This window comes from Suncus etruscus, chromosome 2 (assembly GCF_024139225.1).
Source record: "Suncus etruscus isolate mSunEtr1 chromosome 2, mSunEtr1.pri.cur, whole genome shotgun sequence".
Lineage (NCBI taxonomy): Eukaryota > Metazoa > Chordata > Mammalia > Eulipotyphla > Soricidae > Suncus > Suncus etruscus.
In genome coordinates, this window is record NC_064849.1 from 70,557,560 (window position 1) to 70,629,648 (window position 72,089).

At 36.0% G+C, this 72,089-nt stretch overlaps 6 protein-coding genes across 6 annotated transcripts in view; 4 read left to right on the top strand and 2 right to left on the bottom strand.

Moving 5' to 3' along the window:
• Positions 1-2,439: 2,439 nt before the first annotated feature.
• On the top strand, positions 2,440-3,384 carry LOC126001449 (olfactory receptor 4F15-like). Its single transcript, XM_049768719.1, has one exon. The coding sequence runs from the start codon at positions 2,446-2,448 to the stop codon at positions 3,382-3,384; it is 939 nt and encodes a 312-aa protein (XP_049624676.1). The 5' UTR covers positions 2,440-2,445.
• An 11,572-nt stretch (positions 3,385-14,956) lies between these two features.
• Positions 14,957-16,576, top strand: LOC126001364 (zinc finger protein 383-like). Its single transcript, XM_049768617.1, is given in 2 exon segments — positions 14,957-16,031; positions 16,034-16,576. Coding segments are annotated over 2 exon segments (1,410 nt in total). The 5' UTR covers positions 14,957-15,010; the 3' UTR covers positions 16,423-16,576.
• Positions 16,577-28,307: 11,731 nt separating this feature from the next.
• On the top strand, positions 28,308-29,246 carry LOC126001395 (olfactory receptor 4F21-like). The gene has a single exon (XM_049768654.1). It carries the CDS (start codon positions 28,308-28,310, stop codon positions 29,244-29,246), a length of 939 nt encoding a protein of 312 aa, XP_049624611.1.
• Positions 29,247-40,244: 10,998 nt separating this feature from the next.
• On the bottom strand, positions 40,245-41,180 carry LOC126001401 (olfactory receptor 4F6-like). The gene has a single exon (XM_049768661.1). The coding sequence runs from the start codon at positions 41,178-41,180 to the stop codon at positions 40,245-40,247; it is 936 nt and encodes a 311-aa protein (XP_049624618.1).
• Positions 41,181-70,855: 29,675 nt separating this feature from the next.
• Positions 70,856-71,818, top strand: LOC126001782 (olfactory receptor 11G2-like). Its single transcript, XM_049769014.1, has one exon. It carries the CDS (start codon positions 70,856-70,858, stop codon positions 71,816-71,818), a length of 963 nt encoding a protein of 320 aa, XP_049624971.1.
• A 77-nt stretch (positions 71,819-71,895) lies between these two features.
• LOC126001783 (olfactory receptor 4F21-like) overlaps positions 71,896-72,089 on the bottom strand; it is a 6,103-nt gene continuing 5,909 nt past the window's right edge. The window contains exon 3 of the mRNA XM_049769015.1: positions 71,896-71,949. Coding sequence (XP_049624972.1) covers positions 71,896-71,949 — 54 coding nt within the window. The remainder of the gene's footprint in view (positions 71,950-72,089) is intronic.

Consider the following 72,089-nt stretch of genomic DNA (forward strand, 5'->3'; position numbering starts at 1 on the left):
CCGGAGAGATAGCACAGCGGTGTTTGCCTTGCAAGCAGCCGATCCAGGACCAAAGGTGGTTGGTTCGAATCCCGGTGTCCCATATGGTCCCCCGTGCCTGCCAGGAGCTATTTCTGAGCAGACAGCCAGGAGTAAGCCCTGAGCATTGCCGGGTGTGGCCCTAAAACCAAAAAAAAAAAAAAAAAAAAAAAAAGATTATTTAACTTCCTATTAAGAAAGTCCTCTTGGGGCTGGAGCGGTGGTGCAAGTAGTAAGGCATCTGCCTTGCCCGCGCTAGTTTAGGACAGGCCTTGGTTTGATCCCCACCACCCTGTGTCCCATATGGTGCCCAAAGCCAGGAGTGACCCCTGAGTGTCACCAGGTTTGGCCCAAAAATAAACAAATAAATAAAAAGGAAGTCCTCTTGCTTTCTAGCTAGACTCTGTAAACTTGTAGACACTCATAAACTTTCACTTTTTCTCGTCTTCTTTTCTAAATCTTTTCCTTATTAAGTTATCTTTACCATCATTTTTGTTCTTCTTATTTGTTGTTTGCTATTCAAATTTAAATTTGGTGAAATGCAATTCATATTTTTACTTTGTAGCATACCTCCGTTGTTATTCTTATTTTATGAACATATTAGAAATTTTAATCAGACCTATTTTTTCTTTTAATTATCAGAAAAAATTTTGGCCTTTATTTCCTGACATATCTAAAAAGTCTTGACTAGTTAGGTTATATTTCATGGCATAAGAGTTTGGTTATAAATCATAAACTTATTTACACAATTTTGCTTAAAATTATTCTGACAGCTTGAATTTTATTTTATATGTTGTGTAACTTCTTAATTATTGATATGTATTACCTTTTTAATGTTTATATCAAAGGCATAGCTAATTAAAGAAATTTAGAGATGCTATATAAATATTTGACAAGTTATTAAGTTAAAATATATAAAATTTTACTTCCAGAATAATTTCCTGCTGCTTTTCAGTAATTACAAACAATTATGATACACAAAATCTTTCTCAAATTTCTTATATATTGGGTGAAAATAAGTGATACACTGAAAAAATGAATAGTATATTAAAAATAAAATATATAAAAATTTAGATAAGGACCAGCTTGATGGTAGAGCAGGTAGGTCACTTGCCGTGACAGTAGCAGTGCCAGTAGCAGACCCAGAATAAATACTTGGCATTCCATATGGTTTCCCAATCCTTCCCAGAGTAATTTCTAATTGAAAGGTAGAAATAACCTCTGCACATTAGGAGGTGTGTCAGAAAACAAACAAAATTTAGATAAAGGAAGAAGTAAAAACACCAAGAGATTTCCTAAAGATGAACACTTAGTAATCATATAATGTGTTTGAGACTCCCTACAAATTTGACAAATCAGAGTATTTCTTGAAGTGCTTTTATCTTGTCCAGAGAAGAAGCACCTAATAGCAACAAGCCTATAATGAATATGTACTTTACCAAAAAAAAGGAATCCTTGATAATGCCTAGAATTGTGACTTAATATATTTAATTTATGAACAACAATCAGAGGATCACTAGGAGTTAATTATCTCTTGCTGAGAAAATTTTTAATATGCATTTATCAAAGAAGATACTATTGACTATTTTAGGATCCTTATCACAACTGGTAATTAGTTACTGAGAATTATTTCAAACTAATAGAGAATATATAATAAAGAAATCATTTATTTTGATGAGAGCTATTCATGTGCAAATATTGTGTAGCTTGTAGATTAACTTTATTATTAAGCAATTAGAATAAAACCAAGTCCTGTAAAAATTCCTGGTTGATGGAGAAAAATGGAATATATCAATAATAGAAAATAGATTAAAAAAACACCTGAAGGACTGCATCTTTTAGTATTTGGAGACATGTAAGTAACTCCTATTTTGGTGCTCAAGATCATCACTCCCAGTGGTTGTTTGGGGGACCATGTGCTGCTGTGGATTGAACATGGGGGTATCAGGTGGTGCTAGGAATTAAGTCTGGAATTTTCCACATGCAAAGTATATGCTCCAACCCTTTGAGCTACTTTCCTAAATCCTACAAAGAGATTTTGAAAGTGATATGCTAGTATTGATAAATAATTCTACTGAATCCATTCCCAAGAAATCATAAGCAAAAATATTTGAAGATGAAGTTATATGTCTTTGAAGTAAAACAGTTCAATATAAGGAAATCAGAACTATTCTGTCATACTGGAAAAAAAGAAGAGGGAAATAGGTTCAGTAGTATTAGTTTTGGAAACCATAAAATAATAGGGAAACCAGATGACACCAATGACTAGGTGACCAATATGCACACGATGTAGATAGCACTATGAGATGTTAAAATGGTCACTGTTTCATGGACTGAAGCCTTTTCTTCCATGTACATTAATAATTGAAAAGTCAGTTTTTTTTCTTATTATAGGTAACATGAAAACTAACCCTTGTGTCTGAGGCAATGGATACAAACAATTACTCCATAGTATCAGAGTTTGTGTTCCTGGGATTCACAAATTCATGGGAGATTCAACTTCCCCTTTTTGTATTCTCTTTTTTGTTCTACTTTGCAAGTATGATGGGAAACTTTGTCATTGTGTTCACTGTCACCTTGGATGATCATCTGCACACCCCCATGTACTTCCTTCTTGCTAACCTCTCAGTCATTGATATGCAATTTTGTTCAATCACAGCCCCTAAAATGATTAGTGATATTTTCAAGAAGCACAAAACCATCACCTTTTGTGGATGTCTTACACAGATCTTCTTTAGCCATGCCGTTGGTGGCACTGAAATGGTGCTGCTCATAGCAATGGCTTTTGACAGATATGTGGCTATTTGTAAGCCTCTCCATTACCTAACGATTATGAGTCCTCGAACATGTCTATACTTTTTACTCACCTCCTGGGTCATTGGTCTCCTTCATTCATTGGTTCAATTAGTTTTTGTGGTAGATTTGCCTTTTTGTGGCCCTAACATATTAGACAGCTTTTACTGTGATCTTCCCCGGCTACTCAGACTTGCCTGCATAGACACTCAAAAACTACAGTTCATGGTCACTATCAATAGTGGATTCATTTCTGTGGGTTCTTTCATCTTGTTGGTCATTTCCTACATCTTCATTCTGTTCACTGTTTGGAATCATTCTTTTAGTGGTTTATCCAAGGCCCTTTCCACTTTGTCAGCTCATATTACCGTCGTGGTTTTGTTCTTTGGACCACTGATGTTTTTCTATACGTGGCCTTATCCCACATCACACCTGGATAAATATCTTGCTATTTTTGATGCATTTATCACTCCTTTTCTGAATCCTGTCATCTACACATTCAGGAACAAGGAGATGAAAGTGTCAATAAGCAGACTCTATAGTCATTTTATGCATCTCAGGAAGATTTCCTAAATGGATTGTCTTGTTCTTTAAAGCTGATTGAAGAAAAGGCATTGTAAAGTGTCAGAGAAATATTTCATATTTAGGCTTTATTAAATGACTGTAAATCAGTTTATTAGGTTGATGTATACTTCATAAAATTATATATGATGTTTTTTGACATCAAAAAGTTAAAATTTAAATGATAAAGCTGATCATTATATAATCAGCATGATATAAGTCTTGTACTTAACCAGAAATATTTCCCCTTTCCTACATTGTTCATATTATCTTTCCTCTACTTTACTACATATTTTGATTTGATTTCTTTGTTCATGATATTTTCTTATATTCTTGAAAGTTGCTGCCTATTGTTTCTTTATTTGGCTCTATAATTTGATTCATTGGAAAAATTTTAATTCCATGTTAATTTTAGAATTTAAAGATAGAATTGATTGCTAAGTTAATTTGTTCTAATCCTCTCAGTTGGCAAAATTATTTGCAAAGGGCATGAAGCTAGAAGTTATCAGAGAAAACTAAAAACTATCATCAGACTCTAGCACTGGTCATCACTACAGTGTACTTTCACATAAATTTTGTATTTGAATTTATTATTATGTTCTACTCTTTCAGTTTTTACTTGTAAATATTTTCCTCAGCTTATAAAGTTTAATATATACTCATTTTTGGTTTGTTTTCTGTTTGTTTGTTTTTTGGGCTACACCGGTGACACTCAGGGTTTACTCCTAAATATGCACTCAGAAATCACTCCTGGCTTGGGGGGCCATATGGGACACTAGGGATTGAACCAAGGTCCATGCTGGGTCAGCCACATGCAAATCAAATACCTTACCGCTGCACTACCACTCTGGGCCCCAATTATATACTCATTTATTTTTAAATCAAATTTATTAACTTACCATTAGTTGTAAATATAAAATTTTAGAGTGCAGCATCACATAGCCTCCTCCAGGTATGGGAAAAACTAGCATTTATCATTTTTAAATGCCATAAATTTTATTCTTCAGATTCTACCAAATTTGAATTTTAAACTATTTCTTAAGTATAAAATATTGTAATTCAGTATTAAATGACATTTTTCCTGCCTACAGTGATTTTCAGATTGACTTTTGATTAAAACCTATTTTGTGATCTTCAAGTCCCACTAAATACATGTGATAAAATGATATTCCCTATTTTAAGGGAAATAAATGAAATCGGTGAATTGACTTCTTTTCACAAAGAAAAAACTTTAAATATTTGAACAAATGAACATATTTAGCTTCTCATCAATGTCAGCATACAAGAAAAAGAAAAGAAAGTATAAAATATGTGTGAAGTTTCTCTTTTTCTGGAAACTGTGGCTGTTATTTAACATGGTTACTAAGAAACAAAGAAACCTAATTATTAAGACAGTCCATAAGAAAATAGAGCCGTGATGGTCACTCATCAGATCCTAGGAATATGATTGATTTGACATATATATGATGCTTTTTATACTCTAGGTATTATAGTCTCTACCTTGTATTTTGGATAAAAAATAAAGTTGGATAACAAAATGAAGAAAATTTAATGACTAAAATGAATAAAAATCTATAAAATCATCTCTATCTTCTAGAAAAATGGGTCTTACTGAGACACAAAAAGCATTAAATATCTTAAGGTTGTATTATGAATAAACCTCAGCCCAAAGTCTTATAGTTTGGGTTCATTATTTCTCTTTTATTTAGCTCTTGTATTATAATGCAATTGCAACAAAGATACCAAAAATGCAGAGAAAAAGTAGGCCCCCATCATATCTTTACTTAATTCACCACTGTGGCTCATTTAAATGCCAGACAAATTCAAATAATTAGAATGTAACCCACTATAATTGTAAATCCAATCTAGCAGCAGTCTTTTTTGTATGCATGCTGCTGAAGCACTAGTAGCAGCCTTAGTTGCATATACTGTTAGCCAGTCTTGCTTGGCTTTGTCCCAAAAGAAATAGAGAACACACAGTAATGCAAGTCAAACAAAGAGGTTACTGTGGCTTTTGTGGAGTAATTTTTTTTTGGCTGCAGGCCTACCAGCAGTATGAGAAGGCAAGGGGAATGGGTCTACACTTATTACAGAAAGTTCTAGTAAATGAGGACCAGAAAAATATTAAATACTTAAAAACTGCTAATATATTTGAAGAAAGATGTCAATAGCAACACAAATTGTTGGGAGATTTCAGCACTCTGTCACAACTTGAAAGATCAACCAGGCTAAAACTCAAAAACAGTATATTGGCTTTAAAGGAAGAGAGTGGTTTAGTGTGTGTATATATTTATGTGTATATATATATATAAAGAGATAAAGAGAGAGTATATATATGTATATATACATATATATACTCACATATAACATACCCAATAAGCTAAATACAATTTCTTCTCCAATGCACCTGGGACATTCTCCAAGATAGACCAAATGCTGGTGTATAAAACATACATCCATAAAAATCAAGAGGATACAAATCATATCAACTATCTTCTCTGACCACAATGCAGGGTAGAAGTGAATTACAAAAAAAAAATGGAGAAACAACTTTTAATACCGGAGTATTAAAGAGCTCAGTACTGAATAGCCAGTGTCTTAGAGATTAAATAAAAGAGGAAATAAAAAGATTTCTGGAAACAAATAAGAATGAAGACACTAATAATCAGAATTCGTGGGACACAGAAAAAGAGGCATTAAGAGGAAAACATAGCTTTGCAATCATTCATCAGAGAGACAAAAATGTCTACATCATAAGCAGTACTTTGCAGAAGCCAGGTCCCCTGCTCATGACATCAGGCTGGGAAAATCTATGAAACTATGCATGCCGAGTGGAGCCCGACTGTGAAAAATTGTGAGTGCTGCCTGTGTGTGTCTATCTCCTGTCATGTCGTGTGAAACTCTAGGGAGTGGGCCAAAAAAAAGGCTCCAGAAGAGAGAGAGAATCTTTATAAATCATATAAGGAATGATAAAGGAGAGATCACTACTGATATGGCAGAGATTCAAAGGGTAATCAGAAACTACTTTGAGAAACTCTACGCCACTAAAAATGAAAACCTGGAAGAAATGGATAATTTCTTGGACTCTTAAAATATTCCACAGTTGAAGGAAGAGGATGTAGCATATCTAAACACACTCATCACTATTGATGAAATTAAAACGGTATTTAAATGTCTGCCCAAAAACAAAAGCTCAGACCCAGATGGATTCACTATGGAATTCTTTCAAAATTTCCAAGAGGAACTACTACCAATCCTGGCAATACTCTATCATGAAACTGAACAAACAGAAACACTTCCAAAATTTTTTATGAAGCCAACATCACCTTGATACCTAAACGAGACAGAGATGCTACAAAAAAAGAAAATTACAGACCAATATCGCTGATGAGTGTAGATGCAAAGATCCTCAACAAAATCCTGGCAAATAGGATTCAGCGCCTCATTAAGAAGATTATCCACTATGATCAAGTAGGTTTCATCCCAGAAATGCAAGGCTGGTTTAACATCCATAAATCTATCAACATAATACACAACATCAACAACAAGAAAAATAGAAATCACATGATCATATCAATAGACACAGAGAAAGTATTTGATAAGGTCTAACACCCATTCTTGATCAAAACTCTCAGCAAGATGGGAATGGAAGGAACCTTTCTCAATATAGTTGAGGCCATCTACCACAAGCCAGAGGCAAATATTGTCCTCAATGGAGAAAAACTGAAAGCCTTTCCTCTAAATTCTGGCAGAAGACAAGGCTGTACTCTCTCACCACTCCCTATTCAACATAGCACAGAAAGTACTTGCTATAGCGATTAGGCAAGAAAAAGATATCAAGAAAATCCAGATAGGAAAGGAAAAAGTCAAGCTCTCACTGTTTGCAGATGACATGATACTCTACCTAGAAATCCCTAAAGTCTCTACGAAAAAGCTTCTAGAATCAATAGACTCATATAGCAAGGTGGCAGGCTACAAAATTAACACACAAAAATCAATGGCCTTTCTATACACAAATAGTAATAAGGGAGTAATGGACATTAAGAAAACAACCCCATTTACAATAGTGCCACACAAACTCAAATATCTTGGAATCAACTTGACTAAAAATGTGAAGGACCTTTAGAAAGAAAACTATAAAACTCTGCTCTAAGAAATAAGAGAGGATATGCGGAAATGGAAGCACATACGTGGCTCATGGATTGGCAGAATTAACATCATTAAAATGGCAATACTCCCCAAAGCATTGTACAGATTTAATGCGATCCCTCTAAAGATACCCATGACAGTCTTCAAAGAAGTGGATCAGGCACTTTTGAAATTCATTTGGAACAATAAACACCCTAGAATAGCTAAAGCAATCATTGGGGAAAAGAATATGGGAAAAATTACTTTTCCCAACTTTAAACTGTACTACAAAGCAATAGTTATCAAAACAGCATGGTATTGGAATAAAGACAGGACCTCAGATCGGTGGAATAGGCTTGAATACTCAGAGAATGTTCCCCAGACATACAATCACCTAATTTTTGATAAAGGAGCAAGAAATCCTAAATGGAGCAAAGAAAGCCTCTTCAACAAGTGGTGTTGGCACAACTGGCTAGCCACTTGCAAAAAACTGAACTTAGATGTCCAGCTAACATCATGTACGAAGGTTAAATCCAAATGGATGAAAGACCTCGATATCAGATCCAAAACCGTAAGATATATAGAACAACACGTAGGTAAAACAGTCCAGAACATTGAGACTAAAGACATCTTCAAAGAGGAAACTGCACTCTCCAAGCAAGTGAAAGCAGAGATTAACAAATGGGAATATATTAAACTGAGAAGCTTCTGCATCTCAAAAAGAAATAGCTCCCAGAATACAAGAGCCCCCAACTGAGTGGGAGAAACTATTCACCCAATACCCATCAGAAAAGGGGCTAATCTACAAAATATACAAGGCACTGACAGAAATTTACAAGAATAAAACATCTACTCCCATCAAAAAAATGGGGAGAAAAATGGACAGACACTTTGATAAAGAAGAAATACAAATGGCCAAAAGACACATGAAAAAATGCTCCACATCACTAGTCATCAGGGAGATACAAATCAAAACAACTATAAAGGGGCCGGGCGGTGGCGCTGGAGGTAAGGTGCCTGCCTTACCTGCGCTAGCCTAGGAGACGGACCGAGGTTCGATCCCCCGGCGTCCCATATGGTCCCCCAAGCCAGGAGCGACTTCTGAGCGCATAGCTAGGAGTAACCCCTGAGCGTCACCGGGTGTGGCCCAAAAACCAAAAAAAAAAAAAACAAAAAAAAAAACAACTATAAGGTACCACCTCACTCCCCAGAGATTGGCACACATCACAAAGAATGAGAACAAGCAGTGTTGGCGGGGATGTGGAGAGAAAGGAACTCTTATCCACTGCTGGTGGGAATGCTGTCTAGTTCAACCTTTATGGAAAGCAATATGGAGATTCCTTCAAAAACTGGAAATCGAGCTCCCATACGACCCAGCTATACCACTCCTAGGAATATACCCTAGGAACACAAAAATACATTACAAAAATCCCTTCCTTACATCTATATTCATTGCAGCACTATTTACCATAGCAAGACTCTGGAAACAGCCAAGATACCCTTCAACAGATGAATGGCTAAAGAAACTGTGGTACTTTTACACAATGGAATATTATGCAGCCATCAGAAGAGATGTAGTCATGAAATTTTCCTATACATGGATGTACATGGAATCTATTTGCTGAGTGAAATAAGAGACAGAGAGAGAGAGAGAAAAACGCAGAATGGTCTCACTCATCTATGTATTTTAAGAAAAATGAAAGACATTCTTGCAATAATAACTTTCAGACTCAAAAGAGAAAAGAGCTGGAAGTTACAGCTCACTTCAGGAAGCTCACCACAAACAGGGATGAGTTTAGTTAGAGAAATAACTATGTTTTGAACTATCCTAATAATGAGAATGTACAAGGGAACTAGAAAGCCTGTCTAGAGTACAGGCGGGGGTTGGGTGGGGAGGAGGAAGATTTGGGATATTGGTGATGAAAATGTTGCACTGGTGATGGGTGGTGTTCTTTACATGACTGAAGCCCAAACATAATTATGTATGTAATAAATTTGTTTGAATAAAAAATTTTAAAAAATAAATATTGATACTTAACTTTGGAGAGTTAGAAGATAATGTACATGAACAAGTTTTTTTACTCTCTTAAAGTGTCTAGAAAAGAAAGAGGAATATGGGAAGCATGCTAGGAACAAGGGTGGAGGGAGGACAGATTTGGTGGTGGGAATTCCCCTAATTCAATATCAATATGTACTTAAATATTCTGTGAAAGATATGTAATCTATTTTTGTCAAAATAATAATCATTATTAAAAAAAGAAAAATGAAGTCATGAAATTTTCTTATACATCGATGGACATGGAGAGTATCATGGTATGTGAAATAAGTCAGAAGTAGAATTATAAATGTAGAATAATCACACTCATAAGAAAAATTAAAGATAGCATGATAAGATTATCCAGAGACAATATAAATGAGATCCAGAAAGACAAATCCATGGTAGGAAGTATTCTACAAATAGTGGAGCAGGGGCCAGAGAGATAACATGGAGGTAAGGCATTTGCCTTGCATGCAGAATATCAGTGGCTCGAATCCCAGCATCCCATATGGTCCCCTGATCCTGCCAGGAAAGATTTCTGAGCATAGATCCAGAAATAACCCCTGATCACTGCCAGGTGTGACCCAAAAACCAAAAAACAAACAGACAAACAAACAAAAAGCAAATAGTAGAGCAGTATAGTGAGGATAGAGAAAGGACAACTATGAAATTATAGTGGGAACTGATTACTCTGAACAAAAAAAAAGTTGCTAAAGGTATAGAGTTATATACTTACATATATGCATGTATGTATACTTACCCCTTCATTAATAGTAATGCAATCAATAGTGTCTAAAGAGAACAAAAATGAAGAGAGAAAGAAGTAAAATGTCTGCTAAGAGGAAGGTGCCCAGAGAATCAGAGGGAAACTGGGAACATTGGTGGGAGGAAAAAAAACACTGGTGAACAGTGAAACCCAGTAATAAACATTTTTGTAACCATGGTGCTTAAATTTTTTTTGTTTCTTTGGCCACACCCAGTGACACTCAGGGGTTACTCCTGGCTATGTGATCAGAAATCACTCCTGGCTTGTGGGATCATATGGTGCTGCAGACGTCTTGCATCCCTAAGCAAAACCTTAGTGGGGTCAGAAACCCTTCATGAGAGGAAAGCGAGTACACGAGCAGACGAATATGAAATATGAAATAATAAAGACCACACAAAATGCATTGTGTGGGGACTTATGTCTATGAGACAAGAGACAAACTTTACTTTTCAGCTGATGACATTTTAAGCACAATTATGGTATGCAAGGCAATTTCAGGGAAACAAAGGGCAGAGGATCATTAGGAGGAACAATACAATGGTACCAGACCCTAGAATCTACATATCAAATAACTACCAGATGTAAGTGAGAAAGAGGCCTGCTAGAGGTAAGGTGAAACATGAGACGGGGGTGTTCTGCTTTGCAAGAAGTTCACAGCCTTTGGAAAGTAGAATTCAAGAAAGGCAGAAGCTATTGTTAGCACCATGAAGCTGAGAGCAGGAAAAAGCAAGTTGCTGGGAACTGGCTTGGCTCAACCTTTGAGTTGCAAATATACTGGCCAGCGGGGAATTTAGCAGTCTTTGGTGCTGAAAATTTCTAATAAGATTGCTGGTGGGAATGCCTTCTAGTTCAACCTTTATGGAAAGCAATATGGACATTCCTCCAAAAACTGGAAATTGAGCTCCCATACGATCCAGCTATACCAATCCTAGGAATATACCCTAAGAACACAAAAATACAATACAAAAACCCCTTCCTTACACCTATATTCATTGCAGCACTATTTACCATAGCAAGACTGTGGAAACAACCAAGATGCCCTTCAACAGACGAATGGCTAAAGAAACTGTGGTACATATACACAATGGAATATTATGCAGCTGTCAGGAGAGATGAAGTCATGAAATTTTCCTATACATGGATGCAAACGGAATCTATTATGCTGAGTGAAATAAGTCAGAGAGAGAGAAAAAAACGCAGAATGGTCTCACTCATCTATGGGTTTTAAGAAAAATGAAAGACATTCTTGCAATAATTTTCAGACACAAAAGAGAAAAGAGCTGGAAGTTCCAGCTCACCTCAGGAAGCTCACCACAAAGAGTGATGAGTTTATGAGAGAAATAACTACATTTTGAACTGTCCTAATAATGAGAATGTATGAGGGAAATGGAGAGCCTGTTTAGAGTACAGGCGGGGGTCGGGTGGGGAGGAGGGAGACTTGGGACATTGGTGATGGGAATGTTGCACTGGTGATGTGTGGTGTTCTTTACATGACTGAAACCCAAACACAATCATGTATGTAATCAAGGTGTTTAAATAGAATTAAAAAAAAGATCGCAGGATAACTAAGGCCGAATATCTGTAGTTAGCAAAGGAGACAAAGTCAAATAAATAAAAGTAAAGAGATAAATAATGTCACAGCCATGTCAGAAATATAGCCAGTAATCCATGCAGGGGTTATGATTGACTTCTCTAATGGGCCTTCTGGCTGGAGGGAAATCAGACACTGCACCAGGAAAGCCAAAAGACACGTCTGGTGCGTGCTTCACTAATAATGGAGACATACCTGTTACAGGTAGTGACAATATGAGATGCCAGGGGATTGAACTGTGGTCCATCCTAGGATAGTGTGCACAAGACAGACTTCATACTTTTTGCACCACTGCTCCAGAATCATAAAGTAATTATTTTTTAAATATTATTTTTTTATTTTAATGTTTTTATACTTTTTATTTTGACCAAAGTGGATTAAAAATCTTTCAGAGTAATATTTTAGGTACATATTGACATTGAATCATGGGAATTCCTACCACCAGAGTTGTTCTCCCTCCACCCCCAATCCCAGCATGCATCTCCTATCCTTCTCCCTAACCCTTCGAACTGCTAGTATAATTGGTCCCCTTCATGACTAGTTTTTTGTAGATTGGGCACCGATTCTGTATTCCTGGTGGTGTTATCTCAAATAAAGGCATGCATGGAATTATCACCAAATTGGTATCTCCTCAACAAACTATAGATGAGTGGTGGACAGGGGACAATGACAAAAAGACAATTAAGGGTGGTGATTGCATCTTGTAAGACATTGGCAGGGTGGGGACATGGCCCACTTTTCTTCCCAAAATTACCAGCATGTGGATGGTGAACCCATAACTTTTCATGGCTTGACTTACATCTTTTTCTAGAATAGAGTCTATGAAGCTGGTTGGATTCAAACATGGCAACTGTATATTGGGGAGTAGAGGTGGTGTGGTTTTCTAGGCTTTTTTCCTTCATAAATTAATAGCAATTAATTATTTACATTACTTTGGTTTAAGGAGGAGCTACACTTAGGGGATACACTACCTGGATGAACTGATTAAGTTCATCAGATAATTAGATAACTGTGTAACCAAATTGTGCAAGAGAAGGGCCCATGAATCTACATGGTGAGCCCCTGTTTACTTTTTGTTTTTTGTTTTGTTTTGTTTTACAAGCCTGCTTCTCCCACTTTTATTGTATGTCCCTTTATTCTGGTTTTAAAAAGGTTGTTTTTTTTCATATATAAAATCATTATTTAAGCACCATGGTTACAAATTGGTTGTAGTTGGGTTTCAGTCACAAACAGAACACCCCACTTCAACAGTGCAACATTCCCACCACCAATGCTCACCCTTGCCTGTATTGAAGACAGGCATTCTACTTCTCTCACTCATTAAGATTGTCATGATAGTTGTTAGTGTAGTTATTTCCCTAACTGCACCACTATTCTTTGTGGTGAGCTTCATATTGTGAGTTCATCCTTCTGGCCCTCATATCTATTATCTCTAAAGATTATTACAATAATGTCCTTAATTTTTCTTAAAACCCATAGATGAGTGAGACTATTCTGTGTCTCTCTCTCTCTGACTTATCTCACTCAGCATAATAGATTCCATGTATGCATATTATAGGAAAATTTCATTACTTCATCTCTCTTGATGACTGCATAACATTCCATTGTGTACATGTACCACAGTTTCTTTAATCATTCCTCTATTAAAGGGCATCTTAGTTATTTCCAGAGTCTGGCTATTGTAAATAGTGCTGCAATAAATATAGGTGTGAGGAAGGTATTTTTGAATTTTGTTGTGTGTTCCTAAGTTGTATCCCAAGGAGTAGTATAGATGGATCATATAGGAACTCAATTTCCAGTTTTTTCAGGAAAAGTTGTAAGAGACAAAGATGGGCATTTCTTACTACTCAAGGGATATGTAAAACAAGAGAAATCACTCTCCTAAACATATATGCACCCAATGAGGGACCAGAAAAATATTAAATACAATTGTTGACAAATCTGTAAAAAGATATCAATATCAACATAATAATTGTGGGAGATCTCAACACTGCCCTGTCACCTATTGATATGTCAACCAGACTGAAGCCCAAAAACATATACTAGCTCTGAAAAGAGAAATAGAAGAAAGTGGGCTAGTAGATATATATAGGGCACTGTATCCCCAGAAACCTGAATACACATTCTAGTCCAATTCACATGGGTCATTGTCCTTTAATTAACAACAACAGACAAGCCCCTCTAATTAACAATCACAGACCAGACCCCTCTCAGGAGTGGGTGCTCATCAGGTAAGATTAGCATTTGACCTGGGAAAGGGTAATAATCACTAGAGGTATTGCAGAGATTTAAAAGGTAACCGGAGATCACTTTGAGAAACTCTATGCCATGAAACTTGAGAACCTGGAAGAAATAGATAGACCACATGCTGGCCCATAAAACATAGCTTCATAAAATTAAGAGGATAGAAATTATGAAGACTACCTTTGCTGATCACAAGGCACTGAAATTAGATGTGAACTACAAAGGAACACAGAAGAAAAACTTTAACAGCTGGAAATCAAACAGCTTACTACTTTAGTACTAGTGGGTAAGAGATGAAATCAAAGAGGAAATCAAAACAAATGGAAACAAATGACAATGAAGACATGAATAATCAAAATTTATGAGACACAGCAAAAGTGGTACTTAGAGGAAAATGTATAGCTTTGCAAGCACACATCAGGAAGGAAAGAGGGGCCTACATGAATAGCTTAATGACAAAGCTTATAAAATTAGAAAAATAATCAACAAAAGAAATGAAAAATAGGTAGGCAGAAGGAAATAACAAAGCTTAGAGCAGAAATCAAAGAAGTGAAATCCAAAAAAAAAAAAAATACAAAATATCAACAAAAGCAAAAGTTGGTTCTTTGAGAAAAACAAACAAGATTGATAAACCACTGGCAAAACTCACAAAGGGAGAGAGAGAAACTTGATAAATTGGATTAGAAATGAAAAATGGGTCCGGGCCGCCCCCTTCGCTGTCCTGGGGGACCCTTGGCCCGGAGGGAGGCGAGAGGCCCGGCCGGGGTCGAGACGTCCCTGGCGATCTGCGCCATCACGATCTCTGAACTGTGAAAATAGCCTGGATGACTGATCCGCAACTGCAGTATTGAAAGCCATAGCCCAGGGAGCAATGATGTTCAGTGATGTGTCCATAGACTTCTCTCAGGAGGAGTGGGAGTGCCTGGATCCTGCCCAGAGGAACTTGTACAGAGACATGATGTTAGAGAACTATAGCAATCTGGTTTCAATGGGACTTTACATTTCTAAACCTCAAGTTATATCCTTGCTGGAACAAGGAAAAGAGCCCTGGATGATTGGCAGAGAGCTAACAAGAGGCTTGTGTTCAGATCTGGAATCAATGTGTGAAACAAAGCTATTATCTCTAAAGAAGGAAGTTTATGATATAGAAGCATGCCAGAGGGAATTAATGAGTCTTACAAAGCAAGGCCTTGAATACTCCAGTTTCAGAAATATTTTGGATTACAGAAACCACTTCGATAGGCAAACTGGTTATCAAAATGGACACTTCAGCCAAGAAATACTCACTCATGAATATATGCCCACCTTAATTCAACGGACATTTTTTACTTTACACCAAATAATTAATAATGCAGATAAACCCTATGAATGTAAGAAGTGTGGAAAGGTCTTTAGTCAGAATTCACAATTTATTCAACATCAGAGAATTCATGGAGGGGAAAAATCTTATGAATGTAAGGAGTGTGGGAAATTCTTTAGTTGTGGCTCACATGTTACTTGGCAGCTGAAAATTCATACTGGAGCAAAGCCCTTTGAATGTAAAGAGTGTGGAAAGGCCTTTAGTTGTAGTTTTTACCTTTCACAGCATCAAAGAATTCACACTGGTAAGAAGCCCTATGAATGTAAGGAATGTGGCAAGGCCTTTAGTTATTGCTCCAATCTTATTGACCATCAGCGAATTCACACTGGGGAAAAACCTTATGAATGTAGAGTCTGTAGGAAAGCTTTTACTAAGAGCTCACAGCTTTTTCAGCGTGTGAGAATCCATACCGGTGAGAAACCCTATGAATATAAGGTCTGTGGCAAAGCTTTTACTCAGAGCTCAAAGCTTGTTCAGCATCAAAGAATTCATACTGGTGAGAAACCCTATGAATGCAAGGAGTGTGGTAAAGCATTAGTAGTGGCTCAGCACTTACTAATCATCAGAGAATTCACAGTGGTGAAAAACCTTATGATTGTAAGGAATGTGGGAAGGCCTTTACTCAGAGCTCACAACTTCATCAGCATCAGAGAATTCATGCTGGGGAGAAACCTTTTGAATGCCTGAAATGTGGGAAGGCCTTTACTCAGAACTCACAACTCTTTCAACACCAGAGAATTCATACAGATGAAAAACCATATGAGTGTAATGAATGTGGGAAGGCCTTTAACAAATGTTCAAACCTGACTTGGCATCTAAGAATTCACTCTGGTGAAAAACCCTTTAACTGTAAGGAATGTGGGAAGACCTTTAGTAGTGGCTCCAATCTCATTCGTCATCAGGGAATTCATACTGATGAATAATCAAAATTAAAGCTCCAAAATTATAAAGCCAAAATGTTACCTAATATTTTTAACCAAAAAAAAAAAAAAAAAAAAAGAAAGAAAGAAAGAAAAGAAAAGCATCAGTTTTGAAGTCTGTGAAGAGGACTAAAAGGGCTGGAATGCATGTTTTAGAGTTCCCAGGTTCAGTCCCTGGCACTGTCTGTCCCTCAGAGTTCTGCCTGGAGTGACCCCTTAGCACCAACAAGTATGGCTCTCAAAATACACATTATACTAATGTTTGAAAGCCACTCCTTTTACCATATTGGTTTTCTTTCTTTTTCAAAAAAATTTTTGGTGCCACCAGCAGTGTTTAGGGCTTACTCCTGGCAGGCATGAACAGTATGGGATGCTGTAGACAACCCAATTTTGCAGTGGTAAAGTGAGTGCCCTCCCTCTAGTACTATCACTCTGACCCCTCAATAATCTTTTTGTTCCCTGTTTGTAGGATCTGTCTCTTGGTAATATAGCTTATTTTATTCTTACTATCTTTGGCTGATTCTTAAGCAATGTTCAGTAGTACTTGAGTAGTACAGAGCAGGCCATATGGCTTAGTGTTTTGTATTACTAAGTACTAGTATTACTTGGGTCTACCTATGCTGAGAGCCACCAGAATACGTACTGTAATGCTAGTCATCAAACTTGAGTTCTACCTACTAAGCATATGCTCCATCCTTTATGTTATTTATCAGGCCTTATACTATCTATTTGTATTTACAACAGTATGACACTGATTATATTGTGTGATCTATAGAGTTTTTAATTCCTTGCAGAATTATAACTTTGTCTTTGAAGTCAGTATTAATTTTTTATTTCATTTCATATATTTATATGTTCTGATTCTAATAGAGAAAATAAGAAACTAAAAAGTCAAATGCAGTATCCCTATGCTAACTATAGCTATGTACTCTCAAATGAATGGAACAAATCTTACCAAACTTTTTTGGGGAGAAGCACACCCAGCAGGGCTCAGGGTTTACTCCTGGTTCTGTACTTAGGGTAATTACCTGAAGATTATCTGAGGTAATTATCTCAAGATTACACTGAGCACAGAACCAGGAGTTAAGGATCAAGAGATCATATGGAGTGTTGGGGATCGAATCCTCAGTGTCCACAAGTAAGGCAAGTGCCTTACCTATTGTAATACCTCTCTAGCCCCTAGACATTTTTGCTTTTGTTTTTGGGCCGCATCCAGTTATGGTCAGGGTTTTTGTTCCTGACTTTGCACTCAGAAATCACTCCTGGCATTGAGTGCTCAGGCACTATAGGAGATGCTAGGGGTTGAACCCAGGTAGGCTGTGTGCAAGGCAAGAACCCTCCTCACTTATTATTGCTCTAGCTCCCAGACTATGTTTTTAAAGAAAAAGTCATGATATGCATGGTATATATTCACTTTTCAACAATTTTTGGTTGAATAAATATTCAAATATTTTCGTAACTATGAAATATTAGTAAATGTTTATGCAATATTTAGCAAATATGGGTTTTTTATTTTTAAGAACATTTAATGCATTTAAGATGACTTATTCATGTATGGTTTCATCTACATTTTTGTAGTCATAAAAATTTGTTATATAACCCAAAGTGTAAAGTTTGCTTTTGGATACTTTTTTCTTCTAAAACATCTATTTGTATTGATAAAATAATTTACATTTCTTTCTTGTAAATCATTTTGTTTCTTTTTATTAACCCTAAATTCATTCTTATTCTAAAAGTAAACTTATCCAAGTGTTATGCTCCATTTTTCTTACCTTTTACCTATATTATATGTCATTTTGTTTCTAATGTAGCAGTATATATAAAATCAATGCTATATGCATTGGTTTGTTGTAAATATTCAATGAATTAGCAAATATAAAGTACTTAGACCTATTCTTATTACTGTAAATGTTTATTAAAAGTTGTCTATTCCAATCATACTTATATTTTCTCTTCCTTTCTTTTCTTTCGTTATGTGCTATGCCATGTTTCTCATTTCAAGACCATGGCATGTTTTTTTGTTTTTGTTTGTTTTTTGTTTGTTTTGCTTTTTTCGTTTGTTTGTTTGCCTGTTTTTTTTTTTTTGTGGTGCTTATCGATATAGCTCGAGCCCTCACTGGATATTTGACACTTCTTTTGGTACTGGTGGAGTGTTTCACCTTCTTTTTCTCCATCTCTCAAATCGATGATGAGAGCCTCTAGAAGGATTCTGCCCAGTTTCGGTGTATTAGACCCTTACCCCAGTTTATTACTTTTCTCTTTTTCAAACAAAACCACGCAACTTGAACTAGCTAGTCCTGCCTCCAGTTAGAGGGGGAACTAAGGGAGCCATCAAGACCAAACAAGTGCATGACTACTAGTGCAAGACTACTAAGTTGTGGGTTAGATACAGAGGGGACCACATATTCTAGCCGACCTGGGGTGAGGGAAGAGGAAATGGGAAGTAGGACAGAAACGGAGGTGTAGGGAGGACAATTTGGTGATGGGAATCCCCCCTGATTTTATGTAAATATGTACCTAAAATATTATTGTCAACACTATGCAAACCACTATGATCAAAATAAAAATAAAAAAAAAGAAAACTACACAGCTATTAGAAAAAATGAAAAAAAAGTTGTCTATTATTGGTAGAAAACGTTTAATTTTCATAATCATTATTTGTAAAAAAGGATTTTAACCATGTTATTTATCTTTTTTTAAATGAAATAACTCAATTTTGAAAACAGAAAAAAAAGGAAATGAAAAATGGGAGATCACTGAAGTATTAATTAAATTAAAAAGAGTCCTTGATGGTGGTGGATGATGGTGGATGAATGGTGAGGCCTTTCTCAGCCAGGCCAGGCACATGCACCACTTTGCAGCTGACGGGTCTCTATGTGTCAGGATAACAGAGAAGAAATGATCCACAGGCAGTCAGTAGAGGTCAAGAGACATGAAGCTTTTTTATAAGGCCCTTTACTGCCATGTGCATATCTTACATGGTTTCTCAGCTAACTTTTTAAGCAGCTTTCTTCAGCTGCTCTGCATTTATCTTGTCTCTCCTCTCTTGCATCCTGTGTCCTTCTCCTGAGGTTTCTCTTTCCACCCCTCTCTCAAGCCCCTCTAATTAACAACCACAGATCCCTCTCAGGAGTGGGTGGGCCTAGCCATCAGGTAAGATTAGCATTTGGCCTGGATAGGGATAACAATCACTACAAATATTGCAAAGATTTAAAGGGTAATGAGAGACTAGTTTGAGAAACTATATGCCACTAAACATAAGAACCTGGAAGAAATGGATAAATTTTGGACTTTTTATAACCTTCCACAGTTGAATAATAATGAGGTAGCATATCTAAAAAATCCCATCACTATTGGATAAATTTAAATGGTAATCAAAAGTCTTCCCAAAAACTAAAGCCCAGGCCCAGATGGGTTCACTAATGAATTATTTCAAACCTTTCAAGAGGAAATATGGGAGGCATTACTTTTAAATTGTATTGCAAAGTAATAGTTATTAAAACAGCATGGTATTGGAATAAAGAGAGATCCTCAGATCAATGGAATAGACTTGAATATTCTGACAATGTTCCCCAGGCATATAATCTACAATTCTTTTATAAAGGAGCAATAAATTCAAAATGGAGCAAGGAAAGCCTTTTCAATAAGGGGTTTTGGTACAACTAGTTAGCCACTTGAAAAAAAAATGAACTCAGACCCCCATCTTACACCATTCACAAAATTCAAATCTAAATTAATCAAAGATCGTGATATCAGGCATGCAACCATAAGGTATATAGAACAACACATTGGTAAAACACTGCATGATATCAAGACTAAAGACATCTTCAAGGAGGAAGGAGTACTCTCCAAACAAGTCAAAACAGAGATAAACAGATGGGACTATATTAAGCTGAGAATTTTCTGCACCTCAAAGGAAATAGTGCCTAGGGTCAAAAGCCACCCACAGAATGGGAGAATCTATTCCCCCAATACTCATCAGACAAGGGCAAATACAAGGTACTGACAGAAATTAACAAGAAAGAAAAATCTAACCCCATCAAAAATAGGGAGAAGAAATGAACAGACACTTTGTCAAAGAAGAAACACAAATGGCCAAAAGGCACATTAAAAATCCTCCACATTGCTAATCATCAGGGAGCTGCAAATAAAAACTACAATGAGGTACTATCTCACACCACAGAGACTGGCCCATATCACAAAGAACAAGAACAATTCAATGCTGGTGGGGATGTCGAGAGAAAGGAACTCTCATTCACTGCTGGTGTGAATGTCATCTAGTCCATCCTTTAATGGTGAGTCTATCTTTGACAAATACACTTTGGTACAGTAAATATGAGAGCTAAGCCTTAACAATGGTTTCTCAAAGCTCCAAATGCCCTGAGTAGTTGAAGCTTGCAAGCATTGAGGTTATCTTTACCTTTCCTATAAGTGGTTTCAAAACATCTACTTCAGTTTTTTTATTTATACCAGTCCTTCAAATAAAGTACTTTGATAGCCCTCCCTTTCTCACCATAAAGAAGATTGAATAGAAATATTGTTTTAGGCTTTAGATAGCAAATTTAAACTATATAAAGTTTGGGCAGGCATGATAGCATAGCAGGTAGGGCATTTGCCTTGCATGCAGTCAACCCAGGTTTGATGCCTAGCATTCCATAAGATACCCTGAGCCTGCCAGGTGTGATTTCTGAGCACATAACTGGGAGTAACCCCTGAGCACAAGCTGGGTGTAGCACAAAAGAAAACAAACAAAAAACCCTATATGAAGTTAAACTTCCTTTTTAATGGTAGTATAAAATTTTCATGAATAAAATTCTCATAATTGATTTAATTTGTCATTAGTTTATATGTGTTTAAGGTTTTGTAAACACCTTTAAAATTTTTAATTTTTAATTAATTAATTTTGGGGCTTAGGGAACCATACATGATGATGCTCAGAATGTACTCCCATGAGTTACTAAGAGGTCAACTGTATGTAAGGCAAGAGCCTTAACCCCTAGAACATTTTTCTATTCCTTTATTCATTTTTAACTTGTACTCACTGGAGTTAATTTCTATGATATTAATTTTTATGCATCCATAATTTACAACATACATTGTATAACATTATATACAATATATTGTATAAAAATGAAGTATTGTGATAAGCCAGTATGATTGTACAAGGAGAAGGCCAACCTAAGTTTGATACTTGACAATCTTTTTGGTCCCTTGAGCCAACAAGAGTGATCTCTGAGCACAGAGCCAGGAGAAATCCCTGATCACTTTCAGGTGTTGTCCTCCAAAAGTATATTTTGTATATTGTTCTATTATTTGAACTGTACAAACATTATGTACATTGTACTTTTTAGAGATGGTTCATATAATAATATTTATTTTTTTGGTTTTTGGGCCAATACCCAGTGATGCTCAGGAATTACTCCTGGCTATGCACTCAGTTCCTGGCTTGGGGGACCATATGGGACACTGGGGATCAAACCGAGGTCTGTCCTGGGTCAAGGCAAATGCCCTACTACTGCACTATCTCTCCAACCCCTCTGATAATAGTCTTTATTTTGAGCTGATACTTACTTTAGAGATAAAATTTCTAATGGATAATTATGTCTAATAAAATATCTCAAGGATATAAAACAAAATTCTTTTCTTGTTTCCTTTTTCCTCTCTAGTGTCTTATTATGAGTTTTCTTATTATGAGGTTCTTGTTCTCTGGTCAAGCCAAATATTTCTCTAGAGGCAAAGTCCCCTGATGCATGAATTTTTCCTAAACACTTATGGTTTTTCTGCATTACTTGGTCACGTCCTTTTGAACTATAATTATCTTTATTTTTTCTTATATAAAGATTTTAATATGGCACTTTGTGCTAAAGAACATAAAACAATTTTACTTCCTGAAGATGTTATTTTTCTTTAACAGGTAAAAGGGATGAAAATAAATTTAACAGTGTAAAATAAGTTTAGTTGCAGGCATGAGTTTGTTTTTTGGCATTGCTCTGAATGAATCATATCTTCAAATGAATGGGTACTATCAAGGTAGGCCATGTTTAGGATAGAGAATTGAATAATGTAGGAAAATAATTGTAAAAAAAAATTTTGACACATTGGATGAGGTTACTTTCCTTGGCTTTTAGTTAGGAACACATTGAACCTATGAGAATGTGAAAGACATAAAAAGTCAATCAATTCTATAATACATTAGATTCAGTATAGAATACAACAAATCACTGTTTTAGAAGCTAAAAAGTAAATAAAATGTCGCTTGATTAAATTGGCAAGAAAGAACAGATGAGACATGAAAAAATTTAAAATGGTAACTTAGTTTTTACCTCAATTTTTTAAAGGTGGGACTCAAGTGATTATATTCTATGAAAAGGCAAGAAAATTTATTAGAAATTTATCACACTTATTTTAAGGTGGCGAAGAGTTTCACAGGCAGGAAGAAATGCAAAAGAATAAAGACCAAAATTAAAAAGCATAATAAGCAATTCCCAATGTAATGTTATTATAATATGTTGTGCAAAGTTTAAAAATAAAATAATAATAGATATTAGAACTGACCTTAGATATTATAATAGTTTTCCTGATATCTTATATGGTTTATATTTAAGAATGCAATGAATTTAAGCTATCATCACAAGATATGATTAATTAAGTATTAAATTAAGGACTGTTGAGAGCTCAAGACAGTACTAAGGAGTAGATGTTTCCTTAGACAGAAAGTTATTTATGTCTCTGACTTGTGTATATTATTTTAAGTTTCCCACCTCCTGATTCATCAAAGGAGGAGGTAAATGGCTAATGTGTATTTACTTTTGACCTATTTATGTGCTAATCTTTTGATAAATTTTACATGTTGCATTTTGTCAGTGTGAGGCATGTTATTTTGATACATTTATAGATCATATAATTGCTGAAGCAATATTTATAGTATACTACCATTTTTAATCATATCATGCAATAAATCTCTATGACTTTTTTGCTGCTCATAAATTTGTAACTTTAAAAAAATCTACTATTAATTCCACAAGCTGCCTTCGTTCCTTAGTGGTTACTAATTTCTTTTGTTTTCCTCTTTTTAAAAGACTTGGAATTTTTAGATTTCACATATAAGTGATATAAAGTACTTGACTGTTATCTACATCTGTGAAATCACTTTTTTCTTTCACCCTTTTTTTTTGAGTTAATTATTAAAAATACCCTTAATTACTTCAAACCTGATCCTCAGGTGATTTATGTTAAACTCTGACTAATAAAACTGGCAAGAAGGAAGGAGGAAAAAAGTATCAAGAAAAGCAGGAGAAAAAAAGAGAGAGAGAAAAAAAATTTTTTTGGCTAACTCAGTAAGATCGAAGAAACTGCTCAACCACCCCTGGCAAAAATACATTTTTTTTCCTGTGACTGTCCGATTTCTTGTGTGAAACTGCAAGCTAAGACCTCACTCATGACATTATCAAATTTAGCTTAGTCAGCATAATGTATTTATGGTCCATCCATAATATTGCACAAGGCAAGTTATCTCCTTTCTTATGGCTAAATAATATTACATTGTGTGTATTTAAAAATGCATTTAGGGAGATTTTGTTTCTATATTTTGGCTAGTATATAATTCAGAAACAAATGTGAATGTGGTATATAGTATTAGATTATATTTTTTCACAAAAGTGAAATTGTTGAATCATAAACCTAGTTTTAATCATATGAAGAACCACCTATTAGTTATCCACAATAGTTGAACCAACTTACATTTCTACCAATATGTGCAGGTTTCATTCAGAAACCTTTTACTGGTTATTTTGCAGCTTCTATATTTCAAGCCGCCATGTTAAAGACAAATTCAATGACTTCGATTCCGTGTTAAACATTTTAAATATAATTTAGTGCTGGTAAGTGTAACACTAATATTAAGCATCTTAACAAAAAAAAAATCATTAACGTACCTTGAAAATCACAAGTACAAATCAGGTAATGAATATACTATTGTAACTTAACTTTCCTTTCCATGCAACTTTGTTACTGCACTGCCTTTACTTTTTTTTCTCTTACTGTCTTTCTAAATATAAACATCCAAGATATCAACTTCATAGTCACCCTAATGGTTCTTAGTGTCATGGCTCCTTTTCATTCAATTAGATCTTTAAGCTTATATAATTATTAATGACGCAAAGACTACACATAGGAAATTGACTTCTATATCCACACTTAAACTCTAAACCTATATTTTTTAAGTATATAGCCTTGGTACAACATTTAACTGATGACACAACATATGACAGATGAGTTTTAAATGAATGACCAAGCTATTAGATGTCTTCTTTCAGATAACTTCCAGGCATTTCAAACTCAAGATATTAAAATATAATTCATTATTTTCTCACAACATACCAAAATTCCTTGTATTTTTGTTTATAAATCATCATTCACTCATTAATTAAAATTTGAAGTCTTATTTTCAAATTCTACTTCTATTTCTTATTATTCATATTCTAAATACCTAATATATAATAATTTAAAATATTCGCTTTTATATAAATTACTTAAAGTCCATGTATAACATAGTTGCTTATAATACATTTGTTTACAGGTAAATGATAATGAAATTATTTTCAGAAAAGGAAAAAATAAATTAAAAAGACCAGAAAAGAACAATAACAAGAAAATTTGTGAAAATTCTTTCATCTTGCCATGAGGTCACTTTACCAAGCAAGCTCTTGTTGTTGATCTCTCTGTTGCTTGTTTTGTTTTTGAACCTTAGGTGGCTTCAAAGCCATATAGACATCTAAATTGATGTGTTCCTGCTAGAATGACAGAACGGAAAATTTGGAGTTGTCAGTGGCTGCATATGCAGCTACAGGGTCCAGGAATTCCAAAGTCTGTGGCTGATATTGAGACTTTCATGAGGCTTAATTTCAATGTGAGGCCTACTAGAAGTATAAGAAGTCTGAGTGGAGGTTTCCCACACTAACCCCCCAAAAGTACAAATACTGCTCAAATACTGGCATACCTCCAGTTTTGATCAGATTTGTGTCTCTGCAGAGCTCCATGGTCAGTGGTGAAGCTGGACCTTTGGCAAAACGGTAGTTGTGGATGGTGGTGGGTACAGCTGGTATGGCTTCAGGAGGGCAGAGACTTGGCCCCCCCACCTTCTCCTTCTGATATTGCCAGTTTTCAACAGCACAGCTGGTGTACTCCATAAATTTTTTACAGCTTTGTTTAAATCTCTTTTAAGAGTAGAATTAGTCTGTGAAAATGGCCAAACTAAAAATGTGATTTTAGTTTGTTTTTCCTTGATGGTTATTGATACTGAACTTTTTTTGATGCATGCCAGTTGGTCATTTTAATGTCTTTTTTGGGGGTGGGGGGAAATACCTGTTATCTTTGGGAAAGTGTGTTCATTTTAATTCAAATTATTTTAAAAATAAGCCATGTTTTTTGTATATTTTAGATATATAAATTATATTAAGGCACCGTGGTTTACAAAGCTATTCATAATAGAGTTTCATATAATATTCCAACACTACTTCCACTGTAGTGTTAAGTTCCCTCCACCAATGTCCTTAGATTCCCTCTTACCAATGAGCTTTTCTCTTTGACAGACACATTTTGTTTTGTTTTGGGGCTACATGCGGTGACACTCAGGGGTTACTCCTGGCTATACGCTTAGAAATTGCTCCTGGCTTGGAAGATCAAATTGAATGCCTGAGATCAAACCAGGCCCATCCTGGATCAGCTGCATGCAAGGCAAATGCCCTACCACTGTGCTATTGCTCAGAACCCTGACAAGCACATTTTATAAATTTGGCTATTGTAGTTTGGGTATCATACTTACAATTTTTTGCTCTGTTGTTTAAATATATGTATGTGCCACAGATCTATCTATTATACGTAATGCCCCTGCCAGCCCTAATAAATACCAACTGCCTCTTCTTTCTGTCTTCATCTCCTTAATAAGATCAGGATAATTGAGGCATCAATTTTATCTTGGCAATCCCTCACCCTATTATTCTATATACCACAAAAACATGTTATTTTCTATACTAACTCCTTTGATACATGATTTATAAAATTTCTCTTTCATTCTGGGAAGTGCCATTTATTTTTGTTCTTTTGCATTTTGCTGAGCAGAAACATGTGGGATTGATGTGACTCTTGTTAATTTTTGTTTTGTCTCTTATTCTTGATATGTCCAAAAACTCATTGCTAGGGTCATGATTGAACTTTCCCTGACTTTTCTTTAAGAGATTTATGTGATTGTATTTTATATTTAAGGAAACCTTTAATATCTTTCTAGTTTATATTATGACTGGTATAAGATAAGTGTATGGTTTCTCTAGTTTTCCTCACATTATTTCTTTTTAAATGTTGTGCTATGTATTCAGAGTCTCACTCAAACCAGCCATGATCTTTGTTGTCTCTGGGGGGACTATACAGTGCTGCCGCATGCAATGCATGCAAATAAGCCCTTTGAGTCATTTCTTTAATTTGCTTAGCACTGTTAGTTAAACAGACTACTCTTTTGTCATTGGGACTGTGGCTTCCATATTGAATATTAGTCGACTCTGAATACAGTGATTTTTTGTTGTTGTTGTTGTTGTTGTGTGTGTGTCTTTTGGTTTTTTAATCTATATCCAGTGATTCTTAGGAGTTATTCCTGTCTCTAAATTCCCAGCTGACTTAGGGAACCATATATGATACCAAGGATCAAACCTAAATCAGCTACATGCAAAGCAATTGACCTGCTCACTGACCTATTGCTTTGGGACCTGTTTTCATCAATTTTAAGAGAAAATATACAATATTTTAATGTTTATACAATATTTTATTATTATAGAGCATAAATGTTAGCTTTTATATAAGATAACAACTCTTTATTAAAATAACTTTTAGAGAAGCCATTTTATCTTATTTTTTACCCTACCTACGGGCTTTTAGGGGCTATTTTTGATTCTCCAGGGGCTACTTTTTATGTTTAGGGGTCTCATTCCTGGTGGTACTTGGGAAGCCATATATGCAGTTTCAAGGATCAAACTGAGGCCAACAGCATCCAACACAAGTGCTTTAACCTCTGTACCATCTTTCTGACCTCCTAAATAAAGAATTTTGATGCTCTCTGCTGGCAATAAACACTTTCTTCATCAAATTCAGGGACTCATAGATGAAAGGGAGATGTTGCACGAGCTAGCAACATCCCTAGCCCAATAACAATACCATCTTATTTTTTTATTTTTTATTTGATTTACAAATACTATTATTGACAGTAAAAGCAAAGATATTAATAATATATTTTATTGAATATTAACATATTGAATACATTATGATAAAATTTTGTTTATTTTATCCCCAAAATTACTATGAGAAATCAGTATCATTGCAAATTTGCAGGTTAAAAAATGATTCAAGAGTTTAACTTACTAGGAACTAGAGAAATATTACCCATCTTAACATGCTTGCCTTGCATTTAGTAGATGCTTTTTTGATCCCCAGCACTGCATACAGTACTCCAAGAATCATGAGTAATCCCTGGGCAAAAATAATCTATTTATAATAATAATATCAAAATATCTATCATGGTAGAGGATTTTAATAGTAAGGATATTAATCAGTTTAATTGCTTAATTATTATCTGATGGTTTTCTAATTCACTATAATTTATAACTTATATGTTGATTAATATTGAAGGATATCAATAGTGAGATAACTTGGTGGTAGAGAAGAGTTTTCACATGACAGCTACCAATTTTTATGTGTAATTACAGGCATTACATCAATTTTAAAATTAAGGTGGGAATAGGTCTAATCAACTTTTGTCCTTTTATTTTAATTTATTAACATAATTTCCATAATTTACATTTATCTTACTTTTTCCTTTAGGTAACAAAACTTACAAGTCAATAATGGATGGAAAAAATTACTCTGTGGTGTCAGAATTTGTATTCCTGGGACTCACTAATTCCTGGGAGATCCAACTGCTTATCTTAGTGTTCTCATCCATGACTTATATGGGAAGCATGATGGGAAACTCCTTTATTATAATCACTGTGATTTTCGACTCTCATTTACATTCTCCTATGTACTTCCTGTTGGCCAACCTCTCCTTCATTGACCTGGGAGTTTCTTCTGTCACTTCTCCTAAGATGATTTATGATCTTTTCAGAAAACATAAAGCCATCTCATTTAGTGGCTGTGTTACTCAAATATTCTTCATCCATGTCATTGGGGGTGTGGAGATGGTGCTGCTTATAGCCATGGCTTTTGACAGATATGTTGCCATATGTAAACCTCTTCACTATCTGACCATCATGAATCCAAGAATGTGCATCTTCTTTTTAGTGACTGCCTGGATAGTAGGTCTTCTCCATTCCCTGGTACAACTGGCCTTTGTGGTAAACTTGCCCTTCTGTGGTCCTAACGTGATAGACAGCTTTTACTGTGATCTTCCTCGGTTTATAAAACTTGCCTGCACAGACTCATCCCAGCTAGAGTTTATGGTCACAGCTAACAGTGGATTCATCTCTGTGGGCTCCTTCATCATACTGATCATTTCTTATATTATCATTATTCTCACTGTTCAAAAGCATTCTTCAGTTGGGTCATCAAAGGCTTTATCTACACTGTCAGCTCACATCACAGTGGTAGTCTTGTTCTTTGGTCCTCTGATATTTTTCTATACCTGGCCATCTCCTTCCACTCATCTAGATAAGTTTCTGGCCATCTTTGATGCAGTTCTCACTCCTTTACTAAATCCTATCATTTATACATTCAGGAATCAAGAGATGAAGGTGGCAATGAAAAGAGTATGTAGACAACTAATAAATTATAGGAAGATATCTTAAGTGATGCCTATGTTGTATATATTGCTGCTGATAAATGATATTCATTGTTGAAGGTCAAGTTCAAAGACAAGCCATTCTTTTTCCTACATTAACTTGACTACATACATTGATATTTTATATTGACATTGACATTTACATACATTGATCCATTTTGAGGATATTGACTTTTGAAAAGAGATATTATTATATATAAGTTGATTATTATAAAAGATTATAATAATCTTCAGCTTCTGTTCCTAAGGAATAATTTGTGAACTCATAATTAGAGTACATATTCTTAAATTACATTTTATACCTTTTAAAAATTTATTTGATATTTAATGTATATATATATTGTTTTTTGTTTTTGGGCCACACCCAGTAATGCTCAGGGGTTAACTCCTGGCTATGCACTCAGAAGTCGCTCCTGGCTTGGGGGATCATATGGGATGCCAGGGGATCAAACAGCGGTCTGTCCTAGGCTAGCACTGGCAAGGCAGACACCTTACCTCTAGTGCCATTGAGCCGGCTTTTCTTTTTCTTTTCTTTTTATTATGATAGTTCTGCTCAGAAAAATAGAAGCTTTGAGAAGTAGACCCGGGGTCTCTGAAACACAGGCAAATATGGTTTAAAGAGAAAATAAATACAAAGAATCTCCTATAGAATCATTGAAATGTACACTGATTTAAGTGTAACATAAAGAAACACTTAAATCTACAGTTGCACAGCAATGAGAATCAGTTTTTTTTTTCAAGACTTGGGAGAGAGTAGAGAAAAACATCTCAAGAAAAATTCTCATTATTAAATGAATCCATATTACTTTGTAGGGAACAAGGGGAGATTTGGAATCCAGTGGTACCCAGGATTTATTCCTTGCTCTGTGCTCAGGGACTGCTCTTGGTCATGTTCAAGAAACCATATAGAGATTGAATTGGGGTAGGCAGCATGCCTATCTCTATGTCTCTTCTGATCTTATATTGTAAATGAAGCTGGTAATGTCAAATATCAAGATGTAAAAGTCACTGGTGAGGTCAGTATCCCTGGTGAGGTCAGAGTCACTGGATGTAGAAGTCACTGGTGGGGTCGGATCTCGGACAAGTGGAGCAATCACAAAGAAGCATCACCAGCCACTTCAGGAGAGTAACTCCTAATGTATATTTATTTGAAGCATTGTGACTTACAAAGTTATTCATAGTTAAGTTTTATACATATAATGTTTTAGCACCAACAGTTACAACATCCTCATCAATATATCCAGATTATACCACATAACACCTGCCATCTTAACAAGCACTTATTAAAATTTGGTTGTAAAAGTTTGGGTTTCTGGGGCCGGGCGGTGGCGCTGGAGGTAAGGTGCCTGCCTTGCCTGCGCTAGCCTAGGACGGACCGCGGTTCGATCCCCCGGCGTCCCATATGGTCCCCCAAGAAGCCAGGAGCAACTTCTGAGCGCATAGCCAGGAGTAACCCCTGAGCGTCACAGGGTGTGGCCCAAAAACCAAAAAAAAAAAAAAAAAAAAAAAAAAAAAAAAAAGTTTGGGTTTCTCATGTCTTTAGTATTGTTTACTCCTGGTTTGAATATTTAGTCTGTTCTTCCATAACACCACCAATCAACTGGAGGACCCATGATCCTGTCCCCTATATTTTCAGATCTGTTTTTTTTCTCCTCCACTTTATATTTTTCCTTCATTTTACTATACTCTGGTGCCAAGAGTGTTCTGTAAATCTCATACTTAAATTATTGTATTCCCTAATGCAGTTATAAATACCACATATATGTTATGTTCTTTTCTTTTCTTTGTGATCCATTCAATAAGGAATTCTGGTAGAAGAGTCCCTCCATTTAGAGCTTACATTAGAACCAAGTTACAGGCATTGTTAGATTTGCTCCTGAAGCCCCCATATGCTCCAATAATACCTTGTGGCATTGTTCCTCTTTTGCGTAGGCACATTAAAAGGGGAAAATATTATGCATACAAACAAGTTCTTATCTAATAGAGATAGGAACACACAAATCTTGTAATGAAGTGGTACCTTACACCCTGAACATTGTCATAATGACCTGACTCAGGCCTTAGAAGAACAGCATTGTCCATTCACCCCTGAGCGAGGGATGCCATCTATGTAACAACTACAGTTGTCTATAACATAACCTGGAAGCAATCCTCTACCAGGGAAGACCCTACCAGAGCCCTGGCATGATCTTTTCTAAAGAAGGTTCCCTTAACACTCAGAAGACTTAACAACAACAACAACAACAACAACAACAACAATAACAACCTGCTTTCAGGGCAGGACTCTCCACATTACCCTCTAAGTATGAGGTAAAACTATAGGATGCTACACATCATCCTGACTTCAATGTAGGATACATATAGAATCCAGGATCTTTAACTATAGAAACCTGACATCAAAACAGCAACTGTACAAAAAAAGTTCAATGGGATCACAGACAGTGACTCAGTGGCACAACCTAGTATGCCTCGAGCCCAGAGTTGGTCTTATACCAGAAAAATTTAGGGGTAAGGTCTCCTTGTATTTAGGTCAAGGCTTTTCCTTTCCATTTCTCCCATATTTTGCTGGGCCTATGCAAACAACAATTGCCACTCTAACACCAGTTTTACTGTATTTCTTTAACTCTTATCCTAAATTTATTTTTAAAAAATTGAAAGAAAGAGAGAAGAGCTTGCTAAACCTTCTGCTAGACCTTTAATAAGTTCATGGTGATTCAATGATTTTCAAAAGAATATACTTGCTACTGACCTTTTTCTTTTTTCTCTTCCATCATTTTAACATTTATTTCTAGTTTTTAATAACTTTGTCTTTGTTTGCCTGAAACAAATGTATTATGATTAATTGTGTCAACTATGTAATGTATTTTCTTTAAATGAATTTTTTAAAAAGTCATACACAATGACTAATAGATTTCATTCCAGAAATGAAAGGATGGTTTAACATATATAAATCAATCAACATAATATACCATATTAATAAGAGGAAAAATAAAAACCATATGTTCATAAAAATAGATGCAGATAAAGCATTAGATGAGCTCCAACACCCATTCTTGACAAAACTCTCAAAAAGATAAGAATAAAAAACTTTTCTCAATATATTCAAGGCCATATATCACTAACCAATGTCAAATATTACTCTCAATGAGCATAAACAAAAAGCCTTTCCTCTGAAATCTGGTACAAAACAAGGCTTCCCCTTTTCACAACTCCTATTCAACACAGCACTGGAAGTACTTGCCATAGCAATTAGGCAAGAAAAAGACATTAAAGGCATCCAGGTAGGAAAGGAAGAACTCAAGCTCTCACTGTTTGCAGATGACATGATACTATATTTAGAGCAGGGGTCTCAAACTCAATTTACCTGGGGCTGCAGGAGGCAAAATCGGGGTGAGCCTTGAATGCAAAGTCAGTAGTAAGCCTTGAACATTGGGGTGTGTGACCCAAACAACTAAAACAAAACAAAACAAAAAAAGATTCCTCTAGGGCAGGGCCACAAAATGTTGTACGGAGGGCCACAAACGGCCCACGGGCCGCGAGTTTGAGACCCCTGATTAGAGAATCCTAAAGACTATACAAAAAGCATCTAGAAACAATAGATTCATATAGACAAGTGGCAGGCTACAAAATCAACACACAAAAATCAATTTCCTTCTTATACACCAATAATGATAGAGAAGAAATAGAAATTAAAAAACAATCTCATTCACATTAGTGCCTCACAAACTCAAATACCTTGGAGTCAATAACTAAAGAGGTAAAGGTCCTATACAAAGAAAACCACAAAAATATGCTTCAAGATAGAAAATAGGACAATGTATTGAGAGGATCAATATTATTAAAATGTAAATACTACTATAAAAATACATTGTACAGATTTTATGCAATTCCTCTAAAAATACCCATGACATTCTTCAAAGAAGTGAATAAAATGGTCTCAAAATTTATTGGGAATAATAAACACCCATAAATAGCTATAGCAACCCTAAGGAAAAAGAAGATGAAAAGCATCATTTTTCCCAACTTCAAATTTTATTACAAACCAGTAGTCATTAAAACAGCATGATATTCAAATAAAGATAGACCTTCAGATCAATGGAATAGATTTGAGTATTCAGAGAACGTTCCCACACATACAATCAATTAATCTTTGATAAAGGGGCAAGAAACTCAAAATGGAGCAAGGAAAGCATCTTCAACAAGTGGTGCTGGGATAACTGCTTAGGTACATGCAAAAATGCAAACTCAGACCTCCATCTAAAACCACGCATAAAGGCCAAATCCAAATAAATTAAGACCTTGATAGCAGACCTGAAACTATTAGGTATATAGGAAAAAATGTAGCAAAAACATTCCATGACATTGATATCAAAGTCACCTTCAAGGCAGAAACAACACTGTCCAAACAAGTGGAAGAGGCAATAAACAGATGGGACTACATTAAACTGAGAACTTTCTGCACCTCAAAGATGACTAGGATACAAAGGCCACCCATGGAATGGGAGAAACTATTCACCCAATACTCATCAGATAAGGGGCTAATATCCAAGATATACAAGGTACTGAGAACTTTACAAGAAAATATAAAACCTAACCCCAGAAAAAAAATGGGGAGAAAAAATAAACAGACAATTACTCAAAGGAGAACTACAAATGGCCAAATGACACATAAAAAATGCTCCACATCACTAATGATCAGGGAGATGTAAATCTAAACAAAATGAGGTGCCATCTCATGCCATAAAAACTGGCACACACCACAAACAACAAGAACCATCAGGGCTGGAGATGTGAGGAAAATGGAATTCTCGTTCACTGCTAGTAGGAATGCCATCTAATCCAATCTTTATGGAAAACAATATGTAAATTCCTCAAAAAAACTGGAAATTGAGCTCCCATATAATCCAGCTCTACCACTCTGAGGGATACACCCTAGGAACACAAAAACACAATACAAAAATTTCTTCCTCACACCTATATTTATTGCAGTGCTATTTACAATAGTCAGAATCTAGAAACAATTCATGTGCCCAACAAAATATGAGTGGCTTAAGAAAACTGTGGCCAATGAATATTATGTATTCATCAGGAAAAATAAAGTCATAAAATTTTCCTATACATGGATGGACATGTAATGTATTATGTTGAGTGAAAAGTCAGATGGAGAGAGATAAACACAGAATAGTCTCACTCATCTATGGAATTCAAGAAAAATGAAAGAATTTATTGTAATAACACACAGAAGCAACAGAGATGAGGGCTTGAAGGATCGTCCCACAATATGAAGCTTACCACAAAGAGCAGTGAATTCAGTTAAAGAAATAACTACACTGACAACTATCATGAAAATGGTAGTGATTGAGAGAAATAGAATGCCTGTCTTGATTACAGACAGAGGATAGGGGCGGAGGGAGATAGGGGGCATTGGTGGTGGGAATGTTGCACTGGTGAAGAGAGTTGCTCTTTTCTATAACAACAAACTTTTTGCAGTTATAGTGTTTAAATAAAAATATTAATTAAAAATAAACAATATAAAGGTAAAGAATTGTGTCAATAATTTTATATCTCTTATGCCATGAAATTTAGCCTAACTAGTGAAGACTTTTTAGATATGGGCAGAAAATAAAGGCAAAAGAATTTTTCTGATCACTAAAAGGAAAATTAAATCTGACCAAAATTTCTAAGACATCCATAAAATAGGAATAATAATACTGTAATGTGAAAATATAAATATCATTCACCAGACTGAAATTTGAATAGGAATACAACAAATAGAAAAACAAAAATGATGGTAAAGGAAATGAGTTAGAAGAAGGAGGTGAGAAAAGAAAGACAAGGGTTTATGAGGTTCTACATAAAATTTACAGTCTATGAGTCAGAGTGATACCACAATGGTAGGGCGTTTGCCTTGCATGCTGTCAACCTGGACAGATCTGGGTTCAGTCTAGGGCATTCAGGATTGTACCCCTGATTCTGCCAGGAACTACATATGAATGCAGAGCCAGGAATAACCCCTGAGTGCTGCCAGGTATAGCCCAAATATATATAGTTTATAGCATCTAGCTTGAAAGTAAGAAGACTCTCTTACTAGGAAGTTAAGTACACATTTAAAATACAAATGAAAATAAATTGATAAAGAAACCTGAATACAGCAGATTAATATGATGAAGAGTTAGAAAATTAGATGTGAGTGAGTGACAGTAGTAGGTTATTAAGCTGTGCAATCTTAAATGTCACAAAGCCTAATATTATTTCTCCCTAGCACCTAGCTTGAGGGAAGCTTTCTTGCAAGTTAATATACTGCCTTTTCTGGTTTTATTTACATTGCTAATGGAAATATGCCCCATTAAGCTAAATGACAAATGAGTAAAGCAGGAGAGATGCAGATCCAGAAAATGTGAGCCAAAGCTGTTAATTGAAGAGGCAGTTAACTAGAAAAAGAAAACAGTCAGAGAGAAGAAAAAAATAAAAAAGCAAATCTCAATATATCTGGAACTTTAACCCATTTCCATCTCTAAATGTTCCTGTTTTTTGAATATTTATATGGCTCTGAGTTGTAGCCCCTTGAATGACTTCTAGGAGAGACATTGGGCTCTGGTACTCTGAGTAATCCCAGAGCTTACATGAAAAGAGTGCAATATATTTCTAGCTTCATTGCCTGAGAAGATATTCCACTTTAATTACCTAACTGTGGTCAAGCTTTTCTTATAAAGGATCACACTGACATGAATTTTGCCATTATTTATTTAGATTGATACATGAAATTTTCTGATTTTAGAACAGTGTATAGAATAACCACTTATATGTCATCATTTATATGATTTTAGAATTAAAATTTCATAGAACAAAATTTTGGTAATTTTAAACTTGGGAGAAAATAGAGAGAATTGTTCATTATCCCCAATTAATAAAATTTTTCAATGGAAAGAGATCTAAAAATGTGTGTGGCCAAGTACTTCTCTTGTGTTTCTCCCTTCAGATTATATTAGTTTTTCCTCACTTTACAAAGTTTGAAAATTCATTTTATTCCTTGGTTTCTATTCATTGTTAACAGTATGTTAACTGACTTACAGTAAAAATATCTCCTATGCTATAAAGTTGAGAGGCATAAAATTATTTACAAATGTAAAAAGATTGCCATTTGCTCTCATCTGTTTAATATTCTTGAGTATGAATAAAGCTATCACATGGATATTCTCCACGATAAAGCAAAGAGCAAATATAAAATGTTTCATCTGGAGGGCCAGAGGGATAGCACAGAGGATAGGGCACTTGCCTTGCATGTGGCCAACCAGGTATGATTGCTGACATCCTATATGGAACTCTGATCCTGCCAGGAGTAATTTCTGAGGTCAGAGCCAAGAGTTGACCAAAATAACAAAAAATTAAAAAAAAAAATAACTCATCTGTATCACCTAATTTTAAAGGTCTCTGTGACTTTAGTATTTTCTCATTGCATACATCTTTAGTAACATTTTGTCACTCTGTCATCTAAGCACCTTCATTTCATCACCAAACGTCATATTTTAGTGACCCAGGTAAACATTCTAATAAATGTCTGAAAAAACAAACTAAAATTGAGGATTAATTGATAACTATTGAATGTTATACTTTGAACTTCCTTATTTTTCTCCATCCTCCATTATTAAATGTTAACTCATTATTTCAGTTTAAAACTAGTTAGATCCAGGGCGGAATGGTACAAACAGTAGGGTGTTTGCCTTGCACATGCTAGCCTAGGACAGACCACGGTTCAATTTTCTGGCATCCCATATGGTCCCACAAGACAGAAGCCATTTCTGAGCACATAGCCAGTAACTCCTGAGCATCACCGAGAGTCACCCCATCCCCATCTCCAGTAAGACCAGGAATTGCCTAACGTGCATAAAAGGGGATTGAAAAGAGTCAGTGAGAGGCTCAGCTGAAGTAAGCAGCATGAAAAGATGGCAGATTCAGGTTTAAGTTCAGGGTGGCTTATAGAGGTTGCTTGAAAGGTTAGGATAGAAGCCACATTATGTGGCCTATTATTAATAAAGTTTCATGTCTCCTGAAACCTGACTGCTTGTGGATCATTTTCTCCCCGCCAGCAGGAGGGGATTCCAGGCCTGTGACCAGGGCTGGAGAAGAAAGGCCCATCCATCCATTCCCATCATCCACCTCCACCAGGACTCAATAATAAATATGCTATTCAACAACCAAGTGTGGCCCCAAAACCAAAACAGAAATAAAAACAAAAACTAGTTAGTTATTTTCAATTTCTAAGTTGTATATTGTATCTTCAGCTCCACTTTTGCTTCACCAAATTGTTTCCAAGTTAAAAATTAATGTTGTCTTTTTTCCATATTCATAAGCATTTATATTTAGTTCCTTGTATTTCTAATCCCTTGCCACCATTACTACCTTTTCCTTCCTGCCTTCAGATTAAAGCTTAATACATACCAAAAAAAAAAAAAAGGGCCATAACTCAAATTTTTCTTGTTGCTGCAATTTCTCTCATTTAATACATTTCTCCTATTTTCAAATTTACCCTTGTAGCTATTTTCAGATTACTTTCCTAAGCACACAAGATAAATTTAAATATTTTTATTGGTGCAGGAGCAATAACACAGCAGGTAGGGTGTTTGTCTTGAGCACAGCCAAACTAGGACTGACTGCAGTTCGATCCCCCAGCATCCCATATAGCCCCCAAGTCAGGAGTAATTTCTGAGGGCATAGCCAGAAAAAAATCACCTGAGCACCAGGCCCACAAACCAAAAAATGGATTAATTAGTAATCCATTAATTAATTATTAATTGGATTAATAATATTACCTTACAAGTTCGAAGACTTTCTAAGTTGAGTCAATACAAAGAAATGTTTATTTGTATTAACTTTAAAAGTTAAAATCTATATACTAATTGATATTTCTATGTTTCTAAATTAATGCATTTTTGAAGTCTCTGAGGTACCTATCTACACTCTAAAATATAAGAGTTGATATGATACAACTGCATTTATTTTCTCTCTCTTTTTTATTTTTTTGGTGAATCAAAATAGTTTTTATTAAACAAAAATTATTTAGAAAAAAGTGTATAGGGAGGAGGAAAGGAATACATGTTTGAGAGATAAAACCATCTTGAAAGAGTAAGTAATCAAAGACACATATCAACCAGCAAGAAAGATATGTGGGCAAGGGAGAATACTGGCTTGAAAGAGCAAATTTGCTTTTACTTTTCTTTCTACTTTCTTTGTTTCTTTCTTTCTTTGTTTCTTTCTTTCTCTCTCTTTCTTTCTTTCTTTCTTTCTCTCGCTCTTTCTTACTTCCTTTCTTTCCCTCCTTCCTTCCTTCCTTCCTTCCTTCCTTCCTTCCTTCCTTCCTTCCTTCCTCCTTCCTTCCTTCCTTCCTTCCTTCCTTCCTTCCTTCCTTCCTTCCTTCCTTCCTTCCTTCCTTCCTTCCTTCCTTCCTTCCTTCCTTCCTTCCTTCCTTCCTTCCTTCCTTCCCTCCTTCCTTCCTTCCTTCCTTCCTTCCTTCCTTCCTTCCTTCCTTTTGTCAGCTTGTTGTTAGAAGATACTGGGTGGTTATGAGGCTGAAAACAAAACTTTCTTCAAATTTTCTGTCTGTTGACTTCCTCTATACCTGTTGTATCTGTGACCATCACCCAGCTACACACTCCTCTTCATCAATCTTGGCTTCTTTCCAAAACAGCAGCTTTCCAAATTAGATAAACCTAATGCCTGCACTATCTAGCAGCTCCCCTTCCCTAGGGGATTAGTCCCTGTCCATCGATTCCTTCTCAATGCTTTGAGACACAAATACGAACCATAAAAAATCCTCTCCCCAGATGTTTGAGTTTTAATCCCACACAGAATTCCAAGTTTTAAAGTTTTAATTTTCATCTTTAATAATTTAATCTCTTCCCTTTATTTCCCATAAAAATGTGTCCTACAAATGTTACATCTGTAATATCATAAATATTCACTGTTTGGGGCTGAGCAATAGCACAGCAGGTAAGGTATTTGCCTTTTACATAGCCCACCTGGTTCGTCATGTACTGCCAAGCCTACCAGGAGTAATTTCTAAGTGTAGAACCAGTAGAAACCCCTGTGTGCTGCTGAGTTTGACCTCTCAAAAAATAGAGTTCACGTTTTCTTTTTAATAACTATTTTTACAACATTAAATTAACAATTTTCTATTAGAAACTCTTTCAATTTAAAATATGGTTTCCTGAACACTATCTAACAAACAAAAACTTATATGATTTAGATACAAAGTGATTATTTAACATTTAGATGGATTGTATTTGGCACTAAACGAGTTACAGCCATTGGTAATAAAAGTCATGACTTCTAGACTTTAATTCTCTCCCTAGTCATTTAATTGGTTAAAAGATGGTTGATGAAAAACAGAACACAACAGTACAAAGCAGGATAGTAATTTCAATTTCAAATTTTAACAAGCAAGTATTACAATTTTAGTATTTCAATAGTCACACTCAAATTTTAGTATTTGAATATTCATGATTTTATATGTCATGATGTTTAATATTCATAATTTTATGATATTTCATATTTAATTTCATAATTCATAATTTTCAAGCATAATCAGTAAATATCTTAGTGAGGAATACACCCAAAAGTGCTTAGGAAGGAGCCGGTGAGGTGGCGCTAGAGGTAAGGTGTCTGCCTTGCAAGTGCTAGCCAACGAAGGACCATGGTTCAATCCCCCAGTGTCCCATATGGTTCCCCCAAGCCAGGGGCAATTTCTGAGCGCTTAGCCAGGAGTAACCCCTGAGCATCAAACGAGTGTGGCCGAAAAACAAAAACAAAACAAAAAAAAAGTGCTTAGGAAATCACTCCTATCTGTGCTATCACCTGTCAGTGCTTGGGTTTCCAGGAGCCACCAGAGATACAGCAAGCAGTGATCAGGGACCCCTGTGTACTGGAACCAAACTCGGGGCCTCACACATGTTAATCATGTGTCCCAACACTTGAATTTTTTTCCAAGACCCCAACTTCAGTTTACTTTCTAAATTTTACTGTAATTCATAAACTGAATGCATAACTTCCTCATTGATCCTTTCATCTCTTTATTCCTAAATGTATAAATAACTGGATTTAGTAAAGGAGTGATAACTGCATCAAAGATGGCAAGAAATTTATCCAGATGTGTTATGGGAAATGGCCAAATGTAAAAAAAGATTAAAGGCCCAAAGAACAAAATTACAACAGTGACATGAGCTGACAGAGTAGAAAGAGCCTTAGATATGCTACCAGAAGATTTTTTCTGTACAGTGACCAAAATAAAGATATAAGATATCATCAGAATTAAAAAGGCAACTACAGAAATCAAGCCACTATTGGCAGTAACCATGAATTCCAATTTATAAGTGTCTGTGCAAGCAAGTTTTAAAAATCGAGGAAGATCACAAAAAAAACTATCTAATTCATTGGGGCCACAGAAAGGCAAGTTTACAACAAAAGCTAACTGAGTTATTGAATGAATAAAGCCAATAATCCAGGAAGTGATTAAAAATAAAATGCACCTTTGGGGGCTCATTATAGTCAGATAGTGGAGAGGTTTACATATGGCAACATATCTGTCAAATGCCATGGCTATGAGCAACACCATCTCAGCACCCCCAATTGCATGGATAAAAAATATTTGAACTATGCAACCCCCAAAAGAAATAACTTTTTGCTTTCTTAAAAGATCATAAATCATTTTGGGAGTTGTAGAAGAGCAAAATATTAAGTCAATAATGGAAAGATTAGCCAGCAGAAAATACATGGGTGTCTGTAAATGAGGGTCAGAGGTCACTGCTAGTACAATGAGAAAATTTCCCATCAAGGTTGACACATAGAACACAGAGGAAAAGACAAAGAGGAACAGCTGGATTTCCCAGGAATTGGACAGTCCCAGGAACACGAACTCAGTCACCACAGAGTTATTAACTTTATTCATTGTCTGTCAGTAGTGCCAAGATCATGCTACCTGAAAGAAGAGAATACAGAGAAACGAATTAAAAAGGAATGGTATTGATACTTCTGTTGTTTTTAGGTCATACCTGGTAGTGTTCAGGTGCTATTCCTCACTTTGTGCTGAGTCACACTAGCAGTTCTCTGGGGACCATGTGGTACCAAGGATAAAACAATGCACTTTGACTGTAAAGCATGGAGTCTACCCTATTGAGGCTAAGTCACTGCTCCCTGTTTTTACTTTCATTTGCTCATGTTTGTTTTCTCCATATACAACATTTGAATAAAATAAAATGCTAGTTTTACCAAACTGCCTCATCTCACTATGAATTATATCTTATACACATATTATTTAAAATGGCATCATTTCAGGGGCCTGTGTGATAGCACAGATGATAGGGCTTTTGCCTTGCATGCTGCTGACCCAAGACAGATCTCTGTTCAATCCCCAGGGTCCCATATGGTAACCCGAGCCAGGAGGTATTTCTGAGCACATAGCCAGCAGTAAGACCTGGGCATCACCGGGTGTAGCCCAAAAAACCAAAACCAAAAAAAAAAAAAGAATCATTTCATATTTATATAGAAATATAATATAAAATTGTATATAAACACCATAAATTCTTTATCTTTTAGTCAATAGACACTTTGGTTGTTTCTAATACTTGGCTATTGTAGAGAATTCTTCAATAAATATCAAAGTCTTCTTGTAATTAGCATCTGTGTAATTTTTTTTTTTTGGTTTCTTGAGTCACACCCAGAATCATAACTTTGCCTATGGCCCTGTCTCACCACTTTTCTACAGTTTTCTTCGGGGACACAAATCTGACCAAACCAGATACACCAGTATTTGGACTGATATCATCAAAGCTTTTTTGGAGCAAGTGTGGGCACCTTTTAACACATCTTCTTTTAGGAAGACTTGGCAGTCAAAAACATACTACAAGAGCCCGCTGAACACGTAACACTGCTTTGAATTTCTAAACAACTTCATTTGTTTGATGCTGCCATTTTATAGTAATATACTAATTTAACAGAATGGACAGTTAACAAGATCTTACTAACCCTTCTGCCTTGTTTTAATGACTTCATTGGAGATGCAACAATTTTCCCAAATTAACTTGCCATTGTACTATTTATATATTGTTTCTTTTTTAATTTTCTTTCTTCTCTTTTTCTCTTTTATTTTTTTCCTACTATTCGTAACTTTGCTCTCATTTATCTGTAAACAAATGTATTATGGTCAATTGTGTCAATTATGTGATGCATTTTCTTTAAATTAAAAAAATTAAAAAGAAAGAAAAATAGACATATTCATTAGTGTGAGGTGATTCCTCATATTTATTTGAATTTCCCTAATCATAATATGTGATTACTATCTTCTGAGGTGTCTGTTGTTTGTGTATCTTGTTTCCTGTAGCATATATTTATATCCTCTGTCCATTATTTAATTCAACATTCTGTTGACTTTTATGAGTTCTTTGCATATTTTGGGTGTTATCCCCTAGTAAGATGTGTAGTGTGCCACATCTATTTAGTAGATGTCTTTTCAACCTGATAAAAAAAATTCCTTTCATAAAGCAGAAGCTTTATAACTTGATAAAGTTAAATTTGTTATTTTTTATTTTGTCACCCTAGTCATGTCCACAAACATATCTCTAAGTTGACTTCAAATAGTATATTGCTTCTATTTACTTCTGTGTATTTTATGGTTTCAGTTATTATGTCTTAGTCTTTAAACCATATTGAATTAGTTTGGGTAAATAGTATTAGATAATGATATGGTTTCATTCTTTGTTATGTGTCTGTCAAATCTTTCAACATTTTTTGGAAGACTTTCCCTATTCCATTGTAGAATTTTGGATTCTTTGTCATAAATTAATTGTCCATAGATGTATGGTTATATTTCTGGGATTTTTATTTTGTGCCACTGATTGTGGTACTGATGTTAAACTTGTTCTATGGTTGTCAAAAAATAAGAAGACGAAGTTGATATATATATATATATATCTTTGAAGATTTCCCATAAAAACAATATATATTCCTGTTATATATGCCACAAATAAAATATATATTTTTGAATAAAATATATTTTATGAAATAAGAATCCTTCTTACTTAGGAGGCAGAACAATAGTATAAAGGATAGGGTGTTTCCTGTAATCACAAACAATCCAAGTTCGATTGTTGACATCTCATATAGTCTTCCAAGTGTTCCAAGAGTAAATTCTCAGTGCAGAGCCAGAAGTAATTTTTTTTTGTTTTTTGGTTTTTGGGCCACACCCAGTGACACTCAGGGTTTACTCCTGGCTATGTGCTCAGAAGTCGCTCCTGGCTTGGGGGACCATATGGGACGCCCAGGGATCCAACCGTGGTCTGTCCTAGGCTAGCGCAGGCAAGGCAGGCACCTTACCTCTAGCGCCACCGCGCCGGCCCCAGCCAGAAGTAATTTTTAAGCAACACCATATGTGCCCCTCCCCAAGAAAAGAATAGTTCTTATTTAAATGAATAGACTATTTTAAAGTGCCATTGCTTCATGATTCTATCTCAGATATGACTATAGCTTAAACAGCAGTTTACAAATCATTTAGATATATGAAGTAATTGTTAGTGGGTTATATAATTTGTATATGTTCCATTATAGAAATAATATATCTGTCATTACATTAGCAAGTTATTTTAAAATCCCTGTATTTTTACCTAAAATGTAAATTTCTCATATCTTTATATGGGAAAGATGGAAGTAGTTATTTAGAGGGATGATAGATGTTTAAGATCCTAGAGTATGAAATGAATCATCCTATGGGGCAAGAGAAGAAGTGAGAATTATGGGTTTCTGAGAAGACTAGAATAAAAAAGATAAATAAATGAAAGACCAGAGAACCAGGGCAATAGTCACTATCCCAACTGGAAGAAAAAGAGTAAGGGTGACTATGTCATATATTTTACAAATACCTGCTACCAAGTCTTTCACTTTGTTTCTACTCTAAGTCTGGTGTCTCTATATGCCAGATATGTTTCAGTTTCCATTTAATAGCTTCCCTTTACTTGATTTGGTTTGATTTCATTTGTTTGGTATGGTTTGGGGTTGAGTGGAGGAAGCCACATCTGTGTTGATGGTCAGGGGCATCCTCTTTCTGTACTCAAAAGTGACCCAAAGGATGATATGCAGTGCCTAGCATCAAAGGAGAGTCTACCAAAACTATCTCTTACAAGGCTTTAACTTCTGCAGTATCTCTTTAGCCCCCTAAATATTTTCTCTCTTAAAATGTTATGCATGATACCCCTTCAGTAGCTATTTTACAAAACATGGTTTTTAAAAGAAACAGGAAAAGAGAGATAGAAGAAAAATGTCTTCCACAATGGCAGGTGTGAGGGGAGAGAAACTGAGGACACTGATAGCAGGAACGTAAACTTGTGAAAGGTGTACATAGTATGACTGAAACTCAATCATGAACAACTTTGTAACTGTGTATTTCAGAGTAATTCAATTAAAGAATTTATTTTGTTTTTGTTTTTGTTTATGGGTCACACTTGGCTGAGCTCAATGATTACTTCTAGCTCTGTGTTCAGAAATCTCTCCTGGAAGGCACAGGGATGCTGGGATTCAAACCACCATCCATCCTGGATCAGTTGCATGCAAGGCAAATGCCATACCGCTGTGTTATCTCTCCAACTACAAGAATTTATTTTAAAAATAAAAATAAATTTTAAAAATAATCTCACAATAGAGATAAGAGCAAGAGGACTAGACCTTGGTAGGAAGTAGGAAGCTTGCCACAAATAGTGGAACAGTGCAGTTAGGGTAGAGAAGGGGCCACTATAAATGGCAATGATAGTTGGAACTGATCACCCTGGACAAGAACTAGGTGATGAACAGAGTTAAAGTGATATGCACAGTACCCCTTTACTAACAATAGTGGAAACCACAGTATCTAAAAGGACGAGAGAGAGAGAGAGAGAGAGAGAGAGAGAGAGAGAGAGAGAGAGAGAGAGAGAGACAGAGAGAGAGAGAGAAAGAAGAATAAAATACCTGCTCAAGAGACAGGCAGTGGGGACGGTAGAAAAGTAACTTGAGGGACATTGGTGAGGAGAAATGTTCATTGGTAAAGGGCAATGTACATTGTAAAACTAAAACTCAGATATGAACAACTTTATCTGTGGAGGGAAAAACCTATATTATAAACAACCTGTAACTACAGTATTTTATGACCTTGTAAACCACAGTGTTTAAATAAGTTTTTTTATTTTTAAAAAATAGTCAAAATCTGGAAACAACCCAGATCTCCGACAACATAGCAGTGACTAAAGAAACTGTGATTCATATACACAAAGGAAATACTATGCAGCCATCAGAAAAAATGAAGTCATGAAATATTTCTATACATCGATGGACATGGAAACTATTATGCTGAGTGAAATAAATAGAGATAGAAATAAATAGAGATAGACACAAAACAGTCCCACTTATCTGTGGGATTTAGAAAAAAAGACAATATTGTAATAAATCCCAGAGACAATAGAGATACAAGGGCCAGGAAAATAATATGAAGCTTACCACAAAAAACGGTGAGTTCAGTTAGAGAAGTACTACACTAACAGCTACCACGACAATGATAGAAATACTAATGCTTATTTCAAAGACATGAAGAAGATCGAGAGAAGGTAAATGGGGGACACTTATGGCAGAAAGTTGCATTAGTGAGAGGGTGGGCATTTTATGGCTGAAATCCAATTACAAACATATTTGTAACCATGGTGCTTAAAAGAAATTACTTTCAAAATATAAATTATTATATTTCTGATATGCTCAATAAATAGTAGTGTTTAAGGCACTTGACTTGCATGCATCTGACCCAGTTTTGTTCCCTAGGTTCCCCAAGCCACAAAAGAAAAGATTCTGTGTACAGAGCCAGTAAAAGCTCTAAGCATCACCAAGTATGGCTGACACCCCCAATGAAAACAAATTTTTTATTATATTTACACTCATTTTCTTTTTGCTGAGACTATTTTTAGGAAGCTCTTTTTTGTTTCTAATGATAACTTTATTTAAGTTCCATGATTAAAAACATGTTTGTAGTTGGGTTTCGGTTATTAAAAAGAACACTCCAATTCACTAGTGAAACCTTCTCACCCCCCTGCCTGTATTTGAAACAGGCATTCTATTCTTCTCACTCATGATAGTTGTCAATGTAGTTATTTCTCTAACTGCACTCACCACACTTTGTGGTAAGCTTCCTATCATGGGCCAGTCCTTCTGGCTCTCATCTCTATTGACTCTGAGTATCATTACAATATGCCTTTTATTTTTCTTGAAACTCACATATGAGTGAGACTATTCTGTGTCTATCTCTCTCCCTCTGTCTTAAAAAATCTAATGATTTTAAGGAGAATTGCTGTGACTTCTAACAACATTCCTGATCAAAAAGCATAAAATACAAGAAATGAGAAATACCTCAGAGATGAACTTCTAACCAGTTAAGTCTCTTGTCTCCTCAAATCTCACATCTTGTGCAGATCCACAAAAGAGAAAAAATGATAAATATTATGGGTTTTCTTCCAGTTCAAGCAAGGCTTACTTTTAAAAACTAAGATGCTAGTTTGTACTCTCTTCATTAAAGATTAATAGTTCCATATTTACTAGATCTCAAATAACCGACAAGTTTGCATCTAAGAAATAATGGGGAAATGATGGAGTTCATAGAAAAATAATCAATATAATCAACTTTTAAATTTCCCATGTTCTTAGTCTTCCTGAAATAGGAAGAGCTTGGGAGTGAATGGAAATTACTTCTTTGGGACAAATGTATTAGAACTTAGAGCTGCTTCTCCCAAAATGACTTTTACCACTATTAACACAGAAGGTGATTATTACTAAGATCTCAAAGGAATTTTGCTAGTGATTGTAGTATCTTTTTCTTTTACATTAGGAAAACCCAGAGAGAGAGGAAAAAAATTAGGAAGGGAGGATGCTCAAAGAGCTGGAGTGTGCATGATATGCCTGCAGAAGCCTTTCAGAGTGACTCTGAGCGCCACCAGATGAGCCTCTCCCTGGAATAAAAGGGGAGGGCCGGTACCCAGTCACAGGATAATAATTGTGTTAAAGCTATGAAATAACTATGTTTCAATTCATAATTATTATTTTTTGACCACAGCTTCTCAACTATCAGGTTACTTCCCCATACCTGTTTTGTTTTTTTGGTTTTATTTTTAATGTTTTGTTTTTGTTTGGTTTTGTTATACCACAGTTCTTGAAACTTTGCACCCAGATAGATTCAGAATATATAACACAGTTTCTTCAGCATTGCCCCATATTATTCACGCTTTATTCAAACTGGCTGGAAAGCCGCTACTCCTGCTTTATTCTTCAGCTGAAAACCACCACAAAAATGATCTGTGTAAATGTCACTTGCATAAATTCTCCAATATAGAACTTAAAGTTTTGATTTGACTCTCTCCTGCTCTCTATTATACCCCAGTTGGAAGTGTGTAAAATGCAATTTTCCTGTTGAATAGCAAACGGTTTTTTTCCTTCTGGTTGTTACCCAGTTGATACCCTTAATCACTGCTCAGTGTGTTCATTTGTAGTTCCCACCTCCACCAAAGACAGTCCCTCTCTATCATCTACCTACAATGCTGAAAAAAGTACAAAAAGAACTGAAGAAAGCAAAGCTCTTACCTTTTTTTTTTGGAAGGGTGGAGGAATTGGGACTATACCTGGCAATAATTAGGGGTTACTCTGCACTCAGGATTACTCCTGGTAGTGCTCAGGAGGACAACACGGAATGTCTGGAATCTAACCTGTGATGGCCGCTTATAAGACAAGAGCCCTACTCTATGTTCTATCACTTCACCCTGGAACTTGTAACTTTCAATACTATTATGGCCTAGCATAAATAGTCTATGTAATACATCTACAGCAGGTAAACAGCTCATTAGAAATACTATTAGAAACTTATTATCACACTGTAGGGACCTGAGATTACCATCCTGAATACAATTATCCAGGGGAATTGTCTCCTTGAACCACAAAAATTTAGCCACAGCAACCAAAGGGAAATCTAGCAATGGATCACTTGAGAGGTAGAAAGAAGAGACATTAAAAGTATATTTGCATATATGAAATTGCATAATTTTTTTCTTCTTTTCCCTTTTTTAGAAAAGGTCATTGTTGCAAAGAATGGGATCATGTTCACACTTAGTTATGCTCATCAGGGGTCATACATCCAGTTGTGATGTTCATAAACATTCTGGTTATACAGCTCATTGGAAGTCTCTCTGGAATTCACACACATGCTGACAAGGGTCACACACCTTATCATAATGTATTCATATTTTTATTTTTGGTTACAGTAAAGAATGGTACTATGAACATATTGAAAATTTCCATTTGCAGATTGTTTTTCTCTTCCCATCTCTCTCCCCTTTGTTGCTGTTGATAACATTTGTAGCCTTAATCCATTCCCATCTTGCTGAGAGTTTTGATCAAGAATGGGTGTTGGACCTTGTCAAATGCTTTTTCTGCGTCTATTGATATGATTAAGTGATTTTTATTTTTCTTGTTGTTGATGTTGTGTATTATGTTGATAGATTTATGGATGTTAAACCAGCCTTGCATTCCTGCAATGAAACCTACTTGATCGTAGTGGATGATCTTCTTAATGAGGCATTGAATCCTATTTGCCAGGATTTTGTTGAGGATCTTTGCATCTGTATTCATCAGTGATATTGGTCTGTAATTTTCTTTTTTCGTAGCATCTTTTTCTGGTTTAGGTATCAAGGTGATGTTGGCTTCATAAAAGCTATTTGGAAGTTTTCCTGTTTTTTAGACTTCATGTAAGAGTCTTGCCAGGATTGGTAGTAGTTCCTCTTGAAAGGTTTGAAAGAATTCATTAGTAAATCCATCTGGGCTTGGGCTTTTGTTTTTGGGCAGACATTTGATTACTGTCTTAATTTCCTCAATAGTAATGGGTGTGTTCAACTGTGGAAGATTATAAGAGTCCAAGAATTTATCCATTTCTTCCAGGTTTTCATTTTTAGTGGCATAGAGTTTCTCAAAGTAGTTTCTGATTACTCTTTGAATCTCTACCATATCAGTAGTGATCTCTCCTTTTTCATTCCTAATATGAGTTATCAAGTTTCTTTCTCTTTCTTTCTTTGTTAGGTTTGCTAGTGGTCTATCAATCTTGTTTATTTTTTCAAAGAACCAACTTCTGCTTTCGTTGATCTTTTGGATTGTTTTTCGGGTTTCCACTTCATTGATTTCTGCTCTCAGCTTTGTTATTTCCTTCTGCCTCCCTATTTTTGGGTCCTTTTCTTGAGCACTTTCTAATTCTATGAGCTGCGTCATTAAGCTATTCAGGTATGCCCCTTCTTCTTTCCTGATGTGTGCTTGCAAAGCTATAAATTTTCCTCTCAGTACTGCTTTTGCTGTGTCCCATAGGTTCTGATAGTTTGTGTCTCCATTGTCATTTGTTTTCAGAAAGGTTTTGATTTCCTCTTTGATTTTATCTCGGACCCACTGATTATTCAGTTGGAGGCTGTTTAACTTCCAGGTGTTAAAATTTTTCTTCTGTGTCCCTTTGTTCACATATAAATTCAGGGCTTTGTGGTCAGCAAAGACAGCCTGAAAAATTTCTATCCTCTTGATATTATGGGGGTATATTTTATGTGCTAGCATGTAGTCTATCCTGGAGAATATCCCATGTACATTAGAGAAAAATGTGTATCCAGGCTTCTGGGGGTGGAGTGTCCTGTATATATTTACTAGGCCTCTTTCTTCCATTTCTCTGTTCAGGTCTAGTATATTCTTGTTGGGTTTCAGTCTGGTTGACCTGTCTAGTGTTGACAATGCCGTGTTGAGGTCTCCCACAATTATTGTGTTATTGATATTATTTTACAGATTTGTCAACAGTTGTGTTAAATATTTTGCTGGCCCCTCATTCGGTGCATATATGTTTATGAGAGTGATTTCTTCCTGCTGTACGTATCCCTTGATTAATACAAAATGTCCATCTTTGTCCCTTACAACTTTCCTAAGTATAAAATTTGCATCATCTAATATTAGTATGGCCACTCCTGCTTTTTTATGGGTGTTGTTTTCTTGGATGATTTTCCTCCAGCCTTTTATTTTGAGTCTATGTTTGTTCCGACTATTCAGGTGTGTTTCTTGTACGCAGCAGAAGGTTGGATTGAGTTTTTTGATCCATTTAGCCACTCTGTGTCTCTTAACTGGTGCATTTAGTACATTGACATTGAGAGAAAGAATTGTCCTGGGAGTTAGTGCCATCTTTATATCGAAGTTTGGTGTCTCTGTTGGTAGGCCTTGTCTTAAAGTATGCCGTTCAGTTTTTCTTTTAAGATGGTTTTGAGTCTGTAAAGTTTCTGAGCTATTGTTTGTCTGTGAAAACATGTATTGTTCCTTCAAACCTGAAAGTGAGTTGCTGGGTGCAGTATTCTAGGCAAAACATTTATTTCATTGAGTTTTGTCACTATGTCCCACCACAGCCTTCTGGCCTTGAGTGTTTCTGGTGACAGGTCTGCAGTAAATCTCAAGGATGTTCCCTTGAATGTAATTTCTCTTTTCGATCTTGTTGCTTTCAGAATTCTGTCTCTATCTATGGGATTCGTCCTTGTGACTAGGATGTGTCTTGGGGTGTTTTTTCTGGGATCTCTTTTAGTTGGCACTCTTCGGGCATGCAGGATTTGATTGCATGTATTCCTTAGCTCTGGTAGTTTCTCTTTAATGATGTTCTTGACTGTTGATTCTTCTGTAGATTTTCTTCCTGAGTCTCTGGGACTCCAATGATTCTTAAGTTGTTTCTGTTGAGCTTATCATAGACTTCTATTTTCATCTGTTCCCATTCTTTGAGTAATTTTTTCATTGTTTGATCATTTGCTTTGAGGCTTTTTTCCAATTTTTTCTGCTGTATGGAATTGTTATGCATCTCATCTTCCAGTGTACTGATTCTATCCTCAGCTGCTGTTAACCTGTGGGAAAGCTCAACCATGTTTTTCTTCAATTCATCTACTGAGTTTTTCAGACCTGTTATTTGACCTGACATTTCAGTTTGGAGTTTTCTCATTTCTATCTTCATATTCTCTTGATTTTTATTAGTGTTCTCTTCTATACTTCGTTTGTGTTCTTTGAACATCTTTTATATTGCAACTCTAAACTCCTTATCTGAGAGACTGACTAGTTGGTTGGTCATGCTCAAATCATCAGAGTTGCCATCTTCATTCTCTATGTCTGATGCTGGCCTGCGTTGTTTCCCCATTGTCACACTAGTATTGCGGGTTTTTCTACGTGTTGTGGTTGTATTCATTGGCTAAATGATGTACACCATTGCGAAGGGGAGCAGAGTGTCCGTGCTCCTCTGGCTCCTCCCTTTCTGGGTGTGTCGAGTCACCTCCATGGAAGGCTCACGGGAAGGCAGGCCGTCTGCTGATGAGCCACACTCAGGATGAAATCAGGCCGAAAATGCAGGACAGCACAGAAGAGAGGCAGATAGAGGTGCTGGCATCTGAAATCCAGCAGAGTTCAGTGGCTCCTCCCTTTCTGGGTATGTCGACTCACCTCCACTGAAGGCTCATGGGAAGGCAGGCTGGTAGATGAGCTGCACCCAGGATGAAATCCGGCCAAAAATGCAAGAGGAAAATGCAGGACAGCACAGAAGAGAGTTTTAATTCTCTTACTATGTTTTTTTTTTACCCGGATTTGAAAGAGTTTATTCAATATTTTCCTTCTCCATTTCACTGACTTTTTTAATATCAAATCCCCCAGTTTCATTATGTCACAGGATTTTGTTTTTTCTTAGAACTGAGTACTTAATTATAATATATAATATATAATAACATGATATACATCTAAGAAATAAAAAGTAATTTTTTTATTTTTTATTTAAACAACTTTATTACATACATGATTGTGTTTGGGTTTCAGTCATGTAAAGAACACCACCCATCACCAGTGCAACATTCCCATCACCAATGTCCAAAATCTCCCTCCTCCCCACCCAACCCCCAAATGTACTCGAGACAGGCTTTCTAGTTCCCTCATACATTCTCATTATTAGGGTAATTCAAAACGTAGTTATTTCTCTAAGTAAACTCATCCCTGTTTGTGGTGAGCTTCATGAGTTGAGCTGGAACTTCCAGCTCTTTTCTCTTTTGTGTCTGAAAGTTATTATTGCAAGAATGTTTTTCATTTTTCTTAAAACCCATAGATGAGTGAGAGCATACTACATCTTTCTCTCTCTCTGACTTATTTCACTCAGCATAAGAGATTCCATGTACATCCATATATAGGAAAATTTCATAACTTCATCTTTCCTGACAGCTTAATAATATTCCATTCTGTATATGTACCACAGTTCCTTTAGCCATTCATCGGTTGAAGGGTATCTTGGCTGTTTCCAGAGTCTTGCTATGATAAATAGTGCTGCAATGAATAGTGTAAGGAAGGGATATTTGTATTGTATTTTTGTGTTCCTAGGGTATATTCCTAGGAGTGGTATAACTGGGTCAAATGGGAGGTCGATTTCCAGTTTGTGGAGGAATCTCCATATTGCTTTCCATAAAGGTTGAACTAGAAGGCATTCCCACCAGCAGTGGATAAGAGTTCCTTTCTTTCCACATCCCCGCCAACACTGCTTGTTCTCATTCTTTGTGATCTGTGCCAATCTCTGGGGTGTGAGGTGGTACCTCATAGTTGTTTTGATTTGCATCTCCCTGATGATTAGTGATGTGGAGCATTTTTTCATGTGTCTTTTGGCCATTTGTATTTCTTCTTTATCAAAGTGTCTGTCCATTTCTTCTCCCCATTTTTTGATGGAATTAGATGGTTTTTTCTTGTAAATTTCTGTCAGTGCCTTGTATATTTTGGAGATTAGCCCCTTGTCTGATGGGTATTGGGTGAATAGTTTCTCCCACTCAGTGGGAGGTTCTTGTATCCTGGGCACTATTTCTTTTGAGGTGCAGAAGCTTCTCAGTTTAATATATTCCCATCACGCTTGACAGATATAACACAGAAGAAAAGACAAAGAGGAACAGCTGGATTTCCCAGGAATTGGACAGTCCTAAGAACACAAACTCAGACACCACAGAGTTATTAACTTTATCCATTGTCTGTCAGCAGTGCCAAGATCATGCTACCTGAAAGAAGAGAATACAGAGAAACGAATTTAAAAGGAATGGTATTGATACTTCTGTTTTTTTAGGCCATACCTGGTAGTGTTAAGGTGCTACTCCTCACTTTGTGATGAATCACACTAGCAGTGCTCTGGGGACCATGTGGTACCAATGATAAAACAATGCACTTTGACTGTAAAGCAAGGAGTCTACCCTATTGAGGCTAAGTCACTGCTCCCTGTTTTTACTTTCATGTTTGTTTTCTCCATATACAACATTTGAATGAAATCAAATGCTTTTTCATCAAACTGCCTTATCTCACTATGAATAATACCTTATACACTTATTATTTAAAATGGCATCATTTCAGGGGCCTGAGTGATAGCTTTTGCCTTGCACACAGCTGACTCAGGATAGATCTTCATTAGATTCTCATGGTCTCGTATGGGAACCTGAGCAAGGAGCTATTTCTGAGTGCATAGCCAGGAGTAATTCCTGAGCCTCACCAGGTTTGGCCCAAAAACAAACAAACAAAAAAATAGGCATCAGTTCATATTTATATAGGAAGACAATATAAAATTGTATATAAACACTACATATTCTTTATCTTCAGTCAACAGACACTTTGGTTGTTTCTAATACTTGGCTATTGTAGAGAATTCTTCAATAAATATCAAAGTAGAATTGTCTTCTTGTAATTAGCATCTTTGTATTTTTTTTTTTTTGGTTTGTTGGGTCACACCCAGAATCATCACTTTGCATATGACCCTGTCTCACCACTCTTCTGCAATTTTCTTTGGGGACACAAATCTGACCAAACTTCAGATACCCCAACCAGTATTTGGACTGATATCATCAGAGCTTTTTTGGAGCAAGTGTGGGCACCTTTTAACATTCCCCCCCCCCCCCGCCCACCTTTCACATCCGCTTTTAGGAAGGCCTGGCTGTTAAAAACACACTCCACAGAACCTGGTGAATACATAATACTGCTTTGAATTCCTAAACAATTTCATTTGTTTGATGCTGTCATCTTTATAGAAATACACTAATTTAACAGAATGGACAGTTTACAAGATCTTACTAATCCTTTTGCCTTGTTTAATGACTCATTGGAGATGCAATAATTTTCACAAATTAACTTGCCACTGTACTTCTTATAGATTGTATTTTTTTAATTTTCTTTCTTCTCTTCCTTTTTCTTTTTTATTTTTTCTTTCTGTTATTTATAACTTTGCTCTCATTTATCTGTAAACAAATGTATTATGGTTAATTATGGCAATTATGTGATGCATTTTATTTAAATTAAAAAATTAAAAAGAAAGAAAAATAGCCATATTTATTAATGTGAGGTGATCTCTCATTTTTATTTGAATTTCCCTAATCATAATATGTGATTAATATCTTCTCAGGTGTTGTCTGTATTTCTTGTTTCCTGTAGCATATATTCATATCCTCTGTCCATTATTTAATCCAACATTTTATTGTTGACTTTTATGAGTTATTTACATACTTTTGGTGTTATCCCCTAGTAAGATGTGTGGTGTGCCACTGTTCTTTCTATTTTGTGGGATGTCTTTTCATCTTGATAATAATTTCTTTCCTAAAGCAGAAGCTTTATAACTTGATAAAGTTAAATTTGTTATTTTTTATTTTGTTGCCTTAGTCATGCCACAAACATATCTCTAAGTTGACCTCAAATGGTATATTGCTTCTAATACTTCTGTTTATTTTATGGTTTCAATTATTATGTCTTAGTCTTTAAACCATATTGATAGATAGTAATATGGTTTTATTCTTTCTTATGTGTCTATCAAATCTTTCAACATTTATTGGAAGACTTCCCCTATTCCATTGTAGAATTATAGATCCCTTGTCATAAATTAATTGTCCATAGATGTATAGTTATATTTCTGGGTTTATTTTATTTTGTGCCACTGATTGTGGCACTGATGTTAAACTTGTTCTATAGTTGTCAATAAAAATAACAAGACAAAGTTGATATATACCTTTTGAGATTTTCCATAAAAAACTATATCTTTGGGCCCGGAGAGATAGCACAGCGGTGTTTGCAATGCAAGCAGCCGATCCAGGACCAAAGGTGGTTGGTTCAAATCCCGGTGTCCCATATGGTTCCCCCGTGCCTGCCAGGAGCTATTTCTGAGCAGACAGCCAGGAGTAACCCCTGAGCACTGCCTGGTGTGGCCCAAAAAAACAAAGGAAAAAATCAAAAAACTATATCTTCATGTTGTATATTCCACGAATAAAATATATTTTATAAAATAAGGATCCTTCTTATTTAGGAGGCAGAACAATAGTAAAAAGGATAGGGTGCTTGCTATACTCACAAACAATCCAAGTTCGATCCTTGACATGTCATATAGTCTTCCAAGTGTTCCAGAAGTAAATTCTTAGTGCAAAGCCAGGAGTAAATTTTAAGCAACACCAGATGTGTCCCCCTCCAAGAAAATAATCTTATTCTTATTTAAATGAATAGATAGTCTATTTTAAAGTGCCATTACTTCATGATACTATCTCAGATAGGACTATAGCTTAAAAAGTGCTTTACAAATTATTTAGATATATGAAGTAATTGTTAGTGGATTATATAATTTGTATATGTTCCCTTATAGAAATAATATATCTGTCATCACATTAGCAAGTTATTTTAAAATCCCTGCATATTTTTACCTAAAATGTAAATTTCTCATATCTTTATATGTGAAAACAGAAGTAGTTATTTAGAGGGATAATAGATGTTTAAGATCCTAGAGTATGATATGAATCATTCTATGGGGCAAGATAAGAAGTGAGAATTATGGGGTTCTATGGAGAAGACTAGAGTAAAAAAAAAAAGATGAAGAAAGGAAAGACTAGAGAACCAGGACAATAGTCATAATCCCAACTGGAAGAAAAAGAGTAAGGGTGACTATGTCAAGTACTTTATAAATGCCTGCTACCCAATCTTCCACTTTGTTTCTACTCGGAATGCCTGGTGTTTCTATATGCCAGATCTGTTTCAGTTTCCACTTAATAGCTTCCTTTTGCTTGATTTGATTTGATTTTATTTGTTAAGTTTGATCTGAGGTTAAGTGAGGGGAAGAAGTCACATCTGTGTTGATGGTGAGGGGCATCCTCTCTTTGTACTCGGAAGTAACCCGAGGGATGATATGCACTGCCTAGCATCAAAGGAGAATCTACCGAAACAGTCTCTTACAGGGCTTTAACTTTTGCACTATCTCTCTAACTGCCTAAATATCTTCTCTCTTAAAATGGTATGCATGATACCCCTTCAATAATGATCTTGCAAACCAGTGTCTAAAGAAGAAAAAAAGAGAGAGATAGAAGAAAATTGTCTGCCACAAATGGCAAGCATGGAGGGAGAAAAACTGAGGACATTGGCAGCAGGAACAATCACTGGTGAAAGGTATACATTGTATGACTGAAACTCAATCATAAACAACTTTGTAACTCTGCATTCCATAGTGATTCAATTAAAGAATTTTGTATTTTGTTTGTTTGTTTGTTTGTTTTATGGGTCACATTCAGTTGTGCTCATGGATTACTTCTGGCTCTCTGCTCAAAAATCGCTCCTGGCAGGATTGGGGGACCATATGGGATATCTGGATTCAAACCACTGTCCATCCTGGATCAGCAGCATGCAAAGCAAATGCCCTACTGCTGTGCTATCTGTCCAACCACAAGAATTTGTTTATTTTAAAAATAAAAACAAATTTTAAAAATAATCTCATTATAGAGATATGGGCAAGAGGACTAGACCATGGTAGGAAGTAGGAAGCTTGTGACAAATAGTGGAGCAGTGCAGTTAGGGTAAAGAAGGGGCAACTATGAATGGCAATGACAGTTGGAACTGATCACTCTGGACAAGAACTAGGTAATGAACAGAGGTAAAGTGATATGCACAGTACCCCTTTATTAACAATAGTGGAAACCACAATATTTAAAAGGACAAAAAGGGAAGGGAGGGAAGGATGGAGGAAGAGAGAGAAAGTGAAAAAGAAAGAGAACAATAAAATACCTGCTCAAGAGGCAGGCAGTAGGGAAGGAAGAAAAGAAACTTGGGAGACATTGGTGGAAAGAAATTTCTTTGTGGATAAAGGCCGTGTACATTGTAAGACTAAAACTCAGTCATGAACAACTTTATCTGTGGGGGGAAAATCCTATGTTATGAACAACCTGTAACTACAGTGTTCTATAACCTTGTAAACCACAGAGTTTAAATAATTTTTTTTATTTTTAAAAAATAGCCAAAATCTGGAAACAACCCAAATGTCCAACAACAGATGAGTGGCTAAAGAAACTGTGATACATATACACAAAGGATATACTAAGTAGCCATCAGGAAAAATAAAGTCACGAAATTTTTCTATACATGGAATGGGCATGGAAACTATTATGCTGAGTGAAATAAGAGGGAGAGAGATCGACACAAAATAGTCTCACTCATCTGTGAGATTTAGAAAAAAAAAGACATTATTATAATATTCCCAGAGACAGTAGAGATCCGAGGACCAGGAGAACCGCCCATAATATGAAGCTTACCGCAAAAAGTGGTGAGTTCAGTTAGAAAAATAACTAAACTAACAGCTACCATGACAATGGTAGAGAGAAATACAATGCTTATTTCAAAGACATGCAGGAGATAGAAGAAGCGGTAAATGGAGAACACTGGTGTTGGGAAAGTTGCACTAGTGAAGGGGATGGGCATTTTATGGCTGCAATCCAGTTACAAACATATTTGTAACCATGGTGCTTAAAAGAAATTACTTTCAAAATATAAATTATTATATTTCTGGCATGCTCAATAAATACTAGTGTTTAAGGCACTTAACTTGCATGCATCTGACCCAGTTTTGATCCCTAGGTTCCCCAAGCCACAACAGAAGAGATTCTTGAGTATAGAGCCAGTAAAAGTTCTAAGCATCACCAAGTATGGCTGAACCCCCAATGAAAACAAATTTTTTATTATATTTACACTCATTTTCTTTTTGCTGAGACTATTTTTAGGAAGCTCTTTTTTGTTTCTAATGATAACTTTATTTAAGTTCCATGCTTAAAAACATGTTTGTAGTAGGGTTTCAGTTATTAAAAAGAACACCCCCATTCACTAATGAAACCTTCTCACCACTAATGGCCCCCATCTCCCTCCTTTCACCCCCTGCCTGTATTTGAAACAGGCATTCTATTCCTCTCACTCAATACCATTGTCATGATAGTTGTCAATGTAGTTATTTCTCTAACTGCACTCACCAATCTTTGTGGTAAGCTTCCTATCATGAGTCAGTCCTTTTGGCTCTCATCTCTATTGACTCTGGGTATTATTACAATATGTCTTTTATTTTTCTTAAATCTCACATATGAGTGTGACTATTTTGTGTCTATCTCTCTTCCTCTGACTTAAAAAAATCTATTGATTTTAAGTAGCATTGCTGTTACTTCTAGCAACATTTCTGGCCAACAAGCATAAAATACAAGAAATGAAAAATACCTCTGAGGTGATCTTTTAATCAATAAAGTGTCTTGGCTCCTCAAATCTCACATCTTGTGCATATTAACAAAGGAAAACAAATGATAAATAATATGGGTTTTCTTCCAGTTCAAGCAAGGCTTACTTTTAAAAACTAAGATGCTAGTTTGTACTCTCTTCATTAAAGATTAATAGTTCTATATTTCTAGATCTCAAATAACCGACAAGTTTGCATTTAAGAAATAATGGGGAAATAATGGAATTCATGGCAAAATATTCAATATAATCAACTTTTAAATTTCCCATGTTTTTACTCTTCCTGAAATAGGAAGACTTGGGAGTGAGTGGTCATTACTTTTTTGGGACAAATGTATTTTGAATTACATTGGTAATATTTGAAAGTATCTTTTAAGAATTATGACTTTTTTAATTTTTATTTTGATCATATTGGCTTACATATCATTCACAGTAGAATTTATGTACATATTAACATTGAATCAGGGGAATACCCATCACCAAATTTATCCTCCCCACATCCCCATTCCCTTCCTATAACCCATATTCCCCACCATCACCCCCCAGGCTGCTAGCTTACTATTGGTGATCATATATCTGTTTGGTCCTGGTACGCTCCCTTGTTTCCCCCTCTATTTGAGAGGCGGAGCTAGATAATTTGAGTTATGTGGTTTTGTTTGAAGGAAAGAAAAGCAATAGAATGGGGTAAAAAATAAGAAAAAACAAAAAAATAAAAATAAATCAAATAAGCTGAAAATGGGCGGAGTCCTTCTAGAGGCTTTCAACCTCAGTTTGAGAGAGGACATGAAAAAGGTAATTGAAACACCACAACAATACAGAAGAAATAAAAAATTAAATATCCTGTCAGCACTAAAGCAATAAAGACAAGCACCAAACAATAGTCTCGGTTCTGAAATCAAACCATACTGGAGTGTAAAAAGAAAGATAAAGATAAAATAAAATAAAATAAAATAAAATAAAATTGGAGACATCAACTTGCTGAATTTTTTTTTGATAATTCCATCTCCAGTTAGTTATAAACAAGCAAGTTAATAAATAACTTATATGAACTAAATTATTTTGTATTTGCCAAGGGGACAGGTTTGGGGGTAGGTAAGAATCTGGGGACAGTGGTGGAATGAATGTTATGGTGGTGGGATTGGTATTGGAACATGGAATATCATAAATATAATCAATTATATAAACCATGGTGTTTAATACAATAATAAAATGCAAAAATGCTATAAAGAATTGGAGTCTATATTTTCTACCATAGGATGGATTTCTAACCTACTTAACCAATGAGCAGCTTTCCAGATTTTGGGCTTTACAGGAACAAAAGATTTCAAGAGATGTGTATTTGTATGTGCAGGCGCACATCTCTGCATTCTCTCTTTGTCTATTACCTTAAACTAGTTACTATAAACATTTGCCTTGTTTCCTCCATGAACATTTCCAGAAGTTCTAAAATATTATTGTCAACAACATGTAAACCACTATGATCAAAATAAAAATTATATTTAAAAAAAAGAAGTTAAAGTGGCTGTTCAAAAACAAGAAGACGAATTAAAATAATAGGAAAAGGTCAAAATTGGATATAGAAACAAATGAAATTTCTAAGAAGTGAAACTAGAAGGCAACAAAATGTCTAATGATGACAGCCTTCAAGAGGCTGGTGAGACGCTGCCAACGAAGGTGTTACTGACTGAATTCAGATCTCTGGTAGTTAATTTTAACTCCAAGAAGGTAACCAATGAAACTAAGGATAATGGTCAAGCCTAGAATTTTGAGAAATTCAAAAAGGTAACTTTTCTTGAAGCAGGAAAACTTCCCATATCATCGGAGAATCAGACCTGATAGCTCATCATGCTCGGAAGAATGCAAAATTAAGAGTGACTCCAGCAGGAAATGAGGTACAGAATCCGCAAGAAAAAAAGAGTCTTTTGCTGATGATCTCTTTAGATACAATCCTAATACAAAAAGGAGAAGATAACTGAAGATATTACAAGTAGCCACAACATTTTTCCTATCATGCATTTTACTTCAGGTTTCTTCTGAGATACAACATAGTATAGGTATAGAAGAATTTGTGAAGATCGTATGGTATAAGTTTGTTAATTAAAATGCAGTAAAGTTGCATTTTGCATGATTAAAAAAATTCCTTATATATATTTTTTTGACATTAAAATATAAGCAATAAATATTAAGTTTAAAGAAAATAATAGGTTACACAATTGCATTGTAATATGATCAAGTGAGGACGTGGAGGAGAAGTGGAATTTTTCTTTCTCTCCCAACAGGCTATAAGGCCAGTAAATAGGGACACAACCAGATGAGAGCAAAAAGCTGGGGCTGAAAATAGATCCAGGGATAGGGAACTGTCTGAGGGTAAAAGCCACTGCTTCAACTAGGCTAAGTCCTGGTTAGCTTTTCTCTGGCTCAGTTTTGGCTAAGAAAACATCCAGAACAGATGTAATATATATATTTTTGAAGCCCCTCCTCCTTCCTTTATTCATCAGCGTGTCCTTCCCACCCACTCCTAACCTGATGACTTCACAGAGAGAGGGGGAGTAAACAAGGGAACTTCCTGGATATATGTCACCAACTCATAATGGCCCCCATGTGAAGCGGGCACTATGAGGCACTGAATCTGACAATTCTGTTCTGGGTCTCTAAGCAACCAACTCACTGGCAGTTACTGAACCAGACTCTAGCCTGAATTCTACAGAGAGAGAGGGGGGGGGAGAGAGAGAGATTGAGAGAGAGAGAGGGAGAGGGAGAGAGAGGGAGAGGGAGAGAGAGGGAGAGAGAGGGGGAGGGGGAGAGAGAGGGAGAGGGAGAGAGAGAGTGGGGAGGGGAGGGGGAGGGGAGGGAGAAAGAGAGGGAGAGAGAGGGAGAGGGGGAGGGAGAGAGAGGGAGAGAGGAAGGGAGAGAGAGTGAGTGGGAGAGAGAGGGAGAGAGGGAGAGGTAGAGAGAGGGAGAGAGGGAGAGGGAGAGAGAGGGAGAGAGACAGGGAGAGGGGGAGGGAGAGAGAGGGGAGGGAGAGAGAGAGGGAGAGGGAGAGAGAGGGAGAGAAGGAGAGAGAGGGAAAGAGGGAGAGAGAGGGAGAGAGAGGGGGAGGGAGAGAGACAGGGAGAGGGGGAGGGAGAGAGACAGGGAGAGGGGGAGGGAGAGAGAGGGAGAGGGGGAGGGAGAGGGGGAGGGAGAGGGGGAGAGGGAGAGGGGGAGGGAGAGAGAGAGGGGAGGGAGAGGGAGGGAGAGAGACAGGGAGAGGGGGAGGGAGAGAGAGGGAGAGGGGGAGGGAGAGGGGGAGGGAGAGGGGGAGAGGGAGAGGGGGAGGGAGAGAGAGAGGGGAGGGAGAGAGAGGGAGAGGGGGGAGAGGGGGAGGGAGAGAGAGGGAGAGGGGGAGGGAGAGAGAGGGGGGAGGGAGAGAGAGGGGGGAGGGAGAGAGAGGGAGAGGGGGGAGAGGGGAGGGAGAGAGAGAGGGAGAGGGGGAGGGAGAGAGAGAGGGGAGGGAGAGAGAGGGGGGAGGGAGAGAGAGGGGGAGGGAGAGAGAGGGGGAGGGAGAGAGAGGGGGAGGGAGAGAGAGGGGGAGGGAGAGGGGGAGGGAGAGAGAGGGGGAGGGAGAGAGAGGGGGAGGGAGAGGGGGAGGGAGAGGGGGGAGGGAGAGAGAGGGGGAGGGAGAGGGGGAGGGAGAGAGAGGGGGGAGGGAGAGAGAACATGAATTAAATGTTCTTCGTATTTTTCTTGTTATTGCTAACTTATGTTTTTTCAAAGAAGGGGCTATGTTTTAAATAAGGAAAATATTTATGCCAACTCACTTCTATGTAATGAACTTCTGCAAATGTCCATAGAAGAATTATGACTTTTATTGTTAAATATAACATCCCCTGTATAATAATAATATTAATCTTCTCTTGCAATACATTAAACCTAAAAATACACTATAGCATACCATTTTCTTATTCGATCTCTGACCTTTCAGTTTTTTTATTTATTTATATTTGGGGGGGGTACACCTAGTGACACTCAGAGGTTACTCCTGACTATTTGCTCAGAAATTATTGCTGGCTTGAGGGACCATATGGCATTCTGGGGATCAAACAGAGGTTTGTTCTGAGTCAGTCGAGTTATAGGCTGTGGCACCGGCCCCAGTCTCTGACCTTTTAACAGACAAATGTTCCAACTGAATATGGACAAGGATACTATAATTTAAAGATTATAAATTAAAAAGCTGAGATATATAAAAGCAAGAGTTGGTTCTTTGAAGAAATAAACAAGATCAATAAACCATTAGCAAAATTTACCCCAAAAATGGAGAGAAACTTAAACAATTAGAAATTAAAAGTGGGAGGTTACTACAGATATTACAGAAGCTCAAATGGTAAATCAGAAACTAATTTTGAGAAACTCTATGCTACAAAACAAGAGAAACTGAAAGAAATGGATGAATTCTTGGACTCCTATAATGTCCCAAGGTAAACCTGGCATATCTAAATTGACCATTCACTATTGAGGAAATTAAAATGATAATCAAAAGTCTTCTCAAGAACAAAAAGACAAGCTCAAATGAATTCATTAACCAGTGAATATTTGCAAACTTTTCAAGAGGACTTACTGCCAAAATTTTTCAGGCTATTTGAAGGAAATTAATAAAAAAGAAAAAGTCCCAAGTAGTTTTTAAGAAGCTAACATCACCCTAACTAATATCTCTGATAAAACACAGATGCTAGATCCTCAACAAAATCCTAGAAAAATAGAATCCAATGTCTCATCAAGAAGATCAGACACCATGACCAAATAGAATTCATTCCAGAGATGCAAGGATGGTTTAACATATGCAAGTAAATAAGCATAATACATCATACCATAAAAGGAAAATAATAAAACATATGATTCATATCAACAAATGCAGAGAAAGCATTTGATAAGGTTCAGTAACCCATTCGTAATAAAAATTCTCAACAAGATGGAAAGCAAGGATCTTTTCTCAATATAGTTAAGGCCATTTGCCACAAGTCCATAGCAATATTATCCTATAAAAAATCTAAAAGCCTTTGCTCTAAAATCTGGCAAAAGACAAGGCTGCCCTCTCTCACCACTCCTACTCTACATAGTTCTGGGAAGTACTTATTTATAGCCAATCAAGCAAGAAAAAAGATATAAAGGCTATCCAGATAGGAAAAGGAAGAAGTCAAACTCTCATTTTGAATATTACATAATAACTATATTTAGAAAATCCTAAAGAAAATCCTACAGACTTTTAGAAACAATAGAATTGTATAGCAAAGTGGCAAGCTTACAAATTTAACACACACAAAAAAAATCAATGGCCTTCTTATACACAAAGAGAGATAAGAAGAGACCTTAGAGGGGCTGAAGAGATGGCATGGAGGTAGTATCCTTGCATGCAGAAGGACAGTGGTTCAAAATCCCGGCATCCCATATGGTCCCCAAAGCCATGCCAGGAGCTATTTCTGAGCATTGAGTCAGGAGTAACCCGTGAGCACTGCCAGGTGTGACCCCAAAAACAAGAAATAAAAGAGACATTAGAAACAATTTAATTCTGTTCACAATAGGTACCACAGAAACTCAAATATGTTCGAGTAAATGTAAATAAAGAGGGTGAAGTACCTATATGAAGTAAACTAAAAAACATTGTTTCAAGAAATAAAAGAGAACACAAGAAAATTGAGACATATACTTGATTCGTAGTTTGGGAAGATTAACATCATTAAAATGGCATTACTGCCCAAAGCATTATACAGATTAAATGATACTCTCTAAAGATACCCATGACATTCTTCAAAGAAGTGGGTCAAAACACTCCTGAAATTAATTTTGGAACATCAAACACCAACAAAATAGATAAACAACCCTTAAGAAAAAGAAGATAGGAACTATCATTTTCCCTGACTTTAAATTCTATTACAAGGCATTAGTCACTAAAAAGCATAACTTTGGAATACAGACCCAAAGATCAGTGGTATAGACTTGAGTATTAGGTAATTACCTCCAGACATACAATAAATTAATCTTTGATTAAAGGGACAAGAAACACAGAACTAGAGCAAGGAAAGTCCTTCTAAAAGTAGGTGTTGGGAACAACTGGTCCGCCACATGCAAAACAGCAAACTCAGATCTTTATTGACAACTACCATGGACAATGTAGAGAATAGTAGTATGCCTGCTGTGAAGGCAGGTAGGGGGCAAGAGAGAATATTGGTGGCAGAAAAGGTGAAGGAACTGGTGAAGGATTATGTACATTTGATGACTGAAAACAACTACAAACATTTCTTAACCATGCTGCTTAAAGAAAAAAATATATATTTTCTTAAAAAGTTCAGGGGCCAGAGCAATAACACAGCAGTAGGTCATTTGCCTTCTAAGTTGCAGATCCACGGACTGACCTGGTTAGTTCCCCATCATCCAATATGATCCCCCCTGGCCAGGAACGACTTCTGAGTGCATAGCCCAGGAGCAATCCCTGAGCATCACCAGGCGTGTGGCCCTCCAAAATAAAATTAAAATAGATAAAATAAAATAAAGAAGTTCATACACATGACCAAATAGAATTCATTCCAGACGTGCAAGAACGGTTTAATATACACAAGTCAATCAATGTAATACACTATTATCAATAATAGGAAAAAATAACAATCATTTGATCATAACACATCGATGCATGGAAAGCATTTGACAATGTCCCTGTACCCAATTATGATAAAAACTCTCAACAAAATGGAAATTGAAGGAAATCTCCTCAATATAGTCAAAGTCATTTACTATAAGCCCAGGGCAATATTTTACCCAGTGGGGAAAAAGCTAAACTTACTTTCTCTAAGATCTATCATAAGACAAGCTGACTCACCTCCTCACCACTTCTGTTCTGTTTAGATACAGAAGTAATTGCCATAACAATTAGGCAAGGAAATATATTAAGGGCTCCCAGATAGAGAAGGAAGAAGTCAAGTTCTCACTGTTTGAAAAGGACCACAATACTATATTCTAGAAAATCCTAAAGACTACAAAAAAGAATTAGAAGTTCAGAGATAGCACAGTGGTAGGGCATTTGCCTTGCAAGAACTGGGTATGACCCAAAAAACTAAAAAAATAAAAATAAAATAACTAAAAAAGAAATTAAAAGTTCTACACTATTTTAATTATTTAAAACATCTACAAGACATAAATTGGGCTAAAATTTTATTTATGTATTTCAAAAAACAGGCAAACTGATAGTATCAAAAATTATACTATAAAAAAGATAACTTACCAGTGGTAGGTATCTGCCTTGCAGGCATGACACTGTGATTTCAATCCTTAGCACCTTCCCACATCAATGAGTGTGATCTCAAAGTGGCTAAGGATGGAATTCCAATGCCCACACATGCTATGTTATCCATTACGCCACAATCAAATGTGTGTGAGAACTCCCATCTAATGTGTAACTGTCAGTGCATAAGTGGGAAGATGAAGGAGAAAGGTTACTCTATAGATGAAAGTAATAGTTAGAAAGTCAGAATGAAAAGAATATGATGTTAACTAGTATTCTATTTACTTAGGTGACAACTTAATGGTTCTTCACTTTTAAAAATTCATTAAATCATAATTTTAGTTACACTATCTTGAACTTACTTTTAATACTTAAACAATTATCATCTTCTCAAATACTGAACCTTCCTTACAATAACTGCCATTGTCTTTACTAAGGACTACAAGTTGCTGAGTGATATATCCTCAACTCAATTCTGCCATCAAATCCTCCTACTTTTTCCACTGCTTACACATCTATTGCCACAATGAATTCCTTGCTATTTCTCCAACATGTTGTTTCCTTATGCCTCTCAGTAATGTGATTTTCTTTTAACCTGGAATGCAATTCTGTATATGCATAATGTCCATGCTCTTGTTTCAAGACATTCCTTAAATCACTTGCTTTGTGAGACTTTCTTTACAATTCCACCTCAAAAAGCCACACACAGCACCGGAGCAGTGGCACAAATGGTAGGGCATTTACCCTGCACACACTAATCTAGGATGGACCATGGTTCAGTCCCCCAGAGATCTATATGCTCCCCCAAGCCAGGAGCAATTTCTGAGCACATAGCCATGAGTAACCCCTGTATGTGGCCCACTGTGTGTAGCCCAAAAAGCAAAGGTAAATAAAGTCAGACTTTATCTTTTATTTCACATCCTTTCCTAATTTGCTATGTAACTACCTTATTTATGTTGTTTGTGTTCTTCTCCTTATAATGAAATAGATATTCTGAAGGCTAGTGTTTTTAAATTATTTTCTACAATATTCCTGGGACCTACAAATGGTATATGCTAGGAATTCAATAAATATTTATGAAATAGTTAAAAGTTAATTAAAATTTGAGCTGTCCATTATTTTCCAACTTTATTAATGCATCATTTACATGTATGATTATATATTCAATGCATATTGTGAATTGATTATCATAATAAGGTTAGATAACCCCTTTATAAACTCAGATAACTACAGTTCTTTTTCTACTTTATGGTAGGAAGGTCATGAGAACATTTAAAATATGCACTCTGGGGCTGGCGAGGTGGCGCTAGAGGTAAGGTGTCTGCCTTGCAAGCACTAGCCAAGGAAGGACCACTGTTCGATCCCCCGGTTTCCCATATGGTCCCCCCAAGCCAGGGTCAATTTCTGAGCACTTAGCCAGGAGTAACCCCTGAGTATCGAATGGGTGTGACCCGAAAAGCCAAAAAAAAATATGCACTCTGAAATTTTCTAATATATAATAACGTATGGCTAACTATAGTCACCATGCTACACATTATACTCCAATACTTTATTTCTCATAACTGGAAGTTTTAACCAACTTCTTTACCTTTCCTGCACATCTCCAATTCATCATTTTTCTCTTTATTAATTTGAGTTGCAAATTAATTTGATCTCCATAAAATTCAACTCAAATATATCGAAAACACACATTTGTTAATATTTGATGAGCAAAAATAGATTTTGTCTTTACAATATAGATGGTATACTTTACTGGTGCAGCTATTCTGATAATTATTATTTAATTACCCCCTTCAACCTTCAACCATATATCAATACTAAAAAAGAAAATAATTTACTTCTATATTTTCAATACTCTTTAGGAGATACTAAGAAGTGTTGTTTGATTTAAATTCAAAGTTTATACCCTTTTTTGAATATCAAATCATCAAGAGAATAGCTTCCAACTCCCAAATGGTTATAATGCAAGGAAGATCACATATATAGTACCTTTATCTGCACTTTCCTTCTGATCTTACACATGTGCTTTGAAGTTATGGAGAAAATATAATTTAGAACTTCTTGAAATCCATTGCCAAAAATTGAATCAAATAATTTCTTGGGAATTACTTACAAGCCGTTGGTTCAGGTAATGATAGCTTAAATAACATCTATGATTTCTTCTCAATATTTAACAAAGGGACTATGCCCACATGTGCTTCAATCTTTTGATAAAATAATTTAATATAAGCTTTTTTACTCTTGATATTATTAAAAAATAATTCCACTTTTATTAGAATTAAAATTCTGAGATAAACATAGGGCTAGGAGAATGCTTTTTACCTAGTTCACATAGCACTCTAAAGATGCATAAGAAATATCTATGAAGAAACTTAAAATTTCAAGTGGAAAAAGAACTTATTTTCTGATGACTCTTTATTGATGGGTGAAGTAAATAACAAACTTATAGAGATATCTTCCTTCTCAAGTCAGTAATGTGCTTTTACATTCCATCTAGATAAAATGAGCTCTTGCTTTAAAGTAAATTTACTATTTTCTTAGAAGCATCCTACTCTTCATCATGTATGAAGTTTTGTGTTCTGTGGGCTTTTGGACATTCAGGATTTACTGTAAACTCTTGACAGACAGTTATTATCTTCAGAAATATTTCCAATGAGAAAGTAGTAAAATGATTTTAAATAAACTATTTTGTAATGTAAGTAAAATAACTAGCAATGGCTAAAATGCAGTCCTAAACTGTTTATAATCATGTGTAAAAGACAAAAGATAACTCTTCTAGAATATAAAATCATCTTCTAAATAATCTGTTAGATGACATACTTTTCTTTTTTCGTTATTTTTTTAATTTAGGACACCCTGGTTACAAGGTTGTTAATACTACAGGGGTTTTTTTTTTTATTTTCCTTTTTTAAATAAAGTTTTTCATGATTGAGATACAGTCATACAATGTGCAACAACATTCACCAGTGCACATTTCCTGCCACCAATTTACATTTTACTTAAAAACCTGTGCGTAAATTGGTTATTTAAAAACATCACATTTTTAAATGCAGAGTCAAGAATTGAGCTGCCTGAATATACTACATAAATGTTTAAACAAACACAGAGGCAGCAGAATTTTTATATATTTTTCCTAGTAAAATTCCATCTCAATTGTCATATGAGAACTTTATAATATGACCTTCTATACAGAAAACATCAAGAACTTCCCTTTCTGGTCCTGAAAATGCTTCCATGAACCTACTGAACTATCCTTTCTATACTCCAAAAATATTTTCAAAAGAGAAAAAGAAAACCAAATTTCAGACAACACATGAATTAAGGTTTTACTGTTAACCTCTAGGTAACAATATTCGTTATAAATTCCATTAATTGCCTAATATGTAAGGTCCTGAGGAAATTGGAAAATTTGCATTTTTTATTCAGATAACTACTTGAGGTAAAAGCCAGAGGAAAGAGAAAAGTTTCCTGCTTAGTTTTGTCTACATAGGAAAGACCTAGACAGAACTTAGGATAAAGAAACAGGGAAGTCCTCACACAAATATAAAGCTTGCCTTTCCATTTTTCTGCAGCCAAATGAACCATGAGTCTATGTACAGGAACACTAAACCTGAACAGGACATTCAAGCATCTCTTAAGTCAGTTGCAAAAATGGGGATATATACACAGAAATCTATCAAAATACTTAGTCAGAGCAATATAAAAAACACACTATAAGACTTTTTCCTTGTATATAAGACATTGTATTGCCTAATAAGAAAGGAAAATACATTTTAGATTAAAACATTATATGTGGGGCCGGAGAGATAGCATAGAGGCAGAGTGTTTGCCTTGTGTGCAGAAAGACGGTGGTTCAATCCTGTCATCCCATATGGTCCCCTGAGCCTGCCAGAAACGATTTCTGAGTGTAGAGCCAGGAGTAGCCCCTGAGCACTGCTGAGTGTCACCAAAAAAAAAAAAAAAAAAAAGTAAAAAAAACTCCAACAAACCAAAAAACCACCATATGAATACATTAAGGTATATGAGTGATTTTGTATCCTGAAATAATAAAAATTTGGACCACACTTGACTGTGTTCAGGAGTTACTCCTGGCTCTGCACTCAGAAATCACTCCTGGCAGGCTTGGGGGACCATATGGGATGCTGGAGATCGAACACGGGTTCATCCTGGGTTGGCCTTATACAAAGCAAACGCCCTACTGCTGTGCTATCTTTTTGGACCTAATAAATATTTTTTATTATTTCTTTATAATATCATGAGGAATCAGGAGATACTCTATATGAAAATATTAGGGGCCAGATCTCACAAATGTGTGTAGGAGACCCAGATTTCCCCAGCATCACAGGGTACCCCAGCACCAAACTATAATTATCCCTGAGTAATGCCAGATGTAATCCAAAAATAATAAAATAAATATGCTCATGGGTAACAATGAAATTCTGTTTTATTACTTAAGGCAAATCCATTTTCTACTTTATGAGATAAAACATAAAAATATTTGGTACTTTAAGGAAGAGCCTGCATACTCCTTTTAAGTGCAATAACCAGGGGCAAGAGAGAGAGTACAGCAACAAAAGGTAGGGCACTTCCTTGCACACAGGTGACCCAGGTTCAATCTTCAGTATCCCATGTGTTCCCCCAAGCTTTGTCAGGAGTAATTCTTGAATGCAGGGCTAGTAGTAACCCCTGACCATTACCAGGTGTGGATACCCCCCAAAATTTTATAGTGCAATAACCAACGTTATATCAATGTTTTCAGACAAATGAATGTATCCGGCAGAGAAACCACCACCTCTGTTAGCTACTTTATCCTCCTGGGCTTTCCATCCAGTCCAGAAATGCAACTCCTCTACTTTGGGCTCTTCTCTGTAACCTACACCCTAACCCTGATGGGAAATGCAGCCATTGTGTGTGCTGTGAGGTGGGACCGATGCCTTCACACACCCATGTACATCCTCTTGGCTAATTTCTCTCTCCTGGAAATGTGTTATGTCACTACAACTGTTCCTAATATGCTGGCCAACTTACTGTCCACTAGCAAGTCCATCTCTTTTGTGAGATGTTTTGCACAATTCTACTTCTTCTTCTCCTTTGGTTATGATGAGGGCTTCTACCTTTGCATTATGGCCTTGGACAGGTACCTTGCCATCTGCCGTCCTCTGCATTATCCAAGTATCATGACTAAAAAATTGTACACTGGTCTTATCATCTTGGGCTGGTCAAGTGGTTTCATCATCTACCTAACGCCAGTCATTCTCATTTCACAATTGTCCTTCTGTGGTCCAAATACCATCGACCATTTTATATGTGATCTTGTCCAGCTAATGATGCTGTCCTGTACTAAAGACAATACCACCCAGTTCATTTACTCTACTCTAAATGTTTTCTTTATGATTGGCACCTTTATCTTCATCCTTAGCTCCTATGCTCTGGTGATTCGAACTGTCTTAAAGATTCCCTCAACAGCTAGCAAACATAAAGCTTTCTCCACTTGTGCTTCTCATTTGGCAGTTGTCACCCTCTTTTATGTTCCCATTTTGGTAATGTATGTTAGTCCTGGGTCTGGACACCCAGTGAAAATGCAGAAATTTATTACCTTGTTTTATTCCGTGATAACACCCCTCTGCAATCCTCTAATATATAGTCTCAGAAACAAAGAAATGAAAACTGCTCTGAAGAAAATATTTGGACCTAAACAAGGTGTTTCAAAAACACAAATTTCATAAATGTCTCAAATACATCTAACTTAATAATCCCTGAGAAAAGTTTATAAATTCTTTGTTTTATTATGAAAGTTCTTTAATTAGAACCCATTGTCATTTTTAAATCCAACTGCTGCAAAATCAAAGAACTTTTTCTATTTTTCAGAAAACAGAAGAGTTATGGCTTCAAACACTAGAAGCATGATATGCTCTTTACTTTTAGTCGCTTCCTAACCCATAAGAAGTCTTTTGTGTCACAAACACTCAAAGTAGTAATCAAATTTTCTTTTGTAAA

Excerpts from the sequence above, each read along its gene's own strand:
- LOC126001401 (XM_049768661.1), bottom strand. The coding sequence starts at position 41,180 with ATGAATAAAGTTAATAACTCTGTGGTGACTGAGTTCGTGTTCCTGGGA.
- LOC126001449 (XM_049768719.1), top strand. The coding sequence starts at position 2,446 with ATGGATACAAACAATTACTCCATAGTATCAGAGTTTGTGTTCCTGGGA.
- LOC126001782 (XM_049769014.1), top strand. The coding sequence starts at position 70,856 with ATGAATGTATCCGGCAGAGAAACCACCACCTCTGTTAGCTACTTTATC.
- LOC126001395 (XM_049768654.1), top strand. The coding sequence starts at position 28,308 with ATGGATGGAAAAAATTACTCTGTGGTGTCAGAATTTGTATTCCTGGGA.